Below are 72,089 nucleotides of genomic sequence, written 5' to 3'. Positions count from 1 at the left end.
GGTGGGATTCAAAGATTTTTACCACTGGTTCGATGGGTGTGGCTTGGTCAGTGCGCTTTGCGAGCATGCAATACTTTGTGTGTGTGCCAAATACATACTTTGCACAGGCATAGAGGCGTTTGCACGGGCACAGAGGCATTCCAACTCACCTCCTGCAAGCCTGCACTCTCCCTGTCGCTTCAGCAGCTGTTGCACAGCACTCTGTTGTGCCGCGCAAAGCAGCTGTGCTTCAAAAGCAGGGAATAAAGGTGAGTATGCGAGCTCAGGCAGGCAGGTGGGCCCAACAGCAGAGTGGCAGAGACAACCGGTTCAGTCTCCGCTGCTCATTGGCGCTACCAGCTCGGCCGAACCGGTAAAATACCACTACTGCCTATATTGACTTTACTTCATTCATTTCCTATTAATCTTTTAGTCCTGCTTTATCTTGCTGCTTTTCCTATTGTATCCTATGTCTTTGGTAGCATTTTACTTCTAGGCTTTTCTATATTTTCCCTTTGTTCTGATTTTATTTTGTAAACATGTCCTTCCTAGTGTGTGTAAGATGTTACCCGTGTTTGCCTAAGAATCTTTGATGTAAAAGTCCATGGTCAAATTATCTAAACCTTCTCAGTGGCATCTTCTCTTAGCTAATTTGTTTATTCCTGGAATCCTGTTAATAACAGAACAACAGAGTTGGAAGGAACCTTGGATATCTTCTAATCCAACCCCCTGCTCAAACAGAAGACCCTGTATCATTCCAGACAAGTAGCTGTCTGTTTCTTCTTAAAAACCTCCAATGATGGAACACCCACAACTTATGAAGATAAGCCAGTCCCCTGGTTAATTATTCTCAATGCTCTTGTTCTTTCTTCTTTGTTTCTTGTTCTTATGCTATATCTCTTCTCTCTATATATATCTAGAGTAAACATCTGATATTGATTTCTCATTCCCCTTTTCTGTACTTTTCTTGCTCACAAACTTCTCATCTTCCATGTAAAATTCTTTATTCTATTCTCTTTAACTTCTTCCTCAATAGATAAGATAACCTTTATTGTCACTTTTTTCTGTGAACACACTGGCACACATTAAAAAATGAAATTCTGATGCCTGCTCTCTTCAGACAAGGAGGCAACATTACACACACACACACACACAAAGTTTCCTTTGCTGTCTATATTACTTGGACAGTTGCTGTGGATTTCTGACAAGCTCCTTCTGTCAAACCAGCGTTTACTTTCCCTGTTCAGTCATTCAGTGAGGTGACTGCTAGCAAAGACTGCTGCAATCACACACAAACGACAATCAGCCACAATGAGTTGTAGAATAGGCTATCAACAACAGTCAGAAAACAGTTAGCAGCAGTATAGGTAGTCCTCAATTTATGACCACAACTGAGCTCAAAATTTCCATGGCTAAGCAAGACATTTGCTAAATGAGTTTTGCCCCATTTTACAAATTTTCTTGCCACAGTTGTTAAGTGAGTCACTGGAGTTGTTAAATTAGAAACATGCTATGGCTTACCCATTGACTTTGCTTGTCAGAAGGTTGCAAAAGGTGATCACATCACCCCCTGACACTGCAATCGTTATAAATACCAAGCATCTGAATTTTGATCACATGACCATAGATGATGCCGTAGGTGTGAAAAACAGTTCTAGGTCATTTTTTCATTGCTGTTGTAACTTCAAATGGTCACTAAATGAATGGTTGTAAATCATGAACTACCTGTAGCAGCCACCTATTTGTTAGCCATCTCCATTTAATTCTTCCACTCTTTTCTTTTTCTTCTTCCTTTTCCCTCTCCTCAATTAAAGTTCCACAGAGAACTCCCATATTTGACCTCCTTGAGTGATAGCCTAAACTTGGAATGATTTGGGGTCATTGATCTGAGCTCACCAACATTGTAAGCACAATACAGAAAAGATATGCTGCTAAAGTAAAATCTCTCTCTTTTGCATACACAGAATTTTTACATGGAGAGCATTCAAAAATGGAGTCTGAAATCCTTTAGTCCATGTTATTACTTCAGAATACCTCTTGCACATTCTGATGACATGTTGTCACAAATCAAATAAATCATCACAAAACATTGCTCTTGTTTTCTGCTCCATGAAGTTATCTACTACTTTCTTCTACCATCTTGTCAGGAAATGTGGGTTGAAGTTTATTGGTGTGTTACAGAGCAAGACGGACATTTCTTTCCCATTAGAACTGGAACCCATAGTTCTCTCCACATAATGTCAGTCCTTAATCTCCTAACCACAGCTGCATTTCCCACCTGCCTCCCTTTGCCTACTTAGTTCTGGATGTGGGCAAATGATAGTTGGAAAGGTGAAAATAACAGTCCAGATTTATGAAGATAAGTGGTTAGTATCAGCAATATCAATGCATTAAGAACAATGAGTTGTTTGATTATTCAAGCATAACTTCCGTTTAAATCCACCTGTTATTTCCACCTACTATCCATCTTATTTCCTGAAGCTCAAAGTATTCCAATAGGTAACCAAATAGATGAAGTCCTAAGATGTGATCATACAAGGATGGTTGAAGCATTAACTTCAAGTGGTGCTTATCTATATCTATAATGCAAATGTTTAGGATACAACCTGGCACACCAGAAAAATTTATCAGGGTCCATATGGCTTTAATGTCTGATTCCAGAAGATAACTCAACTCCAGAGTCACTCTCTTTCCTCATTGGCCTCCTAAACAAGCTGGTTTATATGAGTGAGATTCCATGATCCCCAAACAGGGTCATGGCAGGAAGTAGATTAGTTGAGGATGTGATTCTTTGGGATTGAAGACTCTCTGTCTTTTTAACATTTCTCCCAATGTTATCATGGCCTAATGTTATCTCTCCCATTTCTATGAGGAAGGATGTTTTCTTTTTAAGCAATAAAAAGAATACTGTATGTTCTTCCTGTACTTGGATATAGAAAAGTGTTCTAAATCATACTCTTCTTTTTTTAAAAGAATAAACATATGGTTGCTCTGTTCACTACATAATCATTATATAAATGCTAAAAATAATATTGTCCGGAATCTCTAGGAATCCAAATGCTGTTATACAGTCCCCAACATTTTGTTGAGAATGAAAAAAATGTTGATATGAGATTTTTAAATAAGTTTGATTTCTGTCTCACTCAATAGGTACCTACCCTGCTTATTATATTATTATAAAACATAATAAAAAGCCTACAAATAAATATGGCATATATTTAGAGATAGAATGGATAATGAATATGTAATCCTCTTATATTAATATATTTAATGGTCACATTATTGTTTTGCTACATATATGTGTCTTTGAGTTTTGTAAAGTATTTCACTTTTACAAATAAAAACAGAAATAAGTATTTGAACCCAGAAAAATGCAATTAGAAACATGAACCAGATGGATAAAAGTATAAATCAAAGAAGATCATGATATGATACTAATTAATTAATTAATTAATTAATTAATGAACAGGCTCTGACTTGCTTTCAGATCACTGCCCAATGTATTAATGAAATCTAATTTGAGTTTACCCAAATTACAGAATATGTATTTGGTGAGAGAAGACCTGCTTCATATGCTGAAGCCTCCAGATTAAATTTAAAGGATGTCCAAATGCAGAAAGTCTTTCATTTGAAATATGGGATTATATTAGGTAAAACCGAGAATTATTATTCCTGCAGCTAACTTCCTGCATCCCTTTTAATCAGTTCTCCTACCATTCCATGTTTTTGTTATAATCGTAGTTGTGGTCCTGTCTGTGGGTTTGAATATCAAATATGATCTCAGGGCACAACTGCCTCTATGACCTTCTCACCCACAGGATAATAATTAAGATATAGCAGAAGTATGGAATGCCCCAAGGACGGGATGTTCTGGTTGGTGGCAATGTGTGCACGTCATCAAAGGGATAAAAACAAGCCGCTTGTCCACTACGGTAGTTAGTCATTTAAAAAGTAAATAACAATCAGAATTTATTTCTTTCTGACTTAGCATTCTGGGTAAAGTATTGAGATCTTCCAGTTTCAGGATGCCCTCCATGTATCAGATCTTACTCTTTGCAACCTGTGTCTTCTTCTACTTCATACCTGGAGGTAAGCTTTTTTTTCCTCCCCCAAAAAGTTTAGGAGAAAGGAATCTAAACAAAAATGTCAAATGCAATAAGATCATCTGATCAGCAGAACCATTTTTTTATTTATTTTGATTTGTCAATCACTTACAAGATAATAGGTATAAGTATATACATAGTTATGAATACATGAAATGGGTACATATAAGAAAAATAAAAGAAACAATAGGACAGGGACGGTAGGCACGTTGGTGCACTTATGCACGCCCCCTACAGACCTCTTAGGAAAGGGGTGAGGTCAATAGTAGACAGTCTAAGGTTAAAGTTTTGGGGGTTTAGGGAAGAAACCACAGTCATTTCCTGCAACCAATTTTGGTGCGGTTAAGATGACATTAAGATGGCAGACTTCACTTCCTGGATATTGTTCTGCTTCAGACTCAACATATTCATGCTGGTTTGAATTGGAATTGGTTTAGTGGTAAGTAGCAATGCAATCCAAAGCAAAGGGACAGAGACTCATCTGTGCCGGTACATTCATGCTCTGGACAAATACAGGAATGCAAGTTGTAATCTGAGAGCCAAATAGCTTAAGAGTTTGGTCTGAGTTAAACAGAGCACAGGTTCAGAATAGCAAATATGATCTCAATACAGTCCAAGAGTCATAGATCAAACAGGTTAGTCAGCTACTCCGGATCAAAGAGCCAAGATCATGGAGCACAGTAAGAAGCAAGGACTCAGAAATGGAAATGCAATAGATGGACTGGCTGATGGCCACTGCTTTGAAATTGGCTAGATGCAGGTGTGGCTCAGTTATAGGCTTTGGCACTTTGGTATCTTGAGCAGACCATATATATCTCTGAAGCTGATGATTCATTTTGGGACTAGGAGCTCTGCCAGGATCTGTCCCTTCATCACTTGATCCCTCTTGCAGCTGCTTCAGTTAATTTTGTGCTGAGAACTTCTGAATTCTGCTTACTGCTGAGGCTGGCAGCAGCTTCTGAGTCTGATGAGTCCAGATTCATTCCAGTTATCTTCAAGCACAGGGTAGACATGTGCCTGGATGCTTTAACCTGGATTTCTGCCTTGAACATTGGTCGGGTTCAATGATCTAAATGGAGCTGTTCAATTGTATGATTTATGAATGTTGTTTGACAATAGCTTGAGATATTCAAAGATAACCTTCCTTCAAAAAAGACAAGGGACTTCCTATTAGTTCAATATTTAAGCATGAAAAAGAAACATGAGAAATATGTGTTGCCCTTCCAACTACTATAGCATCATCAGCCAAGTGTACCCTGATGCATTCTGATCACTGCAGTCTACGGAAGTGTATTCATTTGACCAATATTCCCTGCTAAATACTATATATTTTATCATTCTTTATATAGCATATTGCATATACTTTTATTGTGTCTTTGATTGTTGTGAGCTGACAGAATAGTTAGAGTTGGGTAGCATACATATTTCATGGTTCATTACATAGTCAGCCAGATGTTTGATATGGATTTGATATACTGTATTTACCAACCTATTGAGCCTTTCCCAAAGACCTGGGATAGATAATTATTAACAATACTTCAGGCATATTTTATAAGAAAAGATCAATCTATTGTATATCAGAAGACTGAACTGTTAAGCTGTTAGTTTCTTATAACCCCTTAATGTATTAATTAGTAATAGAAAATGTGCCTACAAAATATGTCCAAATGTATATTTCCCAGTTTAGATAACTTTGTTTACAAGTCCAAGGCAAATATCTGAAGAGTAGTCCTAAAGGTGCTTTTTCCCCCCAAGAACCATCCAGTCAGAATTGAAGAAATTTCTTGAATGAGAAGCAAAATGTCTTCAAAAAAAAAACAACCCCAGAAAGTCCAGTTGCCTCTTGGGGGAAAAAAAAGCACCTTTGGGACAACTGAATAACTGAGAATCTCCATAGATATCTGAAGAGTTCAATCTTGAATTATTTTTAGTTTCATATCCAATTAATGTGAAATGGTGGTTTCTTTACTGTTCTAACTGTAACAAATAATATCCTTGTTTTCCTTTAAATAGAAATTAGCTAGTATTAATTAGAATCATATTAAATGGATTAGTAGGGAACCCTTGCCATAAATATATTCCACCTGCTTAACTAAGTTATTTATGCTCTCTGAATAATACCTAGAATTAAAAATTGGTTCGAATTACAATCCTTTGCAAACAAGTTTCAAATAACTTTATTTAAACAGGATTTGGAGCACCACAGACCCCTGCAGCCAACCATCAGACTGCAAGTAAGTTTTCTTACTCAACGTTTTCCATTTAATGCTAAATGATCTATATGACTACAAGGAGCTACAATTTGCTCCTGCAGTAATGTACAGCTTCTGCTGGTTTGAGGGCCACGCCCCATTTCATCTTATGTATTAAGGTTTGCATTCCAAAAATGGGAGAACTCCTTTGGGGGAGGCTTTCAGATGATCCAAACAGAAGGCAAATGATTGCTGATTTCTCTTAAAAATCATATTACAGGTAGTCCTTGACTTACAACAGTTCATTTAATGACCATTTAAAGTTATAACAAGCATTGAAAAAAAGTGACATGACTATTTTTCACATGCATGACCATTGCAGCATCCCCATGGTCACGTGATCAAAACTCAGACACTTTGGCGACTAACTCATACTTATGACGGTTACAGTATCCCAATGTCATATGATCAACTTTTGTGACCTTCTGGCAAACAAAGTTAATGGAGAAGCCAGATTCACTTAACAACTGTTTTACTAACTTAACAACTGCAGTGAGTGATTCACTTAACAACTGTGGCAAGAAAGGCCATAAAACGGGGCAAAATTCACTTAACAAATGTCTTTCTTATCAACAGACATTTTGGATCCAATTGTGGTCACAAATCAAGGACTTCCTGCAATGTTCCCTAGGCTAGAAAAGCCCTTTTGGGAAGTCCTTTGCAGCTCACAAAAGATAATTTTCTGGATCTCAATTTTTGCATATTGAACTGTGGTTCTAGGTATTCTAATCTGGCATAAATTCCTGTGATTTAGGCAGGGGAACTTTTGAGATGTTGATTTGCACAGAAGAACCAGTTTATGATGGGGGATTGGGGAAGAGATCAGCATTTTCCTTTGGAGTTCCATTATACTATTTTTCTGCTTGTGAAGTGGATTTGTAGTCCCATACCAGAATACAGCTCCAGATGATGTTTCTTCTTCCCCGCTGGTTTGTATGCTTATGTTTTAGGTCATGCCTTTGCTCTGAAGATAGGACGATTTAGAATAGTGGTTCTCAACCTCAACATCTCTAAGATGTGTGGACTTCAACCCCCAGAATTCCCAACCAGCATGGTGGGTGAGGAATGTTGAACGTTGAAGTTGACATATCTTCAAGCTGCCAAGGTTGAGAGCCATCTTTACATTCTGATAGTGTCAGTGGCATCTCCCAGCAGCATGCTGACTGGGGAATTCTGGGAGTTGAAATCCACACATTGTCAGGGTTCTGGCAGTTACTTCAATTAAATCATGAACCTCGAGCCAAACTCCCAAAAATGTTTTATGAGTTGACACACATCTTAAAGTTGCTGATACTGAAAACCACTGATATAGAAGAACATTAGCTCTATTTCCAAGGTCAAAGCATTTTTTAGTAAGTCATTTTGAAGTCAAGGACATACAGTGAATCTAACGAATAAAAGTAGTAACAAAAACAATAACCATTCAGCTTATGGACCTCTTCATACAAAGATCCTTCCATTCTGGTTTAAGTGTGTTGTGCAAAGGCCATAGAAAACTGAAACCCAAATAATTAATCTTCAATATTAATTTCCAAACAGCCAATCTGCAATGCCGAATGTGCACAATCCTTCGCCCAGGAGACCTCTGCTTCCCTTACATTTCCTGCCCAATTACTGGAAAACAACAAACCTGCCATGCTCTCACCGTCTATTTCAGTAAGAAATCTAAGTTCCTTTCTTTAGGTCTATTTATACAGCGGGATAACACATTCATATGATTCAGACTTGCTCATTATTATTAGCATGGCTGCCTTCCACCCTGCATTTAGTTTCTCCTCTATCATTATCTACATAAACTTTTCAGTTACCTGTTTTGATATGGTATAATGGCAGCCCTACCTAACAGAAGCTTCCTTCATTGCACTTTTCAATCTATTGATTTTTCAATTCATGCATGTGTGAATGAATGAATGAATGAATGAATTCTTTATTGGCCAAGTGTGATTAGACATACAAGGAATTTGTCTTGGTGCATATGCTCTCAGTGCATATAAAAAGAAAAGATACATTCATCAAGAATCATAAGGTACAACACTTTTATATATTTATTTGATTTATATTGCTGCCTATTTGCTCATGGAAACTCAAGGCAGCTTACACAATGGAAAATCATATTTAAAACAAAAAATAAAAATAAAAACAATAAGAACTAACAAAAAGAATCAGATAAATTAGTAAAGTACAATAGAACAAAATTTGGGAAAACCAGATGTGATAGTCATGGGGTACAAATAAGGAATCAAGTCATACTAGGAAACAGTCAGTGTGTACAGTGGGTGTGTATATGCATAGGGACATGTCTTTGTGTATTCCTTTCACACACTGGCATGAGCAATTTTATTCAAAGTGAAGAAATACAACCAAAAAGCCCATAGGAACCTGACAAAACCAAAGATATAAGCAAACAAAACAAAACAAATAACAAACAGGTGATACAGTTAAAATGAGTTTGGGGCAACATCAATTAGTAAAATTGGCCATCTTTTTCTATGCTTGCAAACCTCTCTTGGCTCCACCACCTCCATCCATCACTTCATACCTTGCCTTTTGTTCTTTATCATTTTCAGGAGTTCATAAACCCCCATCTCACCAAGACTTGCTCAGTCTTCCTCTTCCTCTCAATCCACATTTGTTTTGTGATTCAGTTCTCATTTTTCACTCTAAATGATCAACCACTTCAATGCACTGCTTTTGTACTGGTCACTTTTGTATTCAATCTACATTCATTTCTTATTTGTTCCATTTTAACCCTATTTCTTTGTATTTTACCATGCACACACTTATCTATTATCTTATTCCCATTGCATATGAAATACCTAACACTCATTTTCATATAACAAAGTAGACAGAAGCATACAGTGGTTAGTAAGCCATACTACCAAGGAACACTAATTTGTTTACTTGATCATCATTTATTCATACCTTGCAATCACTTACTTCATGTTCCTGTCAAACACCATTACCCTGATATTTGATGAATTAATTTTCATGCCCGTATCACTTTCACATCATGCAATTTACCTAATTATTTGATACAAACTGTTGAATTCTCAGACCAAAATATGGCATCACTGTATACAAAGTACATATATATTCACGTCTCCAAGTAAAATACAAACTTATATCTCAACAACCATTATTTATGCTTCTATCTATAAATACTTTAAACAATCACAATATATTCCAATGTTAAATACCAAGATATACAGTATTGTATTAACTGCTAAGAGTTGGCTGATTGTAACAGGATACAAATGTAATCAACTAATCATCCAACCAACCAATCACCTGAGCCTCATATATCAATACTACAATTTCTGCTAATGTTCTCCTTAAGGGAGATGGGCAGTCCAGAAACTAATAGACAGATAGATAGATAGATAGATAGATAGATAGATAGATAGAGAGAGAGAGAGAGAGAGAGAGAGAGAGAGAGATGGATTCTGTGATGACCCAGGGTGGGATACAAGAGCAACGAAGTCACAAAAACAGGTAAAGTACCTTTAATTCCTTCAACTTGGCTTCAAAGGTCCAATTATCATTAATTGGAGAAAAAAACTCCCCCACAAACAGTTGCAAAAAGGAAGAACTTCCATTCAAACTCAAAATACATATAAACTATAAATAGAAAAAAACAACACAAACCACAATGAAGCAATTAATGAGACAAGGCAAGATAAGGGCTTGAAGGTGTCCACAGATATCAAAATACACACACTGGGAAGGACGCCAGAATTCAGATAAGAACTGAAAGACTAGAATTATTTCATGCTTTGCTTCCAGCACTGGACCATGTGCAGTTTGTCCTTTTAAACAGTCCCCACAGCTGTAGCCTATGAAGGGGATCAGGGCCCTTTCTTCCCCGTAGTCCATGCCATTCACATTTCTCCCTTATCCGCTCCTCTCTGCATGCCCTAGGATGAAGAGGAGATGGGCTTGGGTCTTCCTCTGAATGCCCAGCTGGCCTGTGCTTTTCCCCAGTTTCCTCCACAACCTCCAGCGCCACACTCCCGCTCCCTATTGGTTGTTCCTCCTCTCCCTCGGAGTCAGATTCTAACAGGGGCATGACAGATTCATTCTTATGCATGGCTTACTTCATTATGTACTATCCTTGTTGAATTCAGCAACCACGCTTCCATTCCATATTTGTACAAATAATTAAAGTCTCCACTTTATTATACTGTTCAGTATATTTTGTCTCAGTCAATAGCTGTACAATAAAATGTCCTCACTTTCTCACTTTTCTTTAAGAATTCCCCTTGCTTGCATAAATTTGCACTGAACTTCCTAAATATCATTGATTGTCACCTCTCCTAACCTTTGATCAGAATTCTATCAAAACCATCTGACACTAACATACTAATGATCCTGTATTGTTGTTAACCACTTTTGCACTTTTCCCCATGTATAGAGGAACAGTAACAACTTCTTTTAATTGTCAGGCACAGATCCAGTCTTCCCATACATATTAAACCAGTCATACTACCACTCCATAAGCAGAATTTCAATATTATCATTGCACTGGTAACTCAATTTTCATCATTTTTGGACTCTAAAATTTATAACATTTACTTCAATCACAGTACAGCAGCATGTCACTGTCATTCCTACACAAATTTGTAACATTTTTTCATACATTCCCTCATTTCAGTTTCATCCCAACAATTTCATCATTTTTTATTTTTAATACCATTCACCCTATCGGAGGGTTTCTTTTTTTTTCTTCTTTACCTATTTCCAGAATATATTTTTATTTCCATCAAAATCTCTTTGCATTTTATCTATTTAAATCTATTTTTATGTCTTTCATTACAATGATCTATTTCTTTTCATGCGCATTATACAACATCCTTCTCTTCTCATCCTTATTTTTTTTGTATCAGTCATCAATGGAACAATTTTTCAATGCCTTTTCAATGCTAATTTTTCACTTCATAATTCCATGAAGCATCCTTTTTCATATTGCCCAAATCCAATTTCTTAGCAATAATTCAAGGCTAGATTAGATAATCCTTGTAGTTCCTTCCAACTTCAGAATTTTCTGATTTTATAAATATGTAAGTAATTTAGCCTGTCTTCTTTCAGATTTATTTGTACTTCCAATTATAATCAACAACCCCAGGATTTCCTGTTGATATGTCATTCAATCCTAAAATCTCTTATAAATTGCATTATCAATGCAATGAGTGGCATATAAATTGAGTGAGATGAGTGGCATATAAATTTAATAAATAAAATAAAATAAATCCAGTCCTGCTTAGCCTTTTCAGTTCAATGAAGTGCGGTGGGATGGTGTCACCTGCCAGAGATTAGTATATGGAAATTCTTATCAATCTGGGCTTTTAATGTAATTTCCACATACAAAAGATTTGCTTTTTCTTTTGCTCTCTTTGGCTTGTTACTAGAATGGAGCGCAATTACTCATTTTGTTTCTTCCTTCTCCCTACCTTCATTTTAGATGGAGAGCTTCAACAAAGAATCCTGTCCTGCAAGCTCAGGTCAGCGGCAAAATGTGGCAGTTTTGATGAATTCCCAGAGAAAGGCATTCGGTTTGAATATCAGTGCTGTGAAAATAAAGACTACTGCAATGAAAATTTATAGAGAGCTGAAATGTCTGAAGATGCTCCCTCCAGCAACAGATGTGCATGCATTTCTGCTTGTTTTATTCTGTTTCCTTTCTCCTCCCCCAATTTTCCTATTTCAAGTTATAGTTCAGGTTGTGGTTAGACACATTCACAAACAGGACAGGTCTATGGAGATTTTCAATCATCCAGGTCATGGTTGTGCCAAAGATGCTGTTCAGAAGAGAACTAGATCTTCTTGGTTTTTTCCTCCCTTGAAAACATTATCTTCTCATCCAAAAAGCTTCTTCAATTTTGGCCAGATCTGAAGAAGCTTCTTGGATGAGAAACAAAACATTTTAAAGGAAAAAACCAAAAGAAATAAAGTCCATTTGCCTTTTGAACAGCACCTTTGGGACACAACAAAAACAGTTACTCAGAATCTTGAGAGTTCCTATCTTTCTTACATGATAACATGATAAAAAGTGCAATGTCCTTATAGTTTTGATTGTAGAAGAAACTCATTCATGTGGCCCAAGATAATTAGTTACCCAGGGATGCTTAGGGGATCTTCCATTAACATATATCTCTTTGGGTATAAGAGTTCCATTTTAGCATAAATGTTCACCCTTAAAGCAGCATCTTTAAAGCTTGCAGCACAATAGAAAGAGAAAGATATACAGGAGAATTTCCAGAAGGGAGCATTCTGGAAGGAAGTCAATTTTAGTTTTATTGGGACTTGCACGTAGAAATGTAAAAGACTTAAAAGGGTCACTGGGGATAGCTAAAATCAGCAGGAGTTTTTAGGCATGGATTATGGTTTGTGTTGAAACAACTCCCTCCTTCTAAAATTAGAGTTTGTCTACGTCCTAAGAGCCAAGGCTGATGTGTACATGGGACAGAAACTGTTGTTGGAAGCTTTTTCTCCAGAGAAATCTGTCTGAGAGCTACGTGTTTTCATCACCATCTGAATATTCCCTTAATCTATCAGATTTATAGACTGTTGCAAATAAGACCTGATTTATTATAATGCTGTATTTTTTCTGATTGGGAATATAGTGACCTGTTTATGGTGATTTTTCTTCTTTTCTTCTTTCTTTTGTAAGCCACCTTGGGCACTTTGCAAAATCAAAAGGAGGATTAGAAATAAATAAAAAATAAAAAGTCCACTAAATAAAAGTTATAGTGCAATATGGTATACGGTATAAGATTATTCCAAATCTTTCCATTTCCTAACTCAACTTTCTACACATTTTTAAAATAACTAAGCCTAGTATAATTAGATGCATTCCTTAAAGATGGAGATAATTACACTAGTACTAAATTCAAGTTTGAACCATAGCTTTATGCACATGTTTTCTCCTGTTTTTCTAGAGCCAAGAATATTTAAAATGACATCCTGTCAAAAATACAATATTTTTTTATGAGCACTGTTAAGTGTAGTGTGGAAGGGAGACAAAAAATACATTACAAGTCAAGTTGGGTTAAAATCCTCCAATTTTTTTAATATCATTTACGCCCTAATTAAATGGCAAAGGGAAAGGAAAAAAGTCTGCTTTACATAAGGTGATTGAGCCTTTTATCTCTCCCATTTTATTTTAACAACCCCAAACCCAAAACATGACTAATTCAAGCAGTACTCTGACATGTCCTGTCATGCTGTCTGATTCAAGGTATAGAATTCCCTGAGAACAAAGTAACTGAGTGGTTACCTTTACATGAATGGCTGCTTTATACAGACTAATAGGATTAGTTCAAACCACTGGTTTAAAATATCAGTTCAATTTATTTGCATTATAATTGCACTATTTCTATCAGCGCCAGTGTGATTCAGAAGGAACCCATGACATTAAACAAAGCGAATTTCCATATTTAGGATTTCTCTAGGTTTTTTTATTCAGCTGTCTTCAAGAGTGATTAATTTTGGGAAACATCAAGAAAGGACCTGACTGGAAATCTTCTACTTTAAAGCAGAAATACATTACAGAAGACTGTAAACATGCATAGTTTATAAGAAGAAAGACAGAGGAAGAGGAACTATTACTATAGGAAACCTAGTGAGAAATTTCCTAACAGTGAGAACAATTAACTAATGGGAGGCCTCCAAGACCCCTTCTAACTTAGTTATTCTGTATTCTGTATCAACCCAGTATCAGCTGTAGGTCCACAGAAGCACCTACAACAGAAGTCATATTATTGTATGGTTGTAATATGGCAGGCTGGATTTCTACAATAATAACATAATAAATCTGAAAAAGTTTAAATATATAACCAAAGTATATAAACATTAACCACAATGTGCTTTGTTTTACACAATCTGTCTGCAATTGCATTATATGTGGTAAAGATCTGGGGCTTTATTTGAACCATATGGCTACAAACTTTTCAGACAGTCCCTTATAAAATTGCCACGGCAATTTGAAGAAAAATCCAAGTCACATTTTTAAATATAGATCCTCTGAAAAAGTTTCTCTTCCTCCAAGCCTTGCTGGATTAATTATGTTGCTTCCTGAACAAGTTGTAGGGCAAACTTCCCCAACCTGGACCTTTTAAATGTGTTAAAACTCAGAGCTGGATATCTTTGCAAATAAATCATAGCGCACCTGAGAATTGCAGTCACACTCCTAATTGGGCTTTTTTCAATGCTGCTGATATACAACTTGCTGCCGAGAGTACAAAAGTATATATTTTATCAAATAGACTCCTGGCTGTAATCTCAGCCAGTTTTTTAAGTTGGAAGATAAAGGCTAGGCACCTGCTGATTTCCACTGAAATCACTTCTTCATCATCTTTATGATTGATTGATCAATCAATTGATTGTATTAAAAATGTTCTTAGCATTCACTGGGCCAAAAACATTGTGTATAGAACTTGGTGGTACCTTGTTGGCAGACAGTATTATGCTTAGAAGATCCCACTGACTTTCAGAAGTTATAGCTGCAGTTGCAGTAGCCCTCAAAGAGCTTAATCCCTTCAGGGTTCTTTGGAACAGGAAGATATATTTTTTCTGATTTCTTCTCCCACTTTTGTTGTTACCTGGTCTAACTTTAAGAAAAGAGGGGCTTCAGGGGGATTGGGATGTTGTCTGAAAGGATATTTTGAAGATCAGAATAATGGAGACAGTTCTTCTCTGAATCAGATTTTTTATTTTCTTTTTCAATGTCCAGCCCAGGCTATTATAATTTATTTATTAGGATTCTGCTATTATAATTTATTTATTAGGATTCTGTATTGGAATATTAAGTGCCATTGCACTTAGTATATGCATCCCAGATTTTCCCCATCAGAAATTTAACGATATCATCTCTTACTATCCTAAAATAATCTCACCATCCAGGGTATTTGTTTGCCATACTTACTAGTTTTGGAATTCAGCTGTATCACAGTTTATTTCTTGATACATCTGAAAAGTCCTATTAATGCTGCTTTGAAGATTGTTTTTGTCGATGCTACTGTTGAATTAATACATTAACTTCTTTCAAGATGGGGTTCTGGTACAAATAACTAGTTTGACATATGGGATATTCATTCCCCATACTGTTATGCTCATTATTCAACTACTTGTCTTCACACCTCTGAATCATATAGCAGAAATCAACTTGTGTAGAGTTGTAGGTTCTAAAAAAAGTCTGCTTTGGAGATCTTGCAATTGCAAATTGGTGTCTTAATGTGAAACATATTTATTATGTTTACCATGTATCATCTCTTTGGTGTGCTGCAGCAAAATACGTTTGATTTAGGCTAGCAAGAAGTATATTGTTTAGTGATACTACAGTCATGTTGGAAGCACCAAAGTGCTTCTGGATTGAAAGGATTGAATGATGACATCACTGTTGTCCAGGGAATGCCCAGTTGGAGGCTCTTTTCATGTCCCCATTAAGTTGCCCACTGAAGTGGTGTCCATTTATCTACTTGCAATCATTTTTGAGCTGCTAGGTAGGCAGGAGCTGGAGGATGTGACAGGAGCTTACCCCATCCCATGGCAGCAAGCAATTCTCAAATCATCAGCCCAGCATCCTAACTTCATGAGCCACCAGGCTTTTTTTTTAGTGATAAAACAGAGCCTTCCATGCATTTCTTTATGCTTTATACATGGGAGAAAAAATGGATGGAATAATGAATTTAATAGTTGCAGTTAGGATGGATCACCCAATGTAAGCGCCGAGAAAACAGATAAAAGAGAATATTTACAGCCCAAGGCTGAACTGTGAAGTCTTCCCCAAGCTGGTTATTTTCTCGCAGACATTTCAGTACTTAACTAGGTAATATCATAAATATTTAAAGGGAGTTGTGTTTGATCTCTGTTTATATACTAGTGGCTTTTCCTGTCAGTGTTGGTGAAAGTGTTCTTTGTATGAATTGGTAGTTCCTTGAATTACCAAGGAACTATCAAAGAACTACCAACCTGGGCACACTAACTAACAATAAACAACAGTTGAATCAAGAAACTCCATTTCTCTTCCTGGTTCTGAGGCTTTCACTGACCATACAGGTCAGTTCTAGATAAATTGACATCTGGATAAGATGTTATGGACAAAGAATGAATCCTATGACTACCATGGCATAGGGGATCTTGTTGAGAGAACTGCTATCCACCTTGCTTATCTCTGGAAACCATTTGGTAACTTGGTTATCAGTTGGTACATTGTACAAACCCAGAAAAGATTAATTTCTTCATGAAGCAAATAATATGTGTACCATTAAGCTGAACACTATGTTGGGAATGATGAATTGTGCATATTAAACATATGCATTTCCTAACCTAAAGGGTTTCCCCTTCAAAGCCACCAAATATACCCAGCACATACCAGGAGAAAAGCATGTTATTAGTCCTGAAGGAACTTGTGTCACCACCTTAATTTATAAAGGTAAGAAAATTATGCTAACACTTGTTTTTGTTATGATGTTTGTGTAATGTGATGAGAGAATGCAAGTTTATCCATCTCCTGACTGACCCTGACGTTTGCAACATATTGTATCATTCCCCAGTATAGTGTCAGATTCAACATCAATTTAATTCCCCTCTCTGGCCAGCAACATTACAGGACCAAATTCTCAGCCAGTCTTTGAAAATTTGCAGATTTGCTCCCAAACCACAAATCACCATGCAGAGCAGAAAGCAGGTTTCAAGGATTTTATTGTCAAACAACAAATTTTACAACTGACAAGAATGGTATCCCAACTGGTCTAGGTTAGCACTGGAAGCTAACACTGCCTTACAGTGTCATTTAAAGGTATAAACACACCCACCTAAATGCTTCTATCTCCTATCCACGCCCCTAATTACTCCCTTAATCACCCCTTATTCCCATCATTCAGTTTACCTAGTAAGCCCACTATTTCCTTCCCTATCACCTATCCATCGCTCATGCTTCCTATCTCATTGTGAGTAAATTAAATAGCTAAACTCCCCCCCCTCCCCGCCGCCAGTTTCTTCAGCCCAGTTGATTCAGCAGCTGCACCGGCTGTTATCTCTTTCAGTTCAGCTTTTGGAAGAATCATCTAATTAACGTCCAACAATCCATCAAACACAGATAGGAGTTTCCCTTCAAGTTACTGATGACTGAGGATCCCTTCACACATCATCATTCTCCAACGCTGCAGCTGATGGCTCAGATCATCTGTCATCCCTAATGGAGCCCGAGAAGCTTTCCCCTCTACCAGGGATCCACCTAGAAAAAGAGAATGAACAGATGAAACCCTATGCATTGTCTCCCCCCCCCACACCTTCCTTGGCAGGATGCCTTAGATGGAACTGTTGGCATAGCCGAGGGGTACGCACCTCCAAATAGACAACCCATGATGCCTCTGACAGGAGATACCCTTTCCAATGAACCAAGTATTGCAAGTTTCCCCTATGTTCCCCTTACTCCCACTCAGGAATTGGTACAAAGTCCATGCCATTTACCATAAAAAATGGGGTTTGTCCAGTTCTACAATGTACGTTGAAATGGGAGTAGCAGTTAGCAAAAGCAATGCTGAGTTTAAAGATGGGGTGGATCAAGCTATGGAGAAAATAGATCCCAAAGGGAAACACAATAGGAAGCACTTGGAGTGTTCGCAAATGCTACTCTAAGCTCTCTTTGTCTTCCTGGCCAGTCATGTTATCTGGGACAGAGCACATGCAACTTTCCCTTTGCTTCCTAGAATACAAACTACATACAAATATATATTTTCTGCATGGCTAGTCAAAATGTATGGTTTTCTCCAAATGCTAATGAATTGGGATGCTCTCTGCCATTATTTTATCCCTCTGGATGCTCCATCTATCCACCATTATTCCACTTAGCATGATTTTTAAATCCTCTTTCCTATTGTTTTCTCCTATTGGTATCTATGATTTATCACTTGTTTCTGTATTAATCATTAGGATTAATGATCTATGATATGTAACCTCTCACTTTGTTGTTGTGTGTACATTGAGAGCTTATGCACCAGAGACAAATTCCTTGTGTGTCCAATCCCACTTGGCCAATAAAGAATTCTATGGGGTTTTTTTCCCAATTCTGGCAGAAAAACATACTTCCAAAACAAGGTTCACACATTTCTATTTTCTAATATGTATTTCAGATGCAGCCTAGAGACAGGCATCAAGCAAGTGTCCATATTATTTCCAGGCAAGAAGCACTGAATTTTAGTTTTATACTTTCCATGATACATTATAACACTGTGGGAACTCATTGGTGGAAGCTTCAAATGAAATCCAGCCACAAGTCAATAAGACAATTGGGGTATTATTCAAATTGTAAGACCATGAACAAAATGCATTTTTGTTATTACATCTTCCTTCCAATGCCTTTTCCCAACCTGCATTACACCCACTATTCTCTCTATTGACTGTTTTGTCAATAGTCTTGTAATGTTGTTGGCTTCTTATTCATTTTCTTCTGAAATGCCAGGAGACTGGATATATTCTCTAAACATTCAGAAGCTTAGATAAACAAACATACAATGTAAAAGTCAAACATAGAACATAAAAGTCAATTTACAATGTAACTCTTGCAGCAGTTCCAAGAAGATTTCACAAGCAATTGCACCCTGATTCAGGTGATCTTGAGCGCATAGATAAACCCCCAATTGTCTCAACAGCTCTCAAAAAGTGCTTATGACCAGATGATTACAAAGAAATACTATCTTTCCATCCCCTCCACCATTTTATCAGAACCTATCCTTCCATTTCCCCCACCATCCAGTTTCAAATGTCAGTACCTATTCTTCCATCCCCCACCCCATCAGAACTGATGAAGCTTCTTGGAGGATAAGTGAAAAGTTTTCTTCTTCTTCCTCCCTCAAGGAAAAAGCAATCCAATTGCCTTTTGAAGGGAAAAAAAGCAGCTTTGAGACAACTATCACCTAGATGATTGAGAATCTCCACAGACATAAAAGTCAGCCCAAAAACACTTGCTATGCAAGCCAACTTTACTCTTTCAACTCCTTTCAGCCTGTGGAATACATACAGGCATGAATACATACACACAGAGAGAATATTCATCAGATAATGTTTATGATTTACTTTATAGATGTGCTATATTAGCATACTCCAAAACCTGACACCTGATTGGTCTGCATGGACCGCAACCAGATTGGTTGACTCAGCGGCTGTGATTGAAGCGTTGGGAAACTACCGCAATTGGCCAAGCCGATCGCGGGAGATTCAAAGCGCTGCCATTGGCCGCCAAGCCGGGAGCAATCCCTATATGAAGGGTTGCTGTGGCTCCAGTTTCCTTGTACTGAGCTGAACTAAAATAAAGAGCTGAAAGTTACTATGGTCTCGTGTCTCTCTGGGAACCGATCCAACCCAATCTAACAATAGACCTTCATAATAGACAGTTTCAATGAAGATTCTATATGTTCAGTTGCTATGTTGTCTATGTGAGAGATCAAGGGGGAATGACATCAAATTATAGAGTGCAGAACAAGAAACAGGAGGGAAAAAAATCAACAGAATGTTTATGTATTTGATACATAGTGAGAAGATTAAAGAAATGTATGGATTGTTATCTGAGCATTGTTTAAATATTACATGCAGTTGCCATATACATCAAACACTGACTGCAGCTGCTTTTCTTGGCTTAGAAAATCCATAATTCAGATTTGTGAAGTCCTTTGAAGCTCTAGATTTGAATGTCTTCAAGAATTTGTTTCTCTGCCAATTCACTGTTTTACTCCAACCTTGTTTATGATCCTAGGTATGAGTGAGCAGTTTACACAGTCATGAACTATTTTATGAGAACCAGATGTTCCCAAGTGTGATTGTATGTGGGTATTATTAAAGAAATTAAAAGGAATCCATTTCTGGCCACTGACACGTTATTCTCTTAAGGAAGCAAAAAGTCATTTATGCTATAAATTCTTCTGAATGCAAGATGTCCCCCATAAGTCAGATCCTGATCCTTGCCTTCTTAGTCTTCTCCTGTCTCACAGATGCTGGTGAGTTTTAACCAGTTCAGATGAAAGTTTAGGTTGGTGATAACTGACAGGATAGTTTTCCAGTGAAGTCCTATATATGTTACTAAGGAGATGAAATAGGCAATATGAGTGCTATTCTCATCTATCTCTGATGTTCTTCTATGATATGTTAGGTGCTTCAGTAATATAATTTTAGTTGTGAGTCCAGGGGAGCACAGATGGGACAAGTTTTTGTCTTGGCCCTTTAGGTTGACACATTTCACCTCAGTTCAGAATCTTATTTCAGAATGTATTTAAGCAATGCCTACAATAATACTTTTATTATAATTATTTGAGACAGAATCAAATGACATTTGCAGATTCATGCACTATGCAAGGGAAATTAAACCTAATATGGGATTTTCTTTTTATTGGTATTTGCTTTTGGCAAAAGCAGTTTTAAAATCTGAACCCATCTAACACTATTTGAAATGATCTACATTTTTAGCCAAGATGGAATTAATCTGTTCATTTGGTAAGCATGATGGTGAATCCCAAACTGGAAATGTGCAGACCTTTTCATGTTAAAAATTGTTGACTTCGAATGCAGCCACTTTTCTTCCTCCTTCCTATTTTGTGGCAAATTGTTATTTTGTTGTTGTAAGCTTTTTGTGTTTCTGAAAGGGCAAAAACTGTATAGTGTTAATAAAGATAATGTAAAACTATACTTGATTAAAAGCCCCAGAATACCAGTGGTACAGAGTTATTAGAGGTATAAACATTTTTTTCATGTATTATTTAAAAGGAAAGATTGATATTATAAAAGACTGCTTACAATACAGGACCAGTCTTTGTCCCTCCATGTACTACTCTCCATTCTCCTAGTTCACCTGCACTAAAATTTTCAGTATGGCCCTCTACTTGTAATTGAAATGGAAAGCTGTGACAGTCTTTCCTGCTAGCAAATCAGAAAGTATGTGAGATTTATCCTTCATTTCATTTCTTAGCCCACTGACTAATTTTATCCAAACACCCACATCCTTCTCCTTTATCCCATTGCCAACTAGTCTGAAACCAAAATAAATGCACTTTTTGTATAAAAGCTGAGCTATGTATGAAAATTCAGTAGATATATTTACAGCACATACTTCGCCAATGCAGTTGCAACCCTGATGGTTTGCACAAGATGCTATTTTTTTTCATTCCAGGTAGTTTATTTTTAACAGTTTTAACAGTTTATTGTGCAAAATTCAAAGTTTCATGCAAACTACCTCTTCATGCCTGCACCTTCTTGCTGTTTCTAAAGTTCAACAGAAATGGTCATATTGTTTCCTTTTGCTTATTAAATTTATTTAACCTCTTTTAGGCAATTCCAAAGGAATGTCTGCACAATGAATCAAGGGGACTTGATTGGATCAGATTTGATCAGAACACAATGAATGAAAGCTTGCATACCGCTAGAATAGTACTATATGGTTGTTCAGCACTCAGTATCCAGAAAGATGCTTCATTCTGTTAGCATGCAAATCAGTTGTCTGAATACCTTCAGCATGTTATAAATGATGAACTGTGCACATTAAACCTATGCCGCTCCTGATGTAGAGGATTTCTTTGATTCTGGACATACAATGTCCTACAAGCTGTAAAACCTGAACACAATTATATCTAATGTGATATAATTAAAATACTCAAAATTTCTCTTTCAAAGCAGATGCCCTTGTATGTGCCCAATGCCTACCTAACAAGTTGAAAGTCTGTAATATGAAGACCTGCAGAATTAACCGTAAAGGAATCTGTACTGGCACCATTATTTATAAAGGTACAAAAATGCTAATTTCAAAGATAATATTTAGATTTGCTAAAATTGTTCGTTTTTGCTTGTCACATTCTTACAATGGTGATTGATTACTAGGTTTTTGCTTGGCTCTCCAATTTAGTTTTAATGATATGAAGGAAAATGTACCTCAAAAAGACTGATGTTAATTAACTGGAGATGTGGGCACTGACAAACTTCCAGACTACCATTGGAAGAGTATCGAAGCAACGTTCACCATGATATAAGCTTATTCAATGAAATTGGCAGAATACTGCAGAATTTCGCAATCTTCTGTCTTGTCAGACTTTTGTGTCATTCTACAATACAATGCCAAAGCTAATATCAGTTTTTTTCTGCCCTAGATGAGCACTTTTTTGTTCAAGCTGTAGGTAGATCACTTATTGCCCAACCATACACTTAAATCAGCCTCTGAAATGTGGAAGCCTTCAAAGATATTGGGACAATATCTTCCAGAATGCACAATTATAAATCCTAGGAATTGTAATCTCATTGATATCAGATTCAAGAAGGAAGGCCTAAAGGAAGGGGACATAATGCCATTTGTTCATCATTTCTCAGCCTCATTGTATATTACAATGTGCATATCTTATCAAATGTTTGAAGTAGCCATTGGTCATAGGTTCCATAGACAGTGTACTAACTAGAGAGGCTGAAGTTTTAAATACAACACTTAAGAAACATCATGTTTCCTATGGTGCAGAGAAGATGCTGATTGAGGCCGTTTATCCTCCCTTTTATTGTCCCAAAGGTGATTTTTCAAGAGGCATCTGGACTCTCTGGTTTTTCTTTGAGGATGTTTCACTTCTCATCCAAAAAGCTTTTTCAGTTCAGTTCAAAGAAAAACCAGAAAGTCCAGTTGCGTCTTGAAAAAAGCACTTTTGGAACTACCATGAGCTGGATGACTGAGAATCTCCATAAATTCCCTCCTAGTGCCATTCTTGCAAGAAACACAATCATCTGCCTTAACAGGACAATAAAAGACATCAGAAGGAAACTATAAAAACACTTTAGACTGAAAGAAATTTCAGTAGACTGTCCCTTCCTCATCTCATTTGTTAAACTGAAGCATAAAGTTACAGAATCAATACAGAGTAAATGAAAAATGGTTTGTCTGTTTAGAAAGGGATCCAATATCATGTCAACCATGCTTTTTACTTTTTTCACTGTAACTTGCTACACCCCAGTCTAATTTAGAGAGTCTCCCACAGTTAAAGAAACAGTTAAATTTATATCAGCCATGTAAGAAACTATAGAAAAAAGGAAGAACACTCAATTCATCTTTCAGTGATTAAGAAGAAACATACATGTGATATTTTGTCCTGAATGATAAAAAAAACCAACAGCCTGAAACCTGATTTATCTATAATCATAAATAGGACAGGTAGAACCAAGAGAGATTTGCATCAAGTCTACTGCACCATTTGGATGGGATAATAAACGGTTAAAAAAATTGAATTTTGAATTCAGCACGAATATGATTGGCATTTGATATAGAGTAGTTGCTGGATATCTTTCACAATGGCTTCCTTCATCCCCTCCCCTACCAATCTATATATCAAAGACCTGCATTCTTATCTTCTTACCTGAACCTGCTTCCAGTTCTAATTTTGTATAGAGAAGCTTGACAGATGGATTGCTTAGCTAAATATGAAGTACTTGTGTTTTGTGGATTATATTTAAAAATATTTTTATTTTCCTCCTCTGCATTCTTTGTTTTAGGAGATGTAGCTGTTGACAGAATTTTAGCCTGCAAATTAAAGACGGAAACGAAGTGTGACCTCAACCTATATAATGTTATAGAAGATAGCCGCTATGAGGTTAAATGCTGCAATAATCGTGATTTATGTAATATGGACTTTGCAATAGTCCATGGAAAGTAGCCACAAGATCTCCTAGGAAGAAATTGGTTTCCTCTCTTATATTCTTCCTCTCAAGTTTGATAGTTGAATTGGGGACATCAGGGGGAAGAGGATTTAATTCTATGGATGCAACCATCTACTTGCCTTTTTTAACTCCACTCCTTCATCCCTGCCACAGATCCCTTTGCATTGAAAGTATAAAATTCATTCAACCAGAGCTAAGCAATTAGTATCTAGAATTGAATTCTGATATTGTACTTTATTTTATTTTTAAATATATCATCTTTCAAAACATAGTTTTTCCAGTTCAGGAATCACCATTCTTTTAAAGGGGAACATTTGCTAATTTATGACACATGGAAAAAAAAATTGGGGAAAAATTCCTCTGTGAAGAGGAGCCTTAAAATAGGCAGTCTTAAAATAGGAAAATATTTTGGTGGTTGTGAAGCTTATGTAATATATTCAAAGTTGTGTAAGAAACAGGCCAGTTACATGATGACAAATTTTAAGTCAGACCCATGCATGTTATGTATATGTATGGATATGTGGATATACTGTACATAGATAAGATTGTATTCCAATATATCAAATTTCAATGCTACAACAAGGAAAATTATAATGGCACTTTTTCAAACATTTAGAAATTGCATCACACTAGACTGACTCAATTAAAAAATCAATAGAAATTAAAAGTGAAAAAGTTCATTCTTTTGTAGAATATCTAGGCCTTTAATAACATTTGAGGAATATTTTTCACAAGGTTCAATTAACATCAAGCTCATATTAGAGAAAATTCTTACACTAAGCACTACAAGTTTTTTCAAAATTCTTCACAAAGTTCTAGAACAGGGATCTGAAACATGACTTGTGTTGAAGCTGGAAAGTAAGGGGGAAGTAATGTGGATTTTAATATATTCTTATATTTCCTGCATGGATAAGTCACCTTCTGAACCCAAAAGCCCTAAAAAAGGACCATAATGTTGTTGTTCTTACAGAAAAATCAACCGGCACTATCACCAATGTAGAAATATTTCTCCAGTGTAGACGGAAAATTAACACACAAGAAAAATGCGTGAGGAATAGATTAGTCAAATTCAGAAGTTTTTCAAAGCAGGCTAATTCATTACAAAAATAAAGTCCAAGAGTCTTCCCATTAAAAATTTCATACTCTCACTATTTAGGGTGCCCAGACAGGAAAAAGAGATTTAAAGTCCAAACTGTCTACGTGTCTTGAAACTTAGTACTTGCAGTTTTTTCTCCCCTTCATTCTGATGCTTCCCCTAAATCTGTAATCCAGCATTGTGCTTTGCAATCTCTTTCTTGGACTCTCTTTGAAAGAATCTTCTGCTATGGTTAAGATTATTTACATATGATCATCTTAATTACTTTTAATTTACATTAGAATAGAATAGAACAGAACAGAACAGAATAGAATAGAATAGAATTCTTTATTGGTCAACTGTGATTGGATGCACAAGGAATTTGTCTTGGTGCAAATGCTCTCAGTGTGCATAAAAGAAAAGATACATTCGTCAAGTCAAGAGTCAAGAATTAATAAAGCTGAATTAATAAAACATTATATAAAGTGATAGTTTTATCACATCTACTTCTGGTTTTTGTTCCATCTAAGACACTGCTTCCATCTAATTTTCCTGACCATTGAAAATATATTAATTCTATGTATTTAATGCCTTAATTTGTCCCTTGCCAAAGGGCAAAAACGAAACAGAGAATTTCTACAGTAGTAGCTTATAGTGCTGTTGGCCATAGTTATGGCACTATTTCACCACAGCAAGCAGGGTGTTTTTATTATAGTGGTACCCAACATGAAGATTGGATGATGTTATAAATTGCCAGGCCAGAATCCCACAAAGACACTATATTATTGAATCAAGCTGTGCACTGTCAAAAAAAATTGATGGTTCTCCTGTGAACTGGTTATGTTGAAATGAGTATTCCTCTGTAATTTGCTAGATTTTTTTTAGATTACTGTCAAAAGCCTAGTCATGATAGGCTGATGACCGTGTCATTTCTAGCAAATACATTACGTCTGCTCATGTATATTTTCTGCCAAGACAGACAAATAGTGACAGCCCTCATGTCACAACTGTATGCAATCTGCCCTCACTCTCTCAGCTTTCAACATTTTCACCAACTCCATTGTTTTTATTCACAACTTATTTCCCAAGGTATTAATTTAGGCTTTAAAAAAAATAGAATGCAGTCTTTGTTATTTTCTTGCAAAACTCATGAAGGTCTGTGAGCTCTTTTTCTTTTGACAATGCAAGTTTCAGAACTGAATCTTTTGAATAATTTTGAAATCTGTCAATCTATATAATATGAAGTCTGATACTGCTGTTATAATCTAACCAGATTGAAAACCTGAACATTTGCCCCTCCCCTCAAGTATGAATGGAATTAATATTATATAATATATAAGTATAGTTAGTTGGCATCATCACAGATAACTTCATGAGGACATTAAGATTCTTGCTTTATTTCAGAAAAGTAGTGGCAACAGAACATAAGTGGAACATCTGGTACCAATGTTGCATGTATCCCCAGTTCTCTTTGCATACAAAGGAAACAAGTGTGTGGAAGCAGAATAGGGGATTACTGTTTAGCATTTTCCCCTCTGTTGTGCAAATTACTTACAATTTATAGTAATATATTGGAACAATGGAATTTTGCCAACTGCCATGAAAAAAAATATTGATATTAAACAGGGGGTCACATCACAAAAAAAGCTTTATTAAACTTCCAGTTTACTAAACTTTTTTCCTTGGTTCTCTATGTTAATTGTATAAGTAGTAGCATGTACAACTTTTTTTAAAATATAGTTTTATTAAAAAAAATATACTAAAATTATAACAAAAAATAACATATTATGGTTACCCAGTTAGGAGATTCTATAGTCTCCTAGTCTTTTTGGTGAAAAGTGATTGGTTATAAAACAACTGGCTGGAAAGAAATTCTAATTAGAATTCAATAAATTCTAATTAACTAGGATTTATTTGAAACCAATTCAAGTCCTGGAGATAGGAGACCTCATAAATTGGGGCTACTAATAGATAGTATTCCAACTTTTGACGAAACTAGAAGAATTGTTCCTTGTTAAATTATCCCATTAATTAGTAGGCATGTAACTTGAGGACATATTTTGAATTATTGGATGGAAAAAACTTCTTGCTAGTTGTGTGAGACTAGTGTGGATTCTTGAAATTCCTATCCTATTCACTTCACAGTATAACATACCTGCTGCCTTCTCTCCAACCAGCAGGGAAAATTTCCTTCTCCATTCACAAATCTTTGAAATTTTTACTCCAGTAAAATAACTAGTAACCATATGGATATACACAGACACATTTATCCTATTAGCCCACAGGTACAATGGTAGCATTAATATTGTTAAGCCACTGAACTCAATGGCAGTGAATCCCTTGCTCTTGAGCAGTTTGGTCAGTGATTGCAGTCTCTCTTTCTCACATCCGTGGAGAGGTAGTTTATTTTAAACACATGGTAGTTTATTTTAAACACATGGAGTGGTTTCACTCTTGGCTACTTGATTTCTTCTGAGCCTCCTCTTTGTTGGCTCATCCAAATACAGTCTCTTCTTCCTTTTCCTTCTCAGCTCTGTAAATACAGTCAATCCCCAACCAACACACACCAAGTCGGGTGTTGAAACTTGCTATTGGCTGAGTGTGACAATTGAACCAAATCCCATGATACCAACAGTTGATCTCCTCATTTTGTAACCACTGAATTGTTGCTCCTGTGTCCTCCCTATTTTTCTCTCTCTGTCTCGTTCCTATCTCTTTATCCCATTAAGCTGCTTCTTTACTGTAGGCAAATCATGTCTCTCTTTCTTTTCTTACCCATGACTTCCAAGTTAACCTTCTTCTGTTTTTCTGCTCCCCCCCAGACAGTTATTTATGTCTCAGAAAATGCCTTACACCAGGGATGTCCAACTGGTGGCCCATGGGCCAGATGTATCACGCACAGATCATACCTACCCCAGCTCTGTGAATGGGGAAAACACCATGAAACATCATGTGATGGCAACATGACTCAGCAAGTTTGACATCTGTGCCTTACACCCTTAACTCTACAACAGGGGTGTTCCTGATATAAGGGTAAAAAAAAAAATCAAAATGGCAATTATAACTATCTGATCATAACCCCAATCCCTTTTAATGTGCATCATACATATGGGACACCCAAACAAAGATTACACCTGCCATCTTGACTTTTTTTTTAAAACATAGATACATTCTCCATGGACAGTCTTTGTATCCTTTCCAACACCCAGCATTTTTCTCAATTTTTCATAAAAAGAAGTCTCCTCCTTTCCAGAAGTACCCAGGTCTGAATTTCTTGCAAGCTAAATGTTTTTTACTAAAAAGCCCTGTAGCTTTTCCCATGAATTCTTTACATTTATTTATTTCTATTCTGTTCCCTCCACTTCTGATTCTTTCCAATTACATGGCCCTAAGCTATTATTTTTTACATCCAGCCTTTTTTGTCTAGCTTTTGCAAATCATAACCACTTTCTACCAAATCTATTTATTTCCCAATTCTACTGCAAATCTCTGAGTTACAATATAATACTGTGAATGCAGGCTATTAGGAATAAATGGGGATAGAGACATCTTGGAACAATGGATTGGCTTCATTTTCCTCTGGGCTCAGTTTGAACAATTGGTTTGAAATATAGCCCACAACAAGGGAAAGATGCTATTTTGGCTCCTGAATTGTGTTATTTCTTACATGTTCTTCATAAAACTGGCTCTGGTTTCAACAAAATTGAGGATAGGCCTTTATAGATGGATGGCTCTTCCAAGTATATGCCCAAGTATATCTCCCTTTGACCCTGGCCTAGAGGAAGAAGTTGCTGCTGGTTATGGAGTTTTAACTCTGTGATTGATTGATTGATTGATTGATTGATTCATTCATTCATTCATTCATTCATTCATATTGTATGCTGCTCATTTTGCAGAGGCAACTCTAGCGAGAAGGGACTTATTTGGAGACTCCTTGAGGTAACTGTACTCTATCTCACTCTTTTTTAAATCAACCAAACTGATTTTATGAATACAAAATTTCTTGCACGGTCGAGAAAGATCTCAGTATTCTGTCCACTGATAGAAGACTATTTACTGTGCATCAGAATCTTATTAAAGAACAAACCTGCTCCATGTAATATTGGAGATAACATGGAACCATCAGGATAAACTAGTATTTTAGGAATCCACCCAATCCCCATTTAATAGCTTCCCAAATAAGTGGCCATGAATGTGACTTAGAACAGCACCTTTCATTATTCACTCAGTTTTTCAAAGAATATTCTGAATTTCCCATTTCTTCCTAAGGTTTAAATCAGGCAAATACTACCAATAGTGATATTATTCTCTTTATGCCCCTGTAATGGCAAAGAATTTCACTGTGGACTGGGCACATTTTAAAAAGTCTGTAACTCTGATCTGCAACGCAAATTTTCTGGACGCAAGCAGCTCTAAAAGGATAGGAATCTAAGAAAGACTTTTCTAGAGCAGAACAAACTACATCTAGTAATCAACCAGACATCAGCAAGGAGACCAGAAATGAGAGATGGCGTACTAGTACTCCCTTCTGTTGATACTAAGATGCTGATATTGGTAATGAACATCTGGTCCTGTGCATAATATATAACCCTCATAACTACAAATTATTCATAGTTATGTCCTGACATATTTATGAACATACTGCCTTTTAGGTTAAGCAGCATTTCTGCACACACACAACTCAAGTTGCACTCAGTTCCAGGAAATACATTTACATTATATTTTCAAAGTTCTAAAACAAGCAGAACATTGACACTTTCTGGATTTAAAGAGAATTGTATTAGTAATTCTTGACAGCAGGCTACGGATACCAAACTCAGACATAGGGTCTTTTCCTCTCTGGATTCTGAGCAACAGAAAGAGCAATGGATCCTTCATCTCTCTTCCAGTGAAACCTTTAAGAAAAACACCAAGCAAAAGTAAAGAATGATGCATAGCTGTCAGAATTTTAATTATAAGCCATAACATAGTACTTTTCCCAACCTAGTTAGAAATTCTGAGAATCACAATCTAGATGTACACATCACATCTGGATGTACAAGGTTGGGAAGGTTGATCTAACAAGTATAAAATCTAAACCTTCTAAAATAGTCATAGAGCTAAGCCATTAAAAATATTTTTTCAGTACAGTTTCAAAAATTATTATCAGTTAATAAAAAGTTTAGTATTATTTTGAGTATGCTACAAATTTTATAGTGTAGCTTCAAAGTGCTCCTCTACATCCTCCTCCAAATTTAATTACAAGTAATTGAAGCAATAAAATCAAATAATTTGGGTGCTCTGGGAAAATGTCATTACTTTAATTACATAGAAAGTTGCCAAAAGATATGGAAACATCGTATTGAAATAATTAGAGCAAATTGCCATACCAAAGAAGAATAGATCCCACCAGGAAGCTTGGCTGAATTAAATATTTAGCTAGATTTAACTCAGTTTAACTTAACTGTGATCTCAGTGTTAATTTTCAATCCCTGCAATTGCCTCTACCAACATCAAAGCATATTCAGTAGACTATATGCTTGTTTCAAGAGTCTAAAACAATGAATAGAACCAGGAGGGGGCATGTCAAGAATCAGATTATGTGCTATCAAGCCCTATCTTAATGCTCAGTCTCACCCTTTCTACCATGTACCAGATGCCTCCTCCATTCAGGCCTTGGAGATGTCAATATCAGAAAATAGACTTTCATTAGTTAAAGGGTCTCAGATTTGCTGATTTATAGCAAGACATAGCTAGATCTTACAGAGTAATCTCAAGAGTAATCTCAGATAAAAAATATGGTTCATGAGAGCAGTACAATATGTAAGCAATTCAAGGGACAGATGATATAAGTGACAAAAGGGATGATTTGGGACTCATGTGTCCTGAATATACATAATGTTCATAGTCTGCCTACTTTTTTTCAATGGTACTATTGCATGCTTCCCAGTTAAGTAATTTATTTATTTGATTTATCAATCACTCACAAGATAATAGGTATAAGTATAAACATGAGTAAGAATACAGGAAATAGGTATAAATAAATGGGGACAATAGGACAGGGATGGTAGGCACAATTGTGCATTTATGCATGCCCCTTACAGACCTCTTAGGAATGGGGTGAGGTCAATAGTGGATAGTTTAAGATTAAATTTTAGATTAATAGCACAGAACAGGTATTTCAGGAGATTAAAAAGCCAACACAAATTAGTTTTCTGGAAATTATTCACCAAAAGAATGATATATATTGGATTTGATTCATAGCACATTTGCCAAAGATAGCTTGTTAAAATCAGTGCTTCATTGACCGGGAGAAAAGATTCACGGGTCATTTTAATATGATAGCTATTTCTGATAAATAAATACTTAGTCAGCTTCAGAGGAAAAAATAAATAAACAATTTATTTCAATAGATTTTGCTAAACTAACTTCTGGCAACTTTTGCCTCTGGTCATGCTAAATGGTTAGGCAGTGAATTGTAGATCATCTATGTCCAGAAAGCTGCAAATTTAAAGCCACACATTTTGCAAACCTGCAAAGAAATTATGTAAACCAGATCAAGTCAAGTATTTAGAGATTTGGCATGTACTGGGGGCCAAAGACCTATAAATCCTTTTTGCTTATTACTAGAGTTATCTTCCCTCCCTTTTCTAAATTGTTGAATTGGACATTGGTGAGTGGTGCTGCCAAATCTAGCATTTAAGTTATCTGGATATTTTGGAGCATTGTTCCATAGTAAAGCTTTGTTACAAGACCAAAGTATTGTGAGTAGTTAAACTAATGCTTGTTGGTGAGAGCAGGATTTAGGGAGCTACTGGTACAACAAGTTAAGGGAAGGAAAGCAGATGAAACAAAAGAGATTGTCTTTGATTTCACATTGTTCAGGTAAGAGGGATGCTTTAGTTAGCATGGAGGTACAATAGCCTTGCTTATGCTGAGACAGAGGATTATGGCCTTGGAGAACATTACTGTGCTGAAGGCAGGGGTGGAATTCTACCAGTTCAGACCGGTTCTATAGAACCGGTTATGATTCTGTGCAGTTCAGAGAACTGGAAAGTCATGCCCCTGACTGGCCCCGTCCCTCTCCGCCCACCCCTCTCTTTCCTGCCCAGTCTGTCCTTATCGTGTATGTGCAACACAGTGTGCATGCCCGACATAGCTGACTGTGTTCTCCCCCACCCAGTCACTCTTAAGATATTTCTTTTCTTTTTTTCCCTCCTGATGATCAGCTGTTCCAATGATCAGCTGTGCTCACTGTCTTACTGCTTCACACAGGAGGCTTCCCTGAGGCCCAGAAAGCAAAAAGGGATACTGGGGGAGAGTAGCGGGGGTATAGCGGGGGAAGCTGCTCCCCCTGTGCTCCAGTTTTTGCCTTCCTGGGCCCCAGGGAAGCCTTCTGGGAGAAAAAACAGCCCCCCAGGAGGCTTCCCTGAGGCCCAGAAGGACCAAAAATGGAGCATGGAGGGATGCTGCACACACACACCCGCTCCATTTTTTGCCTTCCTGAGCCCATTTATTTGGCCTCCTAGGAGGCTTCCCTGAGGCCCAGGAGGCCAAAAAAACTGGCAGGGGGCTGAAAAAAAAAAGAAGTCACACCCAGACAGTCACTTGGCCATGCTCACCTGGCTATGCCCACCTGGCCACGCCAACCTAGCCACACCCACAGAACCAGTTGTTAAAATTTTTTAATCCCACCCCTGGCTGAAGGTCTCAACTAGGATGATTGTTGAAGTTCCTGCCAAAACTGCTGCTACATTGGATAGAGTCATAATCTGCAGAACCTTATAGATTAGAAACATGTAAGCTGCACCTGAAGTTCTGTTTATTTTAAGCTTACATTAATAGAAAATAGAAGGTACAATGATGCAGGCATACCTGAGAGTATAAAAATGCATTAGTCAAATGTGGGCAACAACAGATAGATAAAATATTTTACTTACTTAGTTTGCATTGGGACAAGAAGGCTGTCGTCAGCCCTTAAAGTCAGGATTTTTCTATCAATAGTAACAAAAGATGCACCTTCCTAAAATGGAAAAGAGGGAGACTTTTAATTCTTTCTGGATTTAAAATGGAAATGGAGATATAATTTAAAATGTAAATTTAAAATTCACCAGTTTATCTGTATAAATCTTGCCTGTCTCGTTTTCATCTTTGCTCTACTTCATCAATGTAAGCTAATTGTAGATACACAATTAAGCTGGTTGCTTTGGCAACATAGACACATTCTCACTCTTTCCCAATGTCTATTGCTTACAATAATGTGGATAAAAAGTTGGGAAAAATTGCTAGGAAATTTGTTAGTATATTTCTGTCAGTCAGCTACAACATTAAATACCTCCCTTCCCCTTTAGGATGCTCTCATAATTTTTAAATTTGAAAAAAAAAATTCAAAGGATTAAGTACAACCTTCCTAGCTTCATAATAATTTCCTTTTCTACATTTCTCATCTGATATTTGGAAAGTTTTTCAAAACTAAAAGAATAGTTCTCTAAACCCACAGGCGTTGGTGCAGACATTACTAAGAGGGAACCATTAGTGTGGAAAAAGGCCATCTCTATTTCATCAGAGAGGTGTCCTGTCAAGCTAATTCACTTCTGCAAGAACTAAAAGAAGTCTGGCCTGAAGACAGCTGTACCTGAAGGCAAGGAAGATCATCAGCAGTAGATGCTCAGGTTCCTGCCAAGCATTCAGAGAGATACAGTATGTGTCTGGCTACTTTCTCTTTTTCCTACTTTTTGCAAGGAAATTGCGTTCTTTCAAAAGGAGAAAACTGATTGCACATTCAATGCAGTCAGCCTTCAGGTTTCCTATTTTTCATCATTGTGGTTTCTCAAAGAGTCTTTCAGCCATTTGTAAGTTTCTGGTTCAGATTCCAAAGTGACCATCAAGCAGGGGAACTCAAGTACCTTAGATTAGAAAGCTACTATCTTGAGTCAAATGCAATTATTCATGGATGGATGTAGTTTTTGCAGTAACTTTTCTAGAAAACTCCTCCATCTGCATTCTTTTGCCAAGTTTTTAGCTACTGCCTCCATCCATCCATCCATCCATCCATCCATTGTTATTATTACTTTTACTATTATAGAGACTTTTTGCCTTAGGCAAATAAGTGTGACTTTTCTGGGTTTAAGGGCCTCATTCAAAATTAGGGTATGTGGAAGGGGTATGCATTATTATTTTTTGTAGTGATCCTCCATTACTTTGTAATATAAGGGAAATATCAATAAGAAGAATGCATGTGTTGGTTCTGGAGGTTTGTTTGATTTTTTTTAATACAATATTATACATAGCAAGTAAGAAATAAAGCATATATACCATCTGCCATATCCATATATCTGCATTCTTTCCTCTCTCTTCAGTTGTTCCTGGTCCAAATATTACAACCTAAGAGACAACCAAGAAAATATGTTCTTTTTATTTTAAGGTTATGGTTAGTGTATCTACTTTATTAATGTATCTACTTTATTTTAATGGAATAGCATTATACATATGAGAGAATGAACATTACACTTGTTCATTATACAGCTGATATATATAATATTCTTAGAAATAAGAAACTCTCTTATCATAAAGCAGAAATTAAAAAGAAATAGTTCATATACTCTTGTGACACACTTCTTTAAGTTCAGCTAATGCACAATTATTCTTGACTATTCTTGGTTTATGAACTCAATCTATTATATCCAAAATTTCCTCCTTTCAAAGATTCAAAGGATTAGCTTTCGCAGCATTTGTTTTTGCAATAAAGGTTTTCACACTATTTCATTTCCCAGTAACCACACTTACTGTGAGGAGTATTATTACTCCTGTTGTGCATGGAGGCTGAAAATAGCACCCAGTTCATGGCACAAGACTTGATATCATGCAAAATATCCCCAACTGATCTTCAGAGCTTTATTAGCTGAGAGAGTTTGTTCAGAATAGGAGATCTTGATTTAGACAGTTTTAAGTTTGGGAATCCCAAAATATGGCTTCAGATTTGTTTAAAGACACCGCTCCCCCTTTAAGAGGTTGTTGTAATCATTGGATATTTTCCATTGTTTCATTTCCTTAATTCATCTTGCTGCAACAAGGAGGTTTTCAACACAGGTGGCTCTGGCACAATGGAAAATTTCCAGGAACATCGTTGGAGAACTAAGAAAGAACATACTGTAACTTGCTCTTTGGTGGATCTGAAGTAACATCTGGTACTGTTTTTAGTACAAACAGAAATTAAGAGGAAAACGTACCAAATACAGCACCAAATGATGTGTTAGGGGTTAGAGATCTAAATCACGCAACAACTCCATTGAAATTATATCTTTCCCTAAAAGAAACTATGTTTCAATTCTTTCAAACTAAAATTATTTTACATACAGATTTTTTTCAAACCAAAACTGTGGCCAGATAACAGATCTATATATTTTATTTTGACTTTACTCCAATGGCTGTAAAACTCATTTCTCCTAGTTTTTAAAGAATATTGAAATCAAATTTTATTTTATTGATCTTTCAGCCCCTAGCTAAGTTTTAACAGCAAGTACAATAATACAAACATATTTGTGATGTAGTATCATCCAGACTAGACAGCAAGCTTTGTGTAAAGGTTAAGGCCATTAGTTCTAATCCCACATTGGCACAAAGCTGGTTGGATGACCATGGCAGTCACTTTATCTTAGCCCTAGGAAATAGGCAATGGCAAACCACTTCCGAAAAGTCTTGCCAAGAAAAATAAAGGGACTTGTCCAGGCAGTCCCAGAGAATTGGACACAATTTAATAGAAGGACCAAAATATCAAACTGATGTTTTATCCAGTGCCTTGAGGCTCTCAGGATCTGGATGAGGCAGAACAGATGAAGACTACTCCCTAGCAAGCTTTCTATTGAAATAGTGTCATTGCTGGCAAATACTATCCTGAAGGAACAAGTTTACAGTCTGGGCATCCTTCTTAATACATAGCTGCTGCTGGCATGGGTATAAGTTGTGATTAGAGAGATCTTTACCAGCTTTGGTTAGTGCAGTACATAGTTTTTTTTTACCAGATACAAGCACATCTCAATACAACAACACATTTAGACTACTACAATGTGCTTTTCCTTGGGCTACCTTTAAAGAACACTCAGAAACAGCGCTGAGCTCAAATGTAGTGGCCAGTATGCAAACTGGCACTAATTCCTGGGAAAACTGCAATATATCATAAGATTGCCAATGTACTAGTTACTGATTAGTTTCTGAGGAAAATTTAAAGTGCTGGTTATGATCTATAAAATATTTTATGGCTTATGGCTTGACACCTGTACATCTACAGATCTACCTGCTCCAACCTATCCAGACTAGACCAACCTATCAGGTTATCTAGAAAAAACTACTCCTAGTTCCCCACTTGTAGGTAGGGAAGAAGCCAGGGGGCTGTAGCATCTGGGGTCTCTCTGCAGTGTTCAGACTGGTATCACCCCTGCTTTCACTCAATAAGAAGCCGAAGATTGAGCTGTTTCAGATTTCAAATTCTAATCCGTGTAGTTGACCTTTCCTTTATTTTTCTTGTTTTATTTTTTGTTAGACTTTATTGTAATTAAAAATACAATAGAAATAAAGGTCAGAAAGTAAAGGGGAAAAGTCAAGAAGGGGAGAGGGATACAAGGTAAAAAGAAAAAGAAAAAAGCACTGATTTCTGATTGTTTTCAGTGCAGTAGAATAGTCTATTTTTCTTGAGAGTCTTTTTGTTATTGGGATTAGGGAATTAACAAATCAACAGTAGATAAATTTACCTGTTTCTATCTTTATATAGATGTAATGGTATGTGAGATTGACTTTGAAAAACCAGGCAAAGAGAGGCTGCCCACAGATAAGAGGCAGTGTAGCAGAGGTAGTATTCAGCAGGTTCTAACCAGTTTTGGAGAACCGGTAGCAGAAATTTTGAGTAGTTCGGAGAACCTGTGATAACCTTCCCCCAGGAGTGGGAAGGGAATGGAGATTTTGCAGTATCCTTCCCCTGGAGTAGGGTGGGAATTGAGATTTTGCAGTATCCTTCCCCTGCCACGCCCAGCAAGCCATATCCACCAAGCCATGCCATGCCCACAGAACCAGTAATAATTTTTTTTTTGAATCCCACTACTACAGCATAGTCACAACTTCATAGTGGGTGGAGCAAAAGGTCCTGGAGGGACATTCCCTAAATTATCAGGTTGTAAAGGTGATGGTGACTTTCAAGATTCTGTTAATGTAGCTTGACAATAAAGTTGAATTATCTTATAGAGCCATATTTCCTGTTTGGTCCTGGGGTGAAATTCAACCACCTTGCCCCAGCTCATTTGAATAGGTAAAAAAATAGCCCCTGGTTGCTATTACTTTTATACCAGCCACGCCCAAAGCCATGCCAGCAGAGCAGGTAGGGAAAAAATTTGAATTTCATCCCTGGTCTGGTCTACCTGGTAATAGGCCAATGGAAGAGGAGGGTCAGCAGGTGAGACTGGAGGTTAGATTGCAGATAAGGATTAGTAGTTATACTTTAATTAGGCATAAGGAGACATAATGTGAAGTGTGATGGGAGGAAAAAATATTCTTCTGGAAACCAAAATCTACAGGTAATATTTACTAACTGTAGATACTATGCACCTAGATTTGGGAGAGGCGGGCAGGGAGGGTGGGAGAGAGGGAAAGAGAAGCAAAATGTCTTGGTCAAAATAAATCTCTCAACACAATATACTTTCTTCAGTTATAAGAGACTCTTATTTGATCATTCTAGTTCAGAATTAAAAATTGTTTTTTAACCTCTGTTTCAAAGTTGTCTCCAAAAAGACTCAAGGTTTGTTTCAGAGCTATATTTTCTTGGCAATCATTCAGCCGATCTTGCAAAGAAAAAGGATCCATGACTGTAACATCATTTAGTGGAAAAGGAATTGCTCTTAAGATTTCACCTACAAACAAATAAAAAACAAAGAGAAAAGAGAACAAAGATATTGAAAAAACAGTGTTCTATATTGTAGTTTTTTTATTTTCTATGATTCAAACCTATTAAGAGAAAATTGTAACACTGAAAGTAGTACAAATAAAGGAGAATATTTGTAGCTCAGGGTTGAAATGAAGGGTCCTTGGTGCTCTCTGAGCTGAGATGTTTCATTAACCAAACTAGGTAAAAATTCATTGGGTAATGAAATGTTGCAAGAAAACAATCCAGCTCAAAGAGCACCAAGGACTCCTCCTTGAAAGTAGTTTGATAGTATCTAGAATGAGAGGTGGTGGGTTCCCCTTCATTGTGTGTGTGTGTGTGTGTGTGTGTGTGTGTGTGTGTGTACAAAACACACACACATATAATCTATCTATCTATCTATCTATCTATCTATCTATCTATCTTTCTTTCTTTCTTTCTTTCTTTCTTTCTTTCTTTCTTTCTTTCTTTCTTTCTTTCTTTCTTTCTCAGGGGGATGAATACACAACAGAATAGAATTGTTTAAGACCCAGACTCTTTCCCTTTCAAATGATAAGAATGAACTTTTGAACACTGGGTATTCAAAAGGAATTCTTTACTGGAAAGGAAGATATCCAGGTGATATTCAAAGTAAGGTCTAATATGCCTCCTGGCATGTGGCTTAGATAAAGTGAGTTAGAACCCTCCCCTTAGTCCGGTGTGGATTTCATCAATACAAAGAAGTAACATGTTAATTTCCCCCACCCCTTTTTTTTCTGGGAACATAGTTGAAAAAAGCTTCCCAGGGTTTCTTTCGAAGCTGGAATTTTTATGGCCCCTTCTCCTCTTGCTATCTCTCCAAGAGGTGACAAGTTTCCAGGCTTCTGGGCTCCAGTCCCCAGTTGTAAATCATGTGCAAGTTATACAGATTCAATACGTAAAAAAAGGATTACTTGTATCAATCCTCTCCTCTTCTTCCATTGAAGAATGGCAGATACACAGATCTGACAGAATTGTTTAGTGTTTTTCCAGAATGTAAGAAATATGTATACATTACAGGAAAGCAGATTTCAACTTCAACTTGACAGCAAAAAGAATTTCCTAATAAAAGCAGTTCAGCAATGTAGCAATTTGTCTTTGGTAGTCCCTTCTTCTCTCAGCCTATATAAACAGCCTATTTAAACAGAGCTCTTTTAGGAATGCAGTAATAGTGGGTTCCATCATGAGACAGGGAGCTGGTCTAGACAATCTCCACATTTCCTTCCAATTCTAACATTCCATGATTTTCCAAGTGTGTGACTCTTTTATTATATAGCACAGCTCTGGGAAACAGAATGAGTTGAAAAATTAAATATTATTTTCCAAAACTTGTTGCTCTAAATACTGCTGTCCACAGGCTGGTTTTCTTTTACGGCTAAAGAGCATTTAAAAAGCAGCAATGGATGATTCAGTGTGATTTGTTATGTATGCTTAATGTTAAACATAGTGAATCTTATTTCTATTCTTTCTATTGTTTAGAGCTACTTGGGGGGTACTGTTATCAATTGTGTGTTGGAACTGATTCATAACAACTTGTGAAAGCCAATTTTACATTTTCAGGAAATTTATGTACCAATTTAGAACAGAGCTGAGCCCCAACCAATGTAAATGAGTATTAGCTTTTAACTGTTTTATGAGTAGAGAAATCTGTCCACTCTCTTGTGTCTTTTATATTTATAACAGTTGTCCCATCCATTAATCTATTATTCACTTTGTTGTGGAACTCCCTCTTTCTTTACTCCTCAAAAACCATGGGAATGCTTTCATAATATGTCCTTGGGATGCTTTTTCAATAACGGCCCAGACATGATAAAGAAAAATATTGAGTATCTCAGTGGTATCCCAAGTGTTCATTAACAACATCCGCTTCTAATTTCAGTAGTATAATTGGCTGGGTGGGGTGGAGACGGGGGAATGATATTGCATTTGTTTTCAGCCTATTGTGAAGTTTCTGCTATTATAGTATAATAACACTGCCTAATTGCTGCAACTTATTTTTCCTATGATAACTTCTTATACAATATTTTAAATGAAGGAGGTTGGTGACTGAAAACTGATGGAAGTAAATCAAAAATAAGTTTATATTTGGAAGTTAGGACAAAGAATTATGATTCACATTACAATGCATATCTCATAAAGATCAATAATCTGTTGCTGGGTATACTCTCTCATTTTTATTATTTTACTATTTTGAGTTTTTATTTATTCCAGTGGTGGGCTTGGTGGGAACTCTGCAAAAGCCTTTAGAGGAGTATTATGCCCTACAAAATTCATTTTATGTACTCAGCTTTATTTGTATTCTACAATATATTATTTGCATTTTGTAATAGAATGATTAATTCTGGGGACGAAATCACAACACATTCACAATCTAAAATAATTTACAGTGAAAATACAAAAGTAGAAGTTCTAATCTGGGATGCTAAATATTTTCATATGAGATATTAGGGGTCTGGAGGCTCAACTGTATGATGAATGGTTATAAGAACTAGGTATATCTAGTCTAACAAAAAGAAGGACTAAGGGTAATGTAATAGCAGTCTTCCAATACTTGAGGGGTGTCACAGAGGCTCAATCTATTACCCAAAACATTTAAAGCAGGACAAAAAGTAGTGAATAGAAGATTATTAAAGAGAGATCCATCGTAGAATTAAGGAGAAATTTCCTGACAGTGAGAACAATTAATCCGCGGAACAGCTTGCATCCAGAAATTGTAGGTGCTTCACTAGAGACTTTCAGGAAGAGATTGGACAACCATTTGTCCAGAATAGTATAGGATCTCCTGATCAAGCAGGGGGTTGATTAGACTTCAAAGGTCCCCTCCAGCTCTGTTATTCTGTCTATAACTTCTGCAATTTCTATTTTTTAATGCTAAACGGCACTCATATTTTCACTATATAAATTGTCAAAAAGGCAGCAGTACACTTGCTCAAGATGCTATGGAAATTTGGATATCTTCAGAAGCCAAGCATGCTCTTCTCTATTAAACTACAACTGCTTCCCAAAATTTTCCAGTTCCCAAAATGAATCCAGATTTTCTTAAACTGCCAAGGCTGCTAGAATCATATGAAACACTGAGAATATGCTGTGAGTGTTCTCACAATAGCAACTGGCTAAAAGAGAAGCATGCTAAATGCCTGCTAAAATTACAGTACACATTTGCACCTTTGTTCTTTGTTGAGGTTGTGAGGAATCAGAAGTAGTAACACTTTCAAGCAAAGTAGTAGATAGAAATTTTTATAGTCAGGTAGGGCAGAAAGACTTCCAACAGAAAGAGAAGTGTCTGGGGATACATTAGCACCACACTGACACCTATCCAGTTCATAATATAGTCACCTGTCCAAGTATTCATAAGGTTATGAAGGAGACATGCTAGGAGAGTAGAACAATATTGTGACTCTAAGGCTATACTTCCATTGATACATTCTTGATAAGCTCAGGAGACCTTGCACTATCTGTTTACCTTCAGGCCAAATCTCTCTCTCTATCTATCTAAGGAGGTCCTTGGACAAAGTGCAATGCTGAGTGTGAGAAGTGTGAGAAGACTGCTGTCACTAAATAGGTACAAATACATCTGGAAGGAACCAGGCACAAGTGGCAATGGAGAAACAGTGGAAGAGTATGCAGGTTATGGCTACTCTATAGTAGTAGCCTTCCTACTTTAATAGGAGGATGTCTCTTGATTTTCCCCTCATTAATGATTTTAGAATTAAATCTTTGCCAGCCTATTTCAAATCACTCAGAAGTCAACCAGAAGTTCCCAGCTTATCCTCTGCCCACCAATGAGCCAAGTTACTTCATGCCCAATGTACAAAACCATCCTTATAGCATTCCCAAAAATAGCTATCCAAAGAGGACCTTACAGATCTTTAAGGACCTAAAGGGAAGAGAACCCACCATTCTTTTAAGCTGACATTAAATAGATTGGTTAAAAAGGGAAGGTATAGAAAGAGGATAAAAACAAAGCCCATTTTCTCTGGTAATGGATAGAGAAATCAACGTAGAATTTTGCAGGAATGGTATAATCACTGTTTTTGCAATTGTATGGAGCATGAAGGATTCCCCTGCTGTTTGGGACTTAGACATAATGATGACTGTGGCTTGGGACAACTGAAGATCTCAATCTGCCTGCTGCGTTTAGCTTGGAAAATAATCATTCTCCCTTTCTCTGGCACATATTTCATTGCTGTACAGAGAAAAAAGGCTACTTTCCCCATGCAATATTAATTCCATTTAGAGAAATATTAAAAGAAAGCAAATGATAAAAATGCAAGAAAAATACAATTAGTTAAGCTTTAAAATTATTATTGTTTGCTGGATGAAAAATTATTTTAGTTCCAAAGTCATCTTATATCACCTGGATTGGGTTTTCCAGTTTGATACTCCATTGAACTGAAAAATCTGAAATAAAAAAGGTTAACAATTGTAAAATCCATCTTCTCTCACTTAGGATTGTATAGAGAGAAACCCCTGAACTAACGGTGGAATCCCTGTGATAAAATTATCACAGTATATAGTTATTTATATGCAAGCTTTATGGATGTTTGTTATACTCATTTCCAAGATGCTCTATATTAAGTTTATTGCATTTTGACAAAATGTAGGATTCTTCCAAGATTATGGATACCACCTTCTAGAATATTTCTGGTGCCATGTAGACCATCTAAGGAACATCTCTCAAAGAATTAATACTGTTATTATATTATATCAGGTATTTTATTAATGTGGCTTTAGACTTAAAATGAGGCACACAGAAAAACAAACTGTATGAATATACTGTATGTATTCCTAATTGAACAAACAATTAGCAACAAAATAAATAGTTCACACACATTAGTGTGGTCATATAGAGCACAATTTGACAAGATCATTAAGAAATAAAAGTTCACCTCCCTCCTTCTAATAACCCTGAAACAACAAACTACTTTAAAACAAATACCAGTATTTTTATAACAGTAGTTCCAGTACATACTGTAGCAATGCTGTAAATCAAGCCCAATTGTTAATCTGTATAATGAAATGATCTCAAAAAGTTTATACAAGGATGAACCTGATTGGAATTTGAATATCAGAAATTTCAAAGAAATTTCAGGAAACATCCTGGGAGGAAGAAAATAATGGCCAGCCCTTTTTGTCATGGCCAAGAAACCTACACAGATCTTCCCAGAAAGTCCCAGGAATCAAGCTCAACCTGCAAAAGACTTACTCTTGAATTATTGGAATCAGTTGTGTACCAAGATCCTCACAGTAAAACCATCTTTCAAAAAGGACATCTGTTGATTCTCCAATATAATATCTGAGAAAAATATATATATAAATCATGTAGATTTCTTAATAAATATACAATATTTTTAATATAGAAAAGAGACAATTTGCTCTTAAAAATAATATATTTTGTCATGAACATGAAAAACATAAGTGTATAATGCTTTGAAGTTAATTCAGACAAACCTGAAAGGATGGAAAAACTGGCTATATAATATCAAATGAAATTAACAGAACAGAAGTTTGTGACAGAATAACAGACTTGGAATGGACTTAGAATTCTTCAAGTCCAATCCCCTACTCAAGCAGGGGATTCTATATCAGTTTTGACAAATAGCTATCCAGTCTCTTCTTGAAAACTTCCAGTGATGGAGTATCTACCACTTCTGAAGGCAAGCCATTCCACTGGTTGATTGTTCTTTCTGTCAGAAAATTTCTCCTTAGTTCTAGGTTGCTCCTCTCCTTAGTTAGTTTCCATCCATTGGTTCTTGTCCTGTCTTCAGGTGCTTTGGAGAAGAGCTTGACGGCCCCTTCTTAGTGGGGGCTCCTCAAATGTTGGAACACTGCTACCATGTTTCTCAAAAAATAAGGCCAGGCCTTATTTTTTTTTTGACCCCTGAAAAAACGGGTAGGCCGTCTTTTCAGGAGTGACTTAATTTCCTCCCCCACCTAGAGCAGCCCATACACACTCCCTTCGCCACAAGGCCACTTCTATTGGCAGACGAAAGCTCCCTTGAAGGCAGAGTCCCCAGCCGCTTCTGGGCGAGGCGTGGCTGCCCGTGTCCCCTCGTCTTTAGGCAGTCTCTTTCAGGCAATGGAAGCTCCCCAAATGCAGTCACCAGCCACTTCGATTGGCCGGTAGAAGTGGCTTCAGGGTGAGTGCACACACACACACACACACACACACACACACACACACACACTCCCCTAGCTGCGAGGCCGCTTCTATCGGCAGACGAAAGCTCCCTTCAAGGTGGAGTCCCCAGCCACTTCGGGGTGAGGCATGGCTGCCCGTGTCCCCTCACCATTAGGCAGTCTCTTTCGGGCGATGGAAGCTCCCCAAATGCAGTCACCAGCTACTTCCATTGACCGGTAGAAGTGGCCTCGCGGCGAGGGGAGTGTGTGTGTGCCACGCCTCACCCCGAGGCGACTGGGGACTCTGCCTTCAAGGGAGCTTTCGTCTGCCGAAAGAAGCGGCCTCGCAGTGAGGGGAGTGTGTGTGTGTGTGCGCTTGCCCCGAGGCCGCTTCTACCGGCCGATCGAAGTGGCTGGTGACTGCATTTGGGGAGCTTCCATCACCTGAAAAAGACTACCTAAAGGTGAGGGGACATGGGCAATCCCGCCCACCCTGAAGCGGCTGGGGATTCTGCTTTCAAGGGAGCTTTCATCTGCCAATAGAAGCAGCCTCGTGGCAAGGGGAGTGTGTGTGTGTGTGTGTGTGTGCTTGCCCCGAGGCTGCTTCTATCGGCTGATCGAAGTGGCTGGTGACTGCATTTGGGGAGTTTCCATTGCCCAAAAGAGACTGCCTAAAGGCGAGGGGACATGGGTAGCCACCCCTCGCCCTGAAGCGGCTGGGGACTCTGCCTTCAAGGGAGCTTTCATCTGCTGATAGAAGCGGCCTCACGGCGAGGGGAGTGTGTGTGTGTGTGCTCGCTCCAAGGCCGCTTCTACCAGCTGATCAAAGCTCCCTTGAAGGCAGAGTCCCCAGCCGCTTCGGGGCGAAGTGTGGAACACACACACTCCCCTCACTGCTAGGCCGCTTCTACCAGCTGATTGAAGTAGCTGGTGACTGCATTTGGGGAACTTTCATCGCCCAAAAGAGACTGCCCTAAAAGCAAGGGGTCACGGGAAGCCACGCCACGCCCTGAAGCGGCTGGGGACTCTGCCTTCAAGGAGCTTCTATCGGCTATCGGGGTATTCTAGCCTAGGCTACCTGCAGGCCACTGCTAAAGGAAAGTTTTCTCCCCATTCCCCCCGCCCTTCCCCCACCCATTTCTCTTCACCTCATGTAGTTCTAAGAAATGATGTGAGAAATGGCGGGGAAAAGCATGGTTTGAATAGGCCTAAATTTTGGGGGCGGGGCTTAATTTAACCTCATGCCTAGAAATCATGCTGGGCTTTCCTATTGGTGGAGGCCGTATTGTTGGAGAAACACGGTATCACGACACCCCTAGTTGTTCTTTTTATTAGACTAGCCATACCCAATTCCTGCAACTGTTCTTCATATGTTTTAGTCTCCAGCGCCCTAAATTAGATTAAGTTTAATTCATTAGATAACTATAATTATATGGCAGCAAATCCATGATCTCAAGAATGAAAGTTTTTCCTCATGATAGGAAGTGCTATAATTTCCTCCAAGGAAGTGACAGATGGGAGTGGATTATGATGGGGGGTGGGATTAGACAGTATAGGTAGCTGGGTCCCAGGGCATGTAAGGTTTTTTTAAAAAATCATAACCAACAACTTGAATTTGACCCAGAAGCAAACTGGCACCCAACGCTGCTCACACAGCAATGGTATTACATATGCCATTCTTTGGGTACCCAAGATTGCTCATGCAGCTACAAGCTTCCAGATATTTTTCAAAGATAGCTCCATATAGTGCATATTGTAATAGTCCAAGACCAAACAGAAGATCAGCAGGACATAAGTGACCAAGCAGAGTTTCTATGCTTAATTCTTCCATTGAATTAAATATACAATACATAAAGTTTGGTTCTAGTGACCCAAGACTCTATAGAGAAGCAAGAGCATTCTCATATAATTTATTAGTGGGAATAAAGATTTTAGATTATTTTTCAACTCTAGCACCTGCACTGGCAGTCGGGATGAATCCTCCAGCGGGCCTCAGGGCCCCTTGGGTCCTGCCGAGGTCGCCACTAATGTTGCAGAAAATCTTGCTTCCAAAGCAGGACACAAGACCACGAAAGGTTGGAGAATACAGGTTTTATTTGCGCAAAGTGTTCAGAGCATTAGCATGGCAAATTCTGAACCCCCCAGGTCTTCCTGAGGCAATATTTTTATACCCATCATGACCTCAGCATAGGCCTGGGCATTACTCTTGCCACATTTTACCAAATAAGGACAATATTGCATACTCTTCTATAGAGGAAGTATAAAGTATAAAGAGGAAATAACAAGTATATTTTTGATTACTCAGTTATCTTACACCATCAATTATTTTCCATGTTCACCCTTGTTTACAGTAATGTGGTTAGTTCAAGTTCCTGAGTTCAGCAATATTGTGGGTTTGGACAATGTTATGTTAAGCAGAGCTTACGGGAAACTGGGACCTTGGCTAAATATGACTTGTTGACCAGTGCTAAATATAAAATGTGCTTTATATGCTCTTTTTCAGCTGCTTCAAGAGTGGCTTATAATGATGAAATCAGATTTATAATAAAATGACATCTCACCTCAGTCCATCAGTTTCTGTTTCTAATCTTCTCCTTTCAATTACCAGTCCCACAGAGTTTGCATACCTTTGTGGAGAATGTGGAATCCTGGCTGGTAAAAGAAACATCTAAGAACAAAATTAAAGTTGAAACATGTAGCAACAGCAGGAGATTTGGTTATATCTTTTCTGTCATCTCAGTTGGTCTTTGTTCTCCCATTCTACTTTTCCTTGAATGCCTTGAGTGATTGAATAGAAATTCAGCAATAGGAGGAAATGTAAAGTGAAGAAAGAACAACCTCAAGGAACAGCAGGAAGAACCCCTACCAAGATAACAGTCAAATAAAAGAAATCCAAGTCTAGAGCAGACAAGATCCTCCTCCCTAATTCTTGTGAAGGTAAAGGGAGGGGGGAAATACATTCAAATCAGTTGTAATATTATAATAAAAACAGTATTAGCATTCATGATTTTTGTTTCCTAGTTATGGTCTAGCCTGAAAGGCTTAATAGGATGAGACAGAAGAAACATACTTTCTGTGAGACGTACATGCTCAGCTGTGCAGAATGAACACTCTTGAATAATTGCTGGCTCAAAGAAGTGTGCTCAGATGCTGTTGATTGCCCACTGTGTAGGGACTGAAAGACTGCTTCCTGCTGAGCAAGCAGACCTTGTACTTGGAATGTAGGAAGAATATAAGGTAGTTATGAAAAAGAACACTTAGCAAGTGAGCTAAGTTTTTAGGTTTTTAGAACAAGAGTTGAATGTCTATCAACGTTTCCTTCTAAGAGGAAAATGGACATTAACTTAATCTGAGGGCCTAGGAAAGGAACAAGAAGAAATAAATGCTTTTCTAATGACAATGCCTTAAGAAACAGAAGTGATGATAAACAGAACATGGCTCTATAATTGTGACTTGCAGTGCTTTTGACATGTTTGTGTTCGTTCATGACAATAACCTGACATATATTACAAAAGCTACAAACTTGTAGCAATGCTTGAAGAAAAAATTGAGAATTGGAAGAGAGAATGGTCAAGGTGTACTTTATGAGAAAGTGAAAAAATTATTAGGGCAAGCAAAAGAGACACTGCAGCAAAAGCTAACAGTAGAACCAACTCTACATAAGAAAAATAATCAAAGAGTTGTCAAAGAGTAATAATTAAGAACAAAAGACATAAAATATATTCTGCCAACTGGGAACTCAGGAAATTATATTGCAGACAATATTGGCTTTGAGCTTCTGGGGAAGTAGAGAAACTATTTTCTCCCAAGGGAAGAAGAAAACAATAATACACTCCCTTTCTAGATATCCTCATCAGTGGAGGCAGTGATGGCAAATTAGAAACACAAGTCCATCAAAACACTACCCATACCACCAAGTGCTCCATTATCAAAGTAACAACACAACCTCCCACAAGAGAAGCTGTGTAAGAACACCATTTAGAGGGCCATAAAAACTCTGCAGCAGCCCTGAACAAATGGAAACAAAGCATCTATATAATGTGTTCCAACAAAATGGATATCTATACAATTTTAAGTGCCTGACCACTCAACCAATCATAATTCAACTGACACAAGGTATGAAAAGGATAACACTGCCATACATAAAAATCATCTTTTAAACCAACAACAGACTATTATAACCATGTAGCATCACCATAGCACAGTGGTCGCCAATCAATGGGCTACGGCCCACTGGTGGTCCATGAGAAAATTTTGGTGGTCTGCAGAGAAATGTCACCCCCAAAGCACCCTCCAAAGCTATTAATCTAGGCTGCATGGGAACACGAGGCTGTGCTGCCCACATGGCTCCTGGGAACCCTCCCCGCCCACTCACTCCTTACCTGGCAAACTTGCCTGCTAAGTTTCTATTTTTCCTTCTTTTGTTTTCCATCCATCAGCTGTTCTGCTGTGCCAGGAAATTTAGATTAGCTAGAAAGCAGGAAACCTTGGATTTCTTGCTTTCTGGATAATCTTTAGATCTTCGGCTCTGCTTTTAAGCAGAGCCAAACCTTCCTTAGGACTGAAGCTTCTATTATTCAGCGCAGGTAGCCAATGGCAGAATCATAGATCTCTAAGTGAATCTGTGATTCTGTAGCAACTCAATCTTCCTGCCTGTTTTGCCTTATTTGGGGTAAAAGTTGCTCTTTTTTATATAAAAAAATCAATATTTACATACATGGTGTGTTGTGAGTTATTTTTGTCAGTTTGCTTGCAAGCAAATTTTATGTGACAGACTCAGGTAGCCGATGGAAGAATCACAGATCTCTGAATGAATCTGTGATTCTGTGAGCAACTCAATCTGCCTGCCCGCTTTGCCTGATTTTGGGTAAAAGTTGCTCCTTTTTAAATAAAAAAATCAATATTTACATCAATATTTATAATATTTACATACAAGCCATGCCCAGCCAGTCACTTGCCCACCTAGCCATACCCACAAATTAGGCCATGCCCACAGAAATGGTTAAGAAATTTGAATCCCACCCCTGCTTCTGTGTGTGTGTGTGTGTATGTGTGTGTGTGAGAGAGAAGGGAGAGGGAGAGAGAAGTTAAATCAGATATCTCTCTCTCTCTCTCCCTCCCTCCCTCCCTCCAACGTTAGCAAGCCACTGTCAGTCAAAAATCATATTAGTTGTCCCCGGGATTTAAAATTATGAGTTTGGTGGCCCCTGAGATCCAAAAGGTTGGCGACCCCTGCCATAGCACACATGCCAACTAAATCCCTCCAAAACATCCGAGTAAACCAAAAGGCCCAGCAGCCCCAGAAGGAAAAAAAAAAAACAGGAGTCAGATACAATATGCAGTGTAAGGAATGTAACAATCACTATGTAGGACAAACAGGTAGAAATCTAGCAGAGCGCATCCATGAATACCAACTAGCAATCAGAAGGCATGATGAAAACTCCTTAATTTCACAACATATGGACAGATTCAGCCATATTTTCAACTGGGAATCTGTAAGCAATTTACAACTCATTACAAAATAGGAGAAGCTGTCTACTGACCTCATCCATAAGCTTTGAAAAGGTATCTGGCAGATCTATGGTTTACAATCATGACAGAACAATTTGAAGACTTATTCCTTCCTACAAATCCAAGTGGGGTGAATGATATTGCCAAAGAATTAAAAATTAACACCATGGCTACTCAACCATTATTCACATTCATCCTGTTGTACATGGAAGAAGAAGGGAAAGAAGATAATACTGCAAGCCTTGAAAATGATAATAGTGGGTTTCTGGGACCATATTGAATTGTGTAATTGACAGGTTATTGGCACGAAATTAGTTGTAGTTCATAAGTACTAGTAAAATGCCACTGCTTGAAAAGGCTTTAAAATTAATACTGAGGAGACTCAGTATTTTAGTCCTTCAGAGGACTAAATTTCTGAAGTAACAACCTCAGATAAGACCTGTACCTTTAGAAAAGCGGAAATGCTCCTATAAAGTAATCTAATAAACTATCCAACATCTATCATTAATTCAAAAGAAATGCTTGTTGAACTATTGTAAAAAATCCAATAAAAAAAGAAAATGGAAGAAAATTTAAGCCAACAAATAAACTCTAAATGTTTAGTGAAGATGTGAAAATAAAAAAGGAAAATGTAGGACAGAAAGAGTTGGGTCACCATACATATAGGGTAACCCAGCATTGTAGAGGGGTCATATGGAAAACAAAAGGTCAGAATACACTAAGAATGGGGGGGGGGGGGAGCTTCCATGGATATATTCAAAAGAAGTGTATCTAAGAGTATTATGGGAATTAATTGATGGGCTGGAGGAACCTTATATATTATATTTGCAACTGATGAAGTCCAGAGGATTGGAGGACAGAAAATATAATCAAAGAAGAGTGGGATGAGAATCTGGGGACCTAGAATTATATTAGAATGACATCAATAATTAGGAAGCTGTAGATAAAATCATAATGAGATCTATAAGCACCTGGAAAACTGTGATAACGGACAGAAGACAGCATGTCCAAATTATTTACATAGGAAAAAGAAATTAAACCCACAGGTACAGAATGAAGGATACCTGATGAAAGAGTTCACATACCAGGCATGGCAATAAATCTCAACTCTCCCATCAAGCAGTTGGATGAGATCAAAGAAGAAAAACTACACAGATTTCTTTAAAGATTGCCTGGAGTAAATACAGAAACAGAAACCTGGAAAAGTAAATACAGAAACTTGGAAACCGTAAAAGGGACTCCCCACTCTCTTTTATAGTGAGCTCATGGGACAGAGTCTCTGAATAATTTGAAATGCTAAATTGCTTTTTATGGGTTATGTTGCCAATGGGCTTGCCTACTATTTCTTGATTATTTAAGTTTGTTCTCCATTTCATTCTTCTCCCAGCCTCTCTCAAATCTGCCAGGTCTCCAGACATTAGACCTGTGTTCTGAACTTTCTTATGAGAGAAGTTTCACAGACATGACATGGCTAGATAAATTTCACACATATATTTATACAGGAGATCTGCCTACTGAAGAACATACATTAGACATATATATGTTTTCACCAGGGGTTTACATTTTAGTTCTTTTCTTCTATCAATGTTGAGATGAAAGACTTTGCCCACCGTCAGAGTCAGAATTAAAGAATCAGAGGGGTAGAAGATGGAAGCCTTCCGGTAGAACCGCTATCCAAGGTAGGAGACCTTATAATATCCTGAACAAATACTTGTCCAATCTTTTATTGAAAACATTTTTTTTTCTTGAAAAATCTCCTCAGGGTTTATATAATGATTCTGAATGGTCTAAGTACTGATTTTAGCTTTACTACTTTCAGCTCTTCTGTTATCTTTGTAATAGCACTTGTGAAATAATTCTTATAATAGCTAATTAAAATTATATCATGATGTAGCATCACAATAATGATAACAACAGTAATAATATAGACTAACATTTTTCAGGTTTTTCTTTTTTCTTTTTTTGCATGATGTGCTACCAAAATGGGAAGTGGAAAATCTACTGAACTGTCGCATGTAATTATTAAATAAATTATTATATGAAAATAATGTATACCAAAACAGAGAAATATAGCAGAATTACAGCCTGATACTTGCTTGCTAGTTTATGCACAAACCTATCTACCTCTCCTTCTTTAATGTGGATGTCCTTGTGTTTTCCATTTTCTATTATCTTCAGGCACATGTCTCCCTGCAGCTGGTAAAACAACTGTGTAGGAAGGAGGAAAAAATTAGATTAAAAACATGTCAATGTTTTAATACATTGTAGCCTAAGTTCATGAACAGTCATTTCTGGAGTTCTTTTGGCTAGAGCAAATTTTATGGCTCCTGGAAATATCATTTATACTATGAACCTGGCTCACCTTATTGTTCTATATTGTATTCTATATAATATCACAGAAAGCCCACTTCAAGCTCTTCTCAAGTTGTTTGTTGTGACATAGTGAAATGGGAATCATTTTTAACAGTGCATGCTCTATCAAACTTCTTTAGCAAAATGTGCAGCCTATTATATAGTCCAAGTTTATATAGTCCAAATGAGATTCTGGAAGCAATTGCAAGATGGGTCTTCCCTCAGAATATCTATGTAGAGTTCAATTCTATTTTTTTTTTCCAACATGAGGATGATCCAATGGGAAACTGGGGGTTATGGGATCAGATAAGTAAAGTAGCACATAATGTACATGTTATTCTATAAATATATGGAATCAGGAAAAACATTTATTTTTTAAATTTTTGTCTTTGTGCAAAATGAAACATATAAGATTTGTAATATATATATATATATATATATATATATATATATATGTATGTATGTATGTATGTATGTATGTATGTATGTATGTATATATGTATATGTATATGTATATGTATATGTATATGTATATGTATATGTATATGTATGTATGCATTGTGATCTCCTGGGTCACCAATCCCATTCATCAGACCCAGGCCCAAACCCAACCTATAAACGAAGACAACCACCATCCAGGAACCAGACCACGGCTGCTTCGCCATCTGTCGCACCCCCCGAACCCAAAACCAAACAAGCTGACACATGCCAAGAACATAGACCCAGACCCCAAACTCGAAGCCAGACCAAAACCCAGAATGCTACATCACAGCCACCCAGGATATTGCACCAGAAAACTCAAGAAATTACACCACAAGAACTCAAGAAGTTGCAACACAGCAAACGACCCAGGAAATCACAGCACAAGACCAAGGATACCACAGCAATAAAACTCACAAGGTTTTACTCACAACCCATTACCCAAGCCGTTACAACACAGGAGGCTAATGGAAAAGAGATCAAAACACAAACAACTCAGGAGATCACAACGCAGGATCCGGGATACCACAACAAAAGAACTCGCAAGGCCATCACACAATCCATTACCCAAGCCATTAAAACACAGGAGGCTAATGGAAAAAGGATCACTACAAAACCAACGACCCAAGAGATTACAGCACAAGATCCAGGATATCTCCACAACAAAACTCACAAGGCCATCACACAGCCCATTATACCAACATCAACTCCATCAACCAATCAAGAGGCAGCAGCACAGCCAACCAGCCCAGCACACCAGCATACCAGCAAACCCCCAGTATTTATAGAGAGACGGCAGCTCCGATCACACACTGCCTGCACTGGCACAAAGCAGAAAACACCAGCCTGAGGATGGCAAGTGGGACCTCGCTGAAATATTGTCAAGATATTTTTAATCTTACACAGGAAAAGACCCAAACACACTGAGACCTACATACCTGTACCTGTGAAAATCTATGAATATGTATATGTATATATATATATATGTATATGTGCTGTGGCTCTGAGGCTTGAGACTACATTGTTAGAGGAAGAAGACTCAGACGATGGGGAAGAGGAGGAATTGGGAATGCCTTTCTCCCCAGGACCTTCCTCTTCGGCAATGCCTTCCTCCCTGATTGTGCCTCAGGTGTTGGCAGATAACTGAGGGAAAGCCTGAAGCTAATCAGGAGAAGGAGGAGGGCATATCAGAGCAGCCTCTAACAGAGAATCAAGTAGACGAATACTGGCTTGATGCTAGACAATGTCGCAGGAAAAAGTGTGAGCTGCAACGCAGGAAGCGGCGACGAATCAGAGACTGAGCTGAGTGATTGACACACCCTATAGGGGATAAAAGTGGGTGTGTTTTCTCTGAGAGCTCCATACGGGACAAAGTGTGCGTTTTTCTGTGGAGCTTCGGTGTATTCTGTTTATTGAAAGCCTTTGTGATTTATGTTCCTGTTATCTTGTCGGACGTGGCAGGCAGCGTGTGTGATACTGCCAAGAACACTGCCTGCTTCAAAGAATTAACTCTATAACTACTGAATCTTCTTGCCTGCCTGTATTTTGTCAGAGTTGTGGACTTTCCATCCTCATTGGAAAGGTGAGACATAACATATATGTATATGTATATTATATGTATATGTTTTCTTAAGTTTTCACAGGTATTTATATGTATGGTATTCAGCTTTGTTCGGGTATTTTCCCATGTCATTATAGTTGTGCTTTTAAAGTTGTAGCAATGTTTCTTTTATCGGGACTTTCACTAATCACTCAAGTCCCGATAAAAGAAACTCTCGAAATCATCAAAAATAAATACTAACTGCCCAAACACCTCATGGAACTACCAGAACACTGCTTAGCCAACACATATTTCATATATAAAGGACAAAGATACAAGCAAATTGAAGGAGCCCCTATGGGATCACCACTGTCACCCATCATTGCAAACCTGTTCATGGAAGAATTCGAATCCAGAGCCCTAGCCAATGCCACCCACAAACCCAAACTATGGTTAAGATACATCAATGACACATTTGTTATTTGGCCCCATGGAAAAGAAAACCTAAACAATTTCCTAACACACCTAAGCAGCACACACCCCAAAATCGAATTCACCATGGAAACAGAAACAAACAAACAACTACCATTCCTAGATGTACTAATCTACAAAAAAACAGATGGCACACTAGGACACACCATACACCAGAAGAAAACACACACCAACCACTACCTCAGCACCCAATCTCACCACCACCCAGCACAGATAAACTCTGTGGCCAAAACACTAATTGCCAGAACCAAATGCCTGGCAGACAAGACACACATAAAAACTGAACTATGCACCTTTACTAAAGAACTGACAGCTAACAGCTTCCACAAAAGCAAAATCACTGGCTTGATCCACAAAAACACACTGAGACATAATGGAGACCTAGAAGATGAACAGACCTATGGAACAGCTGTCCTGCCCTACATAAGAGTTACTACAGACAAAATCAGTAAGATACTACACAGGCATCACATCAAGACTGCCTTCAAAACAGACAGAAAAATAGCAGCCATCCTAAGAAATCCCAAAGATAAAATTGACCTGGAAAACCAAGGCATATACGAAGTCCCCTGTGCATCATGCCCGCCACATACATTGGACAGACCAATAGAAGAATAAGTACCCGCCTGGATGAACACAAAAATGCAGTAAAAAAGCTGGAACGCAATTCCTCACTAGTCCAACACATGAAAGCCACAGGTCATAGCATCAACTTCAATGGCACCAAAACCCTAGCCACTATAGAAATCCCCAGCCACAGAATTATCAGAGAAGCCATAGAGATTGAAAAAAGACCTGAAAGCATGAATAGAAGAGATGATTCTACCAGTCAATTATTTGGAAGCCTGCACTCACAAACAAAAAAATCTCCACACCACAAGCCAGGCAAACACCTGGGCACACAGACCCCCCCACCCCGCCTTGATACCTCCAGCTCAAACACACCCCAGCCAGGCACCCAGATGAAACCTAGCTTCCTAATAAATGACAGCCATCCATTACTTGGAGCCAAGCCGCACTAAAAGCCTCCAATACAGGAAACACAATGTTGCCAGCCAATCAAGACAAAAAAAGCTACAAAACAGACAGAAGATGTTAGAAACACCAATCAAGCAGAACACAGCAAACTCCAAGATCAATAAACACAGACCAAGACTTCCAATCAATCAGGATGAAGAAAAAAAACATTCTGGCACAGCAGTAGGCTAGCCCCAAATTTAAAACTGAAACGGCTATGAAAGTCTGACTCACAGACGAACACTACACAGAAGCCTGATGATGGCAGATGGGATTCTGCCGAAACGTTGCTACAACTTTAAAACACAACTATAATGACGTGGGAAAATACCCGAACAAAGCTGATATATGAAATTATTTATAGTAGTCCAATATAACTTTTGCATGCAAGTTTACTTTCTCCACTGAGTAAATTATTGAGATTGTATTTATTTATAACCAGCTGAAGTGGAGCCAGGAACACAACTTCACTGATGCATAGAAAGGGAGGCAGGGCCAATAACCAAATTGTTCTACTCAAACAATTCCTTTTAAGAATAAGTTTCATAGTTCTTCTATATCTTCAGGAGGGAGATGCCATGATGAATGAAAAGCTGATTATAATATAATAAACTAGAATATATCTATGCTAATGCTTTTTTGTGTTTTAATCTGTTTTATGCATAGCTGAATCACTGTTTCGAATAATCAGTTTAATTTGGGAACAGAAGATGGTAAGACTGAAATTCCTGTTTATTCTTAAGGATGAAGTTTTTGGACCGAGTTTCAAATTTGCAATGTAAATACATTTTCCTCCTCTCCCCCCGAAAATAGGTTTAAAATGTTTCCAAACTGAAAACTGACCTGGCATATCTTTCATTTTATGTCAAATTGTCAACCTCTAGGTAAATTTGTGGTGCAAATTCATTTCACCAATGCTCAGTCTTTCTTTATGTTTGGTAGTGAATGTTTTCTCTTATTTTTATTATAAATAATACTGTACACATTATAAGTTCATATATTTTACTTTCAAGATGATTGCCTTTCAAGTCATAGAACTCCACGGTTTACTGCTGTGTTTTAGTCATATTCTTTATATTTCTGTTGCAACAAGACCACAGGAATTAATAATTGTAATTCAAATCCAATTATACTGTACATAAATTCAGGAGAATGCAAACCTTTAAATCATTGTCAATACATTTTTTTTGAATGTTTGAAACTAAAAATTAATTATAGTAAAAAAAACTCATTTAATCAAAATAGATACTTAAACAACAAATTTAGAGGAAAATGTAACATTAACACAGAGTTAACTGGAGGAAAACTGGTCCATAAAGGAAGAATGAATTATATGGATTACAAGGAAAGAGGATTTTTTTTTCTTATGGTGACCCAATTGTACAACAACCTAAAATGGGTATGTCTGGTGGCAGTGTTTTAAAATGTTCTTATATAGTATAAACCTGTTGGCATGAATATTTTAAAATGGTTCCTCTTAAATTTGTTGAGGTGTGTTATTTGTTATTTGGTACTTTTTATTGCTGTAGTTGGTGATTTTCTGTTGTTTTATACTTTATTGTATATTTTAATTTTACTGATAATTGAATATCGGCCTTATATCATAAGATAGAGGATTTAATAAAAATACTTCTTTATGAATATATTTATGATTTCTTCTAGGATGAATGGAAAAATGAATAGATTCAACATTAATGGATATGTGAATACAGCTATTATTGAATGCCAACTGCTGCTAATTTTTGTTCCAGATTTCCTGGAGAAATTTGAAAAGGGTCAGACTATAGATGTGTCAGTGTAATATTCCAGACTCTCATTTTAAACCAAAACCACTGAAAAAAAGCTAAAATCTGGACTATCAGTTCCTAAATCAAAGTAGAAGGAACCATGTGGGGATGGTTATCTCTTCTTGCTTAGGTTGGATGATGTCCCTTGGAGGTTGAAGAGCATTTATGGATAATCAGGAATGCTTATGACATGAGGTGTGTATTAGTTGGAGAAATCAATACACCTGTACTTTTGGATGCTGTGTTGTTAATAAAAAAACCTAAACTATGTCAAATGTTACATAGATTGTATGATTTGAAGATAGTTTGATAGAGAAAACAGAGTGAATGAGCAAGTTATAAATGGTGAAAGATTAGACATGTAGATGAATTGTATAGATTGGTAAGTCATTCAAAATGGGGAATTGTGGGGAAAATAGGAGGAGGGAGTAATATTAGGTAAGTTTGCTATCTTGACCTAATTATAAAGAATAATAAAGGTAAGATAAAAATCTAAGCAATAAAAATAGTGAATGAATAAATAAATAAATAAAATGGCTGTGTACAAGACCAGATTTCTGGTCATTTTGTTATATAGAAGTGCTGTAATTGTAAGAGTTGGCTTCTCATATCCACTTTAGAAAAAGTAAACATACTTTGAACTTAACCGATCTATTTTTTTCTGCTTATGAAGATTTCATGAGGATTGACCTATTTGTGATGAAATTTAATTAGCCTAGATGTTTATGTCCTTTATACTTCTTAAATCCCTGTGTAACGTTCTGTCTTTGTTGTAAATGTTTAATTTAACATTCAATTTTAGTCTTAAATTTCATTATTGCACTGATTTATATTTTTAAAGAATTCAAGGAATAGAAAGAAATATACTGACATCTACGGGACACACAGAAAATTGCAGGCAAATCATGTTTTAGAAATGCTAAATGCTTGATTCTGTTTATTTGTTTATTGCTTAAAAAATAACTAACCATCTGGCTAGCCAGGATAACATATTGAGTTACTAAATCTGATTTGGCAAGCATTTTGCTGAGTTTCAGCTATTCAAATAAGTAGCTTCAATTATTAAGAATGTGCAATAATGAATAAGAAATGTTACCACAGACTTTTGGCAATCCAACCTCTGTAATAATCTGTCTGACACTAATAAAAATAACATTATTTTAGTTTAATCTTTAATGATGGGAGATTTCTGGATAAATATGTGCTTAATGTACAGGCATATGATGAATGTATCAGTCACCTGCTGGATCTGTATACAGTTGATCTTCTGTACAGGTAGTTCTTGACTGATGAGCACAACTGGAACTGAAATTTTGGTTGCTAAGATATGCAGTTGCTGAGTAATCATGTGCCTGGACCAACTTTAAGACAATTTTTAGTATGGTGATTAAGTGAATCCTCCTTCTCCAATTGACTTTACTTGATGGAAATCATCTGAGAAGGTAATGAATTATGACCTTAAGTTTCTGCAACTGTAGTATTGGTTGCCAGATTTGGTTGCCAAATACCCAAATTGCAAACATATGACTATGGAAGTGGTGCACTGGACTGGAGCAATAAGCTCCAAGGATGGGTCATAGTCACTTTCTGGCCATCATAACTGTGAATCATTGTTAAATGAACAGTTATAAATTGAGGACTATCTACATATAAACTTTTCCCAATTTGGACTCCTGCAGATGTGTTGGTTTGTACACAGTATTTCATAATTCCCATCTCACTAATTGGTGAGATGGAATATAATGTAACTGAATCACACCAAAGATGTGAAAGATGGTCTAATCCAACTCTACTTATTCTATAATAGCTATTCAGATTTTCATAATAAGCATATGAGCAAGATATATAAGCAATAGTTTTCATTTCTGCTTTTCTCTGAATTCTCTATTCTAAAACAAGCAAATCTAAATATTACTGGTGGCTTTACCTATTATCTATTTGTTTTGTTATTTTTTTAACATGAAATAGATACTTATTGATGCCAATGGGTTAAGAAACAGCAGCCAGAAAAGACTTTGCATACAATGTATGATGAGCTGCTTCCTTTTATTCTGTGCCTAATGACAATTTGATTTAAGGAATCACTTTTGACTGCAAATCAGATGAAGCAGTCTGCAAGAGAATACTGTTATCAATTGCTGCCCAGCAACTGAAGAGGGATGCCAATATTGGTGAAGGAAGGAACAAATGCAAACAGGACAGTCCTCCTGGCCCAAAGCAGCAATTTGCTTCCTTTTAAGAATAAGTTTCATAGTTCTTTGCCTCTCATGTCACTAGTCATGATTTTGCACCTATGCATTACCTCCAAGCATCTAACTTCCAGCTGTTTTATTGTTTACATTGCTGAAGCAATACCGGAAAAGTAATAATTCCTAAAGCATTATTTGCTTATTTGTGACAATAGCCCAAGTGCCCTTCTTGACTTTAATCTGAAACAAGATATTGAACATGCTAAAGAATTCTACCCGTGTTAACCATTTCTAGAGTCATCAAATAATGGAATCTACATACCCAAAGCTTCTTCCAGAAACACATTCATGTTTTAAGCTGCCATTGAAATCTATATTATTACCAGTAGAATAATTAAACTGACATTATTATTAAATAATTAATAATTAAATAATTAAAGCCAGACAGCTGACTTTCTTTCTTTTGATAGAAATAGAATTGCTAGGGAGATCTATAGAATATTTTAGCTAATTTTCTGTCATCTAGCTCATATATCAGCATTCTGTAAATAAAAGGTTACTTTTAAATGATGTTCCTTGATAACACTTCATATTTAATCAGAATAGCTTTTTAAAACTAGCACGAATTGGAATCAATCATTACAGTACTACCAGTATCAGTATATAAAAAAAAAAGACTTGCCATCCCACATCATCTTCATTTAGAAGTAGTAAACATGGACCTCATATCCATACTTCAAACATAATGGAGACTGTATTACAGCATACTGAATGAAGGATATGACTGAACTTTATACATACACAGAATTCCAATATAGATTTTTAGAATTAGTCATAAGAAAAAGATTGAGCTAGCAATTATGCTGATTTGACAAAGTGGGATAGCACATAGAATTTTTTTTATCACAATATCAAAAGAAACCTGAAGGGACAAAGGATCAATCTTGGTTACTCTACATCATGATTCAAGATGGGAAAGGGTGCAAAGGCAGTCTTGGAGTTCTACATGTACTTTTTAAGCTTTGTCTCTTTATCTCTTTCCCTTTGTGGCTTCTGTCCCTGAAGCCAAACATGTTCTGAAGGCCTAAGCCTTTTAAGACATCTTAGCAGCTGAGAGCTCCTGATGAATACAATACAAATTATGGCTGCCATTATGTTATTTTATGCAAATCATGGGATATTATGGGTATTTATATTATATGCATTTTAACTAATCATTTAACTAATCATTTAACTAATTTTAATCCCATTTTATATTGGGATGATTTCTGATTTCTGTCAGACACTGTATGACTAATGATAAAATAAACATTTGAAGTACATATTTAGAAAGGACATGTACATGAGCTAATAGGAACTTCTTTGTCAGAATTAGAGAGAGATTGCATTCTTTTCTTTATCCCCCAAAATTGTTGAGCTATAAACTGTCTGACTGAGCTGCTACAAGAGATCATAAATAATGTGAAGCTGTTGGCAGCATGTGGGATTATGGGGAAATAGGATTACAAAAGCAATGAAAAGAATAACATGCAAAAGAGCAAATATTCAAAACTGCAAATGATTTTTTAAAAAAATCTGAATTATTTGAAGAATGACTCTGCTGAACTGAACATTTTGAACATGGCGCCCAAGTAAATTGAAGAGATTGATGAAAGAATATATTTCCCAGTGAAAGCTCTCCAGAATTTTCTCTTGCCTCAGGGGAAAAAACAAGAAAATCCAGTCTTTAAAGAAGCTCATTATTGTTTGATTCTGTAAACTACCACGATCTACTAACATGTCTACTGTAACAAATTTATATAAAACAAAACAATATAGGCTACTGCTTCTGTAATGGGAAAAAATATGCTTAAAATCAGGGACATAAAATCTTTAAAATTCCCCAGTTACTTAGAATTAAGCAGTACAGTATTTTATTTTACCTATCTCACAATGGTTTTGATAAGACAGGAAAGCATACTATATGGTAACTTGAACTTTTTTGTAATAAAAAACCTCATTGATTAATAGTCATCTACTACTGTCATTTTCTTTGTCTCTGGAATCTTTCAGACCAAGCCAGATAAAATTTCCATTATGAAGTTGAGAGTAAATAATTTGCTTACTGTTTCTTTAATGTGAAATATTTGGAATTATTTTAGCCACATTCAAGCTGTGTAGTTCATCCTGTAGAACTTTTTAATTTATATTTTTCTAATGAAAAAGAAAAGCTTTTTCTAATCTTATAGGGAAGAACATTAAGCTTTAAAAATTATGCACAACCAAGAGATAAATCCAAACCACTTCATTACCTCTTCTCCTTCTTCAATATGGTAATCTTTCCGTTGGTTTGGTCCACCAACAAACATTATATTGAGCTGTCGGTGATGCCTGCAGAACAGTATTTTTTAAGCATCAACTTTTTAAATATTTCATACGCATTGCTGTCTCTTTGTCATAGCAAAGAAAAAAGTGGCACATAACAGTAAATGTATTTTGCCTTAATGTTAATAACCATAGACAGCAGCAATCACATAAAAACATTGAAAAATTAAGGCATAAAAAGATTCAAGTATTTAAAAACTGCAGAAAAGTGAAGAATGTGAGGTTTTTTGTTTTTTGTTTACTAATGGTGCATTGCTCCATTCAAATCAGAAGTAACTTCCATCCTGAAGTTTCTTTTCATGGACAATTGGAAAAAACAATACTTGCAATATGTGATTCTTTGCTTTTAAGTTTCTTCGGAAGAAAGACATCTTCAAGTTTACCTACCATATTTTGTTCCTTTTGTATTAGTCTATTGAGCATTAATGGGGTATTATCCTTATTGAGAGAACAGAAGCAGGTAAGTGAAGATGAGATAATCATGCAATCTACAAGCAAAATTCAACCTAGATTGAATTCCCATTGGAAGCTCATTCAGTTAGAATGCAAAATATCCATATTTTTGCTATAACATTCCTATGCTTCTTCTGGTTTATGCATTTTTTGTGCCACTAACTTTTTTGGCATAATTGTATGGACTTGGGAAGCTTACGTGTCTGTTTTTGATTAACTAGTTAACTATGTTGTCCAAACCAAACAGCAGTTACTGTCAACTCAAGGGTAAGAATCTGTAGTGCACAAATGCTTATGGCAACATCTATAAGTTAAACATTCCATTAATTCAGCAAAAAATATTGTTTTGTTTGTTGGAACCAATATTATATATCTTTTTAGAAAATGATACATGCTTATGATCAGAATACAAAGTTGCAACGTAAGAGGTATGTATGTGTGTGTGGTTGCTTTAGTGATTCCCTGAAAAACAGTTGTTTTGCATATTAATTTGTCCTGGAAGTATTATTGTTTGATTAGATCTTTAGACAATATATACTAATTTAATTTCCTACTTTTTCTCCCATTAAATAAACTGATTTAACTGATAATATGACAATAAATGTAACAGATTGATGAGTACATGAATTAGATTTTTATACAGCACACTCTGTTATTGTTTAAAATAAATATGTAAGCTGTGCAAGAATAGAAAAAAAGGAGACAAAATGTAAGTTTTAGGCAGGAAAAGCTTGTAACTTTTGCTTCCAGATGTCCTTTTTGTTTTTTTATCTTTCAAATACCCCCTTATCATCTTCTTCATACCCCATTCTAGATTATAACTTTTCTAACAAATAGTTGGAAAAGAGTTACAGAAAACTTAGATTTGGAGCTAAATAATTGTCAGGATTCTTTATGTTAAGGGCAGTTTTGTTCTAGAACTTCAATTAAGAATAACTTTTGCATCATCATATCTAAATGTGTAAGTCTAGATGCATGGATACTTTACTTATAAACTTGTACAATCTACAGACTATTTTGATATGAAAAATGCCAATAGCTTCTAGATTAAAACAGTACTTCTAGATCTAGAATGATTGCTATGGGTTTTTGTTTAAATTAGAATCCAGAGTTATCATTTATTTATTGATAAATTTCCAAATATAAAGCAACCATTAGGCTAGCTTAGCAAGAGACCAAAGCGTTGTCAGAAACAACTTTATCCTTGACTTGTACAAATCTTTGAAAAATTAATAGTAGTAGTAGTAGTAGTAATAGTACCCTTCACTTACATAAGCTTATTGCATACTGGCGGCAGGAAAGCATCTTTGTTTTCTTCTACCCATTTCTTTACATTCACAAGTGTGTCCTCCATGACTTGATAGCAATATGCTCCAATTTACAGGAACTTACTAGGTCTGGCAACTGTTTTATATGCAAATGAGTGTCTCTGTATAATTGGAATGAATTGGGTGTATGACAGTGCACTCTCCTCAGCTGATGAGTTTAAGATCCAAAGATTACTTAGCTGAAGGGCATTCTCCAGTTTAGCCAATGATCAACTCACACATGAAAAAGTACCGTATGTCTTAGTTATCTTCCTCACAGAAATTTGTTTAATTTTAATAAAGAGAATGCATTGGTAGGGTGAATTATTTTTATGTTGTCTATTCACTCTCACACATAATTACATTATTAATATCTGGCCTATGTATAACATGACATTTCAAGATAAAATGTTTTTAAAATCAATTTTTATTTCTATCAAATATAGCTTTCTAGAACTTGTGTGTATGTGTGTATAATATATATTTTCTGATAAAAAAAAGCATACCAATAAAATTTAGATTTTATGTAAGTAAAGAAATCTTGCTTTACAAAATATTACAGCTGACTTTACAGAACATGATTATAGAAACATTTATAGAACATGATTATGGAAACATTTACAGTAATTGGCACTAACTTGTTAAAACAAAATTAAATAAGTAACACAGGATAAAATTATTGGAAGCTACTAAAAATGATTATCATTATAGTTTGATTTGTTATGATGGATCCTCTATCATCCTAGAATGTACCCAGAAGTTTTCATTACAACCAAGCAAGCCTCTTGCTTTGAGGTTTCATGGTCACTTTGGTTGACACTGCAAAGTCACATTTGATTGCAAATGCAGAAGAAATAGTTTGTAGAGCAGGGCCCACCAAACTCGCGGCCCGCGGGCTAGATGTGTCACATGCTGGTCCCATCCCTGCCCGATTTAGGAAAGGGGGGGAAAGTCCCAATATGTCATGTGATGCTGCCGTGACAATGTGAGTTTGACACTACTGTTGTACAGCATAGACAAGTGTTTCCCCATAAGTACCACGTTGCATCTACTATCCTTTTCCTGTCACTCCTGGTTACTTCACTCCCTTATTCGTTCTCCTTACAATTAAATTAATGAATCCAAATAGCAGAAAGATCCAAAAGTTATTGTTATTGTTTTGACTGATGTGATTGTTAAATAGATCAGTTTGAGTTGCAGAACATACTGCAGTTACTACACCTTTTTGTTATAAGCTTACTCAAATATGACAGGTAAACCAAGTTTATAGAAGAGATAAACTATCATCCATAGAAAAAAAAATTATACATTGTTTTCTATGAAGAGGCAGACAGGAGACCAAGATGGCATTTCACCATGAAAAGATGACAAGTACATTATGCATATGAAACAGTTATTAATTCCTCCCATACTTATTTTTGGCCTATATCTCTTGGGAAACCTTGGAGAGTTGTAAAAAAGCAAAGTGTTAATGCTTCAGCAATAAATACACATATAACAAAAGTTATTCTCAAACCAACCTTGACTCCAAGTGACTAAATCAATGCAATTTTTGGCAGTATTATGGAAGCATATTTCCTTTTGTTTCTAGGATCCCCCCACTTTTCTGGTCTATCTGATTCTCCCAGGTGGTCCCACATCCACCTAATAAGACCAAGATGATTCTAAAATAGAATTAATTTGATTTTTTCTATTTCCCCACTGATTATTGACAATATGATTTCAATTACTTGCTCCCTGGCTCTTATAGCAGCAGTGTCTGGTCTTCACTGACTTTGCTTTTAGATCAAGCTTTAAGAATTTAGTGTTTTTGTTTATACAGTAAATTTTGAGTGTAAAACTGCAATTCATAGAGCAATTTGCTCTGAGTTAGTAGTAAATGGCATCATTTCACAGTAATAAGGCTGACTGCACTAGAGATTATCAGCATAAGTGCTTCAGTAACCCTCTCAAAATTAAAGGGTGTGGTAAACTTCCTTGGTAAACTTTTTTGACAACTGTTTGGGCTTGAATGTCTGTAAGCAAAGGAAGCCTCCCCTTTTGCTGTGTGCTTTTAAAAGCTGAATTATGGATCTGAAGAAGATGATATACCCTATTAACAGTTTGAATTATCAATACTCGCTTTTCTGCCAAATATGCCTATATTATGTTTTATATTGTTAAAAGATATAAGGAGATACACATAGGGTGAACCATAGATACACTTTTTAATTTCTTGGGCATCTTGAGGGACAAAAGTTTCCGTTGTTATTTTCCAACTGAAAGAAATTTCTAATCTGAGAGACAGTTCAGTCTCGTTTCCTTTGTTCCGCCTACGATAATGTACTCAGACCAGGGAACGATCCTAACGCACCAACCCAAAGACGCTGGAACGAGAGCAGTCGATGCCGATCATGAGCAAAAGACAGCGCCCCTCTAGGTATTCCGTGCCGGCTAGATGGGGAGAACCCCAATTCTTCTCATTCCTCAGCGGAATTTTTTTATCCCCTTGCCTTTCTCGACCACGACTTCCACCCGTTCCCCCCCAAAAGACACAAGTCCCCTCAAGCTTCTACTTCAGCGCCCGTCCCATCGGCCGGCACGTCTTTAGGGTCTACTTCGCGTCCTGCTCTTCTCCTACCGGGGAGATAGTGGTCAATTACAGGCCCCAATCCCCACCCACTCCCGTTGCAATGGAGTCTCGCAGCGTCACGGCCGCGCCACGGCCTAGTAACAGCCGTCTCCGCTAAAACAAAGCGACGGTTGAGGAAGGGGAGAGAGAAAGCTAGTCGGCCGGCAAGAAATGGAACTCGTTGCTTCTGCGCCTCTGGTGCGGGATTTCTTGTAGCCCGGACATTTAGAGTAAAAAGAGAAACAGACAGAAACGAAAAAGAAAGAAAGCGCGTTGAAATGGCGTCCGCTGCGGTTGAGTCCTTGATAAAGCGTTCGGGAAGAGTTGATGTCAGGGCTCCAGTGGCGCAATCGGTTAGCGCGCGGTACTTATACAGCAGTACACAGCAGAGCAATGCCGAGGTTGTGAGTTCGAGCCTCACCTGGAGCACAAGTCTTTTGGGACCGTTCGCTTTTGGGATATTTCCGTGCATTTATCTGCAGCTCGCTTGCTACGTGCTTTCACCGATTCATTCTCCGCGGACAGCTACCAGGCCAACAACAAGCCATGAGAATTGCAGTAATTCAGATGCAGAGGCACTAACTTTAAAACTGCTTATCAAACTGCAAGTTACTGTTAAGTGAATCTTTTTACAGTAGTTGCGTTTAAGAACCAATATGTTTTCAGTATTTCATATTCATTATTCCAGAGCAGAAATACTTATGTGGTTTAATTTCATTTTTAATTTATGTGGTTTAATTTTAATTTTAATACACCTAACTGTTTTTTAAACAAGACATTACATAGGATCTCATAGCTAGATTCCAATTTTAGGTTGAACATGTCAATGGAAAAATTAAACCCATATTGAATAATGAATTTTCCCCCAGTGAAATCCTAGAATTAAAATGACCTTGTATGTTCATTTACAATTGTTACAAGAATAGTTAAAATAATAACACAGGGTAGACATGGTTAAGCTATGTACTTCAGAACACCAATGTCTCTCAAGCAATCTAAAGATGTCTACGGTCAACATTTGAGAAAGAATACTTCATTGTTACTCTTTTGGTAGATTTTGGATCCATTCAATTTTAGTAGCCAAATAAATACTTTATCCATGAAGAAATGTTCATAAATGTCTCCTCAAACAGCACGTTATAGAGAAAATTATTAAAAAATATTTTTTAAGAAAAAAATTGGATGATTATCCAGAGTATCTGAGTTTTGAAAATCTTACCACTATTTCTTTCAGCCTGTCATTATGAAAGGACATTTTTAGCAACAAGTATTAATGTAGGTGGATTCTTTTAGAGTCAACCAATTCACCCCCAATATTGATACAAGTACAGGTAATCCTTGATTAATGACTGGTTGCTTAGCAACCATTCAAAGTTATAGTGGACCTCTCCAGAGCTACTTATGACCAGATTTCAAAGCTCCAACGGCTACATCGTTCTCCCCTCCCCAATCATATAATTGCATTTTGGCTGTTTAAACTAGCTTGCATTTAGGGCTGTTTGCAGCATCCCACAGTCTTGTGACTGTGATTTTTAGTGTTTTCACTGGTTTTTGACTAAAAATGCCCACTGAGGAAAATGGGTTTGCCTACCAACCACCTCATTTGCCACTGCATATGCTTAATGACCATAGCGTCTACGTAACAACCATTACAAAAAAGGTTCCAAGCTCAAGCAGTCACCCACTTAATGACAACCACACTCTGAAGACCATAATTCCAGGCTCAATTATGGTTGTAAATCAAGGACTACCGGAACACATTAAGATATCTAAATAATGCATTATGTGTAGCAAAATAATTGTGTGGATGCAGTCAGAAATCAATTTTGCCTAGAGCAGGCCTGAATATCATGTAGCACTCTTATGAAACTATTGGTGTTTTTGGAAAAATCAATAAATCTATCACCACCGAACACTGCTGCTTCCTCAAAAAAACAAATGATTGAGCATCTCCAACACCTTCAGGCCTTGGCAACATCATCAACTGTCATTACTCCTATATGGGTAGTCTTCAATGCACAACCACAATTGGGACTCGAATTTCAATTGTTTGAGGAAAGTGGTCATTAAGCAACCACACAACTGCTTTACTTAACGACAGCAACCCCAGTTCTCCAAGTTGTGTGATTAAGCAGCTGTGCAGGTCATTAAGCAGATGAATGAAAGAGTTGTCTGTCATAAGCAGTAGGAACTCATACGCTGGGCTGGAGAAATGGATTTCCATGTAGTTTTTTCACTCTGTCCTCTTTGTGTGCAGAAGGGAAACTCCTGCACTGAGCTGGAAAAACAACATGGGGATTATGAAGAACGTTGTTTGTTTCTCCAGCCCAGTGCATAGGATCCTTTCCCCTCCCTTGTTTCTTCAGCCCAATAATGGATTCCACCCCACCCTTGTCCAGTGCATGGAGAAATATTTTGGCAAGTGGCAGCAGTTTGCAACCATCTTTCCCAATGACTTTTTCAAGAAGTTAGCAGAGATTGCAAATAGTCATCACAAGATCACAAGACACTTGCCAGTCGTAAGTGTGAAAAAGTTGCCAAGCTCCCAGATTATGATCATGGTAAGCAATATTTTACAACCAGTCATATGTGGAGGACTATCTGTACCATCTTAATAGCTAATTAATGCACCAGCTCTTCTTTTGTGGCCTGTGATTATTTTAGATTTATCAACATGGCTTTTTCCCCTTTACAAGGTGTGCAGGCCTAGCCTAGATGCCCTCAATTAACTTCTTTAAAGCTCATAGGAGCCACAAAGAAACATAATGCTTATTTAAAGGATCTCAAGATAGAAAAAGTCTTATCCAATAAAAACAGAAATCATCCCTAGCAAAGTTTTGTTTTACACAAAGCTGAAGATAATCTTTTAAGTGACTCCAGATATTCTTTGACTTATGACCACAATCAAGGCCTAAATTTCTGCTAAGTGAAACAGTTGAGTTTTGCCTTACTTAATGACCTTTCTTGCCAGTTAAGTGCATCACTGCAGTTGTTAATGTTGTGAGTTGTTAAGTGAATCTGGCTTCCTTGTTGACTTTGCTTGTCAGGGCCAAAAGGGGATGACATTGCAACTGCCATAAATCTGAATCAGTTGCCAAGCGTATGAATTTTTATCATGTGACTATGGAGATGCTACAACTGTGAAAATGTCATAAGTCATTATTTTCAGCACTGTTGTAACTTCAAATGGTCACTAAATGAACTACTTCAAGTTCTACCTGTAGTAAATGAGATAGCACAGTGGACAGTGCGCAGATTCAGTACAGGTAAATTTATTTTTAAAAAGCAATTTAATTTCTATATTTTTTTCACACGAATGTGAAAGACTGAATTAAGTGGCACTCTTTTTAGGATAAAAATTAAATGACCAAACTTAAGAACAAAAGGGAGCGTTTGAAAAATAAATAAATCTAAAGGTCGGGCTACCTATTGTAGAAAGGGCTAACTATTGTAATAAAGAACTTATGGTCACTGTAAACATTTCTGACTTTTCTCAGGCAGAAAGTTAGTGACAAAATTAAATGCAACAATCGCAGATACTAGGGAAACAACGTTTTCATTATCAGAACCGCTCCCCACGCGGTAGAAAAGTCACCACCTTCTTCCCATATGCAACTCCTGTCAAAAACCCGCTGGTTTAAAATGAAGAATTGCCCAAACGACTCCCTTCTCTCGCGCTCGCTCTTCCTTCCAACCCCGGGAACGTGACGTGCAGCTCATAAGCGCGCGAAGAAATGAGTGGGAAACAAGAGTCAACAGGAGAAACGCCAGTCAGCCCGCCCTCCCAATTTCCCCCTTCTTAGTAGGCCTCCTTCCCAACGCATTTTCTGCCACCGATCTCCCGGTCCGCCCTTCCCTCTATTTCTCGGGCTGCGCCTCCACCCGGCTCGCATCCTCCGGCTGGGTGAACGCAGCGCCTCAGCGGGAAGTGCTTCCGATTCGTCTCCGCCCAGCTTCGTACGGGTGGGGGTGGGGAAGGAGGGGAGTTTCCAGACATTTTTCTTGGACAGGCCCCTGCACGTTGCAGGCTTTTGGCGTTCTGAAGGCGCGGCGAAAGAAGGAAGCCGTGAGCTAGCAACTCGCAGTGGGAAGGCCCCGCACCCAACCCACCCGGTTCCTTGGAGACCGGGAGCTCGGTGGTCTGGGAGGGTTTCGTGACTTAAGGCAGTCCTTCTATTCTCCCCCTCCCTCCCGCAAAGAACCCCACATTTTTGTATTCTGCATGCGCGCTCGTATTGTACAGCTTGGGAAAGGAAGAACCAGTTGGATACTTGGCTATATTTGCGCCTACGCTACCAATATTATGTAGGTCAGGTTGATCTACTCTCTTAGAAATATGTATCGACCTTCCTAAGACAAAAACAGGGAGGGGCAGATGCTGCTGTTCCCTGCCTTCACGTTTGGGGGCGGGGAATAAAAATGTGCACACCATCTCTTCATTGAATCTAGATTTTCTAGCATAGGTAATCCTAATTTACAACAGTTCATTTAGTGACTGTTCCAAGTTACAATGGCAGTGAAAATGACTTATGACCATTTTTCACACTTATGACCATTGTATTCCCCACGGTCACATGATCAAAAATCAGGTGCTTGACAGTTAGTTCGTATTTAGGACAGTTGACAGTGTCCTGGGGTCATGTGATCAGCTTTTGCAATCTTCTGACAAGCAAAGTCAATGGAGATTCACTTAATGGTGTTAGTAACTTAACTACAGTGATTCACTTAATAATTGTGGCAAAAAGGTCATAAAAGCGGCAAAATTCAATTAACAAATGTCTCACTTAGCAACATAAATTTTGGCCTCATGGTTGTAAGTCAAGAACTACTATACTAGAACAGTGTTTTTCAACCTCAACACATTTAAGAAGTGTAGACTTTAACCCTGGCTGGAGAATTCTGGGAGTTGAAGTCCACATGTCTTAAAATTGCTGAGTTTGAGAAACATTGCTCTAGAAAAACCACGTGAAGAAATTGTGAGTTATCGAGAAGTTATTTATGCACACACTCCCTGATTTTTGGGTGTTCACAAATCCCTATGTTTTCCCAATAGAAATGTGAGAAACATAACCATTCTTGAAGAGGATAATGATAAAATTTTAATATTTGAAATATTTATATGTTTTTCTTGTCGTGTTCTATTTTGTTCCATTGTTATTGGATAGCGCTCATGGCATTACTTCAACATGGGAGCAGAAGTCCTCGACTTACAACCACAATTGAGCCCAGAATTTATGTTGCTAAATGAGAAATTTGTTAAGTAAGTTTTGCTTCATTTTACAACTTTTCTTGCCGCATTTGTTAAGTGAATCACTGCAATTGTTAAATTAGTAACGCGGTTGTTAAATGAATCTGGCTTCCCCATTGACTTTGCTGGTCAGGTCACAAAAGGAATCACATAACCCTGGGACACTGCAACCGCCATAAATATGAACCAATTGTCAAGCATCTGAATGTAAAATCACATGACCATGGAGATGCTGCAAAGGTTGTAAGTGTGAAACATGGTCATAAGTCACATTTTCCAGTGCCGTTGTAACTTCAAACCATCACTAAATGAATTGTTGTAAGTCAAGGACTACCTGTATAAGTTTTGCTTCTTTTGTCCTTGGCATTTTGCTAATTTTTGAATATTTTAAGACATCCACAGCACATCCTCAAATTTTCTTTAAAAAGAATAGATGAAATAAAATGGTAAAAACAGCTGCAGAAGAAGTTAGAGTGGTATCCTTCTGTCTTTTCTCCCCTCCTAGAAATAATATCTTTTCCCAGGGGAAAGGGGTATTAATTTTGATATCTGAGCAGAAATGAACTACAGGGTATTTACAGAGTGGTGGTTAATGTTTATCTGACAAATAAATACACAAATAAGTACACTACTAT

General features: G+C 37.1%; 2 protein-coding genes and 1 non-coding gene across 3 annotated transcripts; 2 read left to right on the top strand and 1 right to left on the bottom strand.

Moving 5' to 3' along the window:
- Positions 1 to 4,004: 4,004 nt before the first annotated feature.
- On the top strand, positions 4,005 to 12,582 carry LOC148127587 (uncharacterized). The gene is made up of 4 exons (XM_087925097.1): positions 4,005 to 4,068; positions 6,272 to 6,316; positions 7,874 to 7,990; positions 11,793 to 12,582. The coding sequence occupies exons 1-4, from the start codon at positions 4,005 to 4,007 to the stop codon at positions 11,933 to 11,935; spliced, it is 369 nt and encodes a 122-aa protein (XP_087781223.1). The 3' UTR covers positions 11,936 to 12,582.
- Positions 12,583 to 29,376: 16,794 nt separating this feature from the next.
- On the bottom strand, positions 29,377 to 63,761 carry HAAO (3-hydroxyanthranilate 3,4-dioxygenase). Its single transcript, XM_026695387.2, has 10 exons — positions 63,560 to 63,761; positions 61,763 to 61,841; positions 51,739 to 51,822; positions 46,665 to 46,771; positions 43,190 to 43,279; positions 42,341 to 42,384; positions 37,809 to 37,954; positions 34,374 to 34,442; positions 32,999 to 33,081; positions 29,377 to 29,974 (listed from the first exon to the last, which is right to left on the bottom strand). The coding sequence occupies exons 1-10, from the start codon at positions 63,640 to 63,642 to the stop codon at positions 29,896 to 29,898; spliced, it is 864 nt and encodes a 287-aa protein (XP_026551172.1). The 5' UTR covers positions 63,643 to 63,761; the 3' UTR covers positions 29,377 to 29,895.
- Positions 63,762 to 66,541: 2,780 nt separating this feature from the next.
- Positions 66,542 to 66,635, top strand: TRNAI-UAU (transfer RNA isoleucine (anticodon UAU)). Its single transcript has 2 exons — positions 66,542 to 66,579; positions 66,600 to 66,635. It is a non-coding gene; the product is annotated as a tRNA-Ile (tRNA).
- The last annotated feature ends 5,454 nt before the right edge of the window (positions 66,636 to 72,089 follow it).

Source organism: Pseudonaja textilis, chromosome 1 (assembly GCF_049901715.1).
Source record: "Pseudonaja textilis isolate UNSWEBS1 chromosome 1, rPseTex1.2, whole genome shotgun sequence".
NCBI classification, from domain to species: domain Eukaryota; kingdom Metazoa; phylum Chordata; class Lepidosauria; order Squamata; family Elapidae; genus Pseudonaja; species Pseudonaja textilis.
This window is presented reverse-complemented; position numbering and strand designations above follow the sequence as displayed.

What these genes read in the sequence shown, in the direction of transcription:
- LOC148127587 (XM_087925097.1), top strand. Translation starts at nt 4,005, where the DNA reads ATGCCCTCCATGTATCAGATCTTACTCTTTGCAACCTGTGTCTTCTTC. An exon ending in CTTCTACTTCATACCTGGAG is followed by an intron (nt 4,069 to 6,271) that starts GTAAGCTTTTTT and finishes TTATTTAAACAG; the next exon opens with GATTTGGAGCACCACAGACC. An exon ending in TGCTCTCACCGTCTATTTCA is followed by an intron (nt 7,991 to 11,792) that starts GTAAGAAATCTA and finishes CCTTCATTTTAG; the next exon opens with ATGGAGAGCTTCAACAAAGA.
- HAAO (XM_026695387.2), bottom strand. Translation starts at nt 63,642, where the DNA reads ATGGAGGACACACTTGTGAATGTAAAGAAATGGGTAGAAGAAAACAAA. An exon ending in CCAGTATGCAATAAGCTTAT is followed by an intron (nt 61,842 to 63,559) that starts GTAAGTGAAGGG and finishes ACTGTTCTGCAG; the next exon opens with GCATCACCGACAGCTCAATA. An exon ending in CTGATTCCAATAATTCAAGA is followed by an intron (nt 42,385 to 43,189) that starts GTAAGTCTTTTG and finishes TTTTTATTTCAG; the next exon opens with ATTTTTCAGTTCAATGGAGT.